Source organism: Ochotona curzoniae, unplaced genomic scaffold, assembly GCF_017591425.1.
Source record: "Ochotona curzoniae isolate NIBS_2020 unplaced genomic scaffold, NIBS_Ocur_1.0 scaffold_4701, whole genome shotgun sequence".
NCBI classification, from domain to species: domain Eukaryota; kingdom Metazoa; phylum Chordata; class Mammalia; order Lagomorpha; family Ochotonidae; genus Ochotona; species Ochotona curzoniae.
In genome coordinates this window covers 73126496-73198291 of record NW_024467122.1, presented here as the reverse complement: position 1 = coordinate 73198291, position 71796 = coordinate 73126496, and positions in this window count along the sequence as shown.

Below are 71796 nucleotides of genomic sequence, written 5' to 3'. Positions count from 1 at the left end.
CTGCATGTTCCTAAGAAGGAATGTCCTCTACAGGCTGGGGTGACTGTGCTCACAGGCCCCATCACTCTTTGGCAGCACCTGGTTGTCTTCCCCCCGGAAGGAGGCTGTCACCTGCTAGCTGCTGGTGGAGAAAGGTGGGGGGAGGCCTCCCTTTCTCTCCTCCCTGTCCAGGATGGGGAGCTGAGGCCTAAACCTCACTGTGTGACACACTCTCTCTGTAGAGGATAGCCTGCCTGTGTCCTCTCCCTGGGCACGCTCACCTCCTTTCCCAAACCCACCTGTACTTCTGGCTCTTCCTCCCAGGCACCCTGGCCTGGGAGCTGTCCTCAGGCCCCTCGCTCAGCTCATCATCTGCTCATTCATCTCCTCTCTCTCCATACCTGGAGAGCCCCCCCCCCGTTCCATATCCCAGCCCCCCAGCCAGCTGCCTCACATCTTCACTCCACCTGCAGGCTGTGCCTGAGATCCCCAACACCTCAGTGCAAAAGGGCTGTGAGCAACCTGGTGCAGATTTGGGGTGCCTGTAAGGAGCACACAGGGTCAACAGGGTGTTGCTCAATCTACATTTCAACCAGCTCTTGGCATCTCTCAGGACTTCTGGTTCAGGCAGGGCTTGTTTACCAGTGCACCAGGTCCTGCTAGATGTCGGGGCTGTTCTCTACTGGGGGAGCTCAGGCAGGCTGTTTCTGGAACTCACTTGGCATCTGGATTTGAGAACAAGAGGCAGCAGAGGCAGTGTTTTTCCAGGTCCTTCCTCTGGCAGTAACGGTACCTAGGGAGGAGGCCCAGGTCAGGAGTGCAGAACTGAGGTCCAGCCTTGGGGCGCTGGGCATTCTCTTCCCTCTGGTCATGGGGTGTTGACGGGGTGCCTGCCAGGGGAAGGCTGCTCTTGGCCCTCTGTGCTCAGCCTTTCATTCAAAGACAAGGACACTCCAACAACACCCAGTAGGTCCACAGGTCTGCCTGTGTGTGTGTGTGTGTGTGTGTGTGTGTGTGTGTGTGTGTGTGTGTGTGTGTGTGCTGCTGTGTATGCCGGGGAACTTCACAGTTGATTCCCTCTCACTCCTTCTGCTGACCTCTGCCTGCTCTCTGCTGTTTCCTCACCTGTAGCCAGCTCTCACCTCTGGCACCTCCCTGCTGCAAAGGCCCCTTCCCAGAAGGCACAGCTGGAGCATGCTTCTCCCTGTGTGACCATGCAGAGCGGCCCTCTGCCCCGCGGTTGTCATAGTAGCCCCAGAGTCATCCTGGGCCAGTGCTTCTCCCTTCAGCTGGGGTCCACCCTGAGCCTGTGGCTCTGGTTGGGGCGCAGCAGGCACTTCACTGATTCAGTGGCTGGAAGTAAGGGATGTGGTGGTTGGTTACCTGAGCAGAAGGTGCCCAGAAAGCCTTTATCCTAGGACTTTCTAGGGCCCTGCAGGTTCATGGCAGGTCCTGTAGGATCTCTGAGCTAAGCCCAGGGGTGGAATCCAAAGCAAGAATCATAAGTTGGATCAGCTGTGCCCTCCTCAGGAGGCCAGGGTGTAGGTGTCCTATGTGATGGATGAGGGGGCCAAGGGGCTGGCAGGTTAGGAGCTGTTCCAGAACGTCCTTAGCCATAGCAGAGCTGGTTTGGAACCCAGGGCTTTGTCCTCCCTCTGTTCAGGCACAATAATAAGCAAATCCAGGGGCTGGGACTTTGTAAAACAAGGCAGCAAAAGAACTTGACATCTTAGCACACATATCCTGGTGTGTTTGTCTGAGTTGGAAATAGTGAACTGTTCCAATAAAACTCAGACCTTTGGCTAAAATTGTTGGGGGTCGGTGTCATGCCACAGGAGGTTAAGCCGCTGCCTGTGGCACCAGCAGCCCATACGGGTGCCAGTGTAAGTCTCAGCTGCTCCCTATCTGATCCAACAGTCCTGCTGACAAGACTGGGGAAGTGGTAGAAGATGGCCCAAGCACATGGAGCCCCAGTACCCACAGGCGAAGATTCAGGCTTCTGGCTCCTAGATTTGGCCTGGCCTGACCCTGGCCCAAAGGCCATTTAGGGAGTGAACCAACAGATGAAAAATTGCTCTCTCACTCTCTCTCTCTTCACCTCTCAAATAAATATGTATTTTTTTTAAAAAAAAAAATATTGGTACTACGAATTTTTATTGACCCGTGGCCTTGATGTATGCATGATAACAATATCAATAATAGCAACAGAGAAAAGGGTTTGTGGAAAAATTGAATTAAAAAATAAGTTTCTTTTGATGCAAACATTGGAAATCTATACTTTTTTATGTAGTATACTTTTTTTTCCCATGAGCTATTCGAAGACAGCACATGCTATGTTCTAGATCTTATGCAGATCTTTACCTGTCACGCTCATTTGATTATCACAGCAGCACTGGGAAGTGGTCACTTGTATTATTTCCCTTAGACAGATAAGGAATCCAAGGCACAGAGAGGCAAAACGACTTTTCCAAAGTCCCAGAATTCCTGGACGCATTTGCTAACAAAGTAATGCAGACTGGGGCTGATACGTGGCGCCACAGGGTAAGCCACCACTTGTAGCAGCCTCCCATAGCAGAGCATCAAGGCCTAGTCCCAGCAACTCTACTTCCCATTCAGCGCTCTGCCGACGTGCCTGGGAAAGCAGCAGAGGATGGCCCAAGTGCCTGGACCCTGTTGCTCACATGGGAAGACACAGCTGGAGCTCCAGGCTCTTGGCTTCCACATGGCCTGGCGTCTGCCATTGTAGCCATTTGGGGAGTAAAGCAGCAGTGGAAAATCTCTATGTCTGGGCCAACCTTGTGGTGTAGCCATTAAAGCCATCGCGTGCAAGGCCTGTCTTCTGCCACAGCGGCATTCCATATGACTGCTAGTCTGATTCCAGCTGCTTTACTTTCAGCTCAGCTTCTTCCTAACACACTGGAGAAGGCAGCAGAATCTGGCTCCAGTCCTTGGACCACCCATGAGGGAAGACCCAGATGGAGTTCCAGGTTCCTAGGCTTCTGGAACTGATCTAGCCTTATCCCTGGTGGTTGTCATCATTCGCGGAGTGAAGAGTAGGTAGAAGCTCTCACTCACTCTATCTCAACTCCTGCTCTGTTTTCTTCTTTAAAATGCAGCTCATTCTACCTCCAAGCACCAGCATCACATATGGGTGTCAGTTCTAATCCCAGCAGCCCAGCTTCCCATCCAGCTCCCTGCTTGTGGCCTGGGAAAGCAGTGGAGGAAGGTCCAAAGCCTCGGGACCCTGCACCCACATGGGAGACCCAGAAGAAGCTTCTGGCTCCTGGCATCAGACTGGCCCAGCTCTGGCCACTGCGGCCACTTGGGGAGTGAACCAGCAGATGAAAGATCTTTCTCTGTGTCCCCTTCTGTATGCAAATCTGCCTTTCCAATCTTAGTGAATAAATCTTTAAATGCAGCCTGATCTGCAGACAGAGCCCATCCAGGGCACACATACAGTGGGCACGGGGGGAGGCCTCCAGGATTGAGGGTAGGGAAATGAAGCATACCAGGCACTGGTGGTCTCTGGGGCTCACCTCAAGCAGCTGGGGGCGGGGGCTCTAAAGTGCAGCCACTCCGCAGTCCTGGGAAGGGCTAAGAATTCACCTGTGTCTCCTGCAGGTCACCCCCGACCCCAGACAGCTCGTGTCCAGAAAGCCCCCCCCGATTGCCGCCACAACCCAGGGACGCCTGTCCCTGATTCCTGCCTAATTCCCCAGAGTTCTCATTTTCGCAAAAACACAATGCTGGTGCGTTAGACACATCAAAACCCAACCAATCCAATCCCCATCAGCAAGTAAGTAAGCAATGCCTGTTGGGCCCCACTCTGCACATTCCCACCCCAAGCCTCACCTGCTAACAAGTTACTGCGCTCCACAGCACCAGTAGGCACCAGGCAATCAGATCAGATTGGCAAGTCCTGCCCCTTACCAGCTATGCACATCTGGGGCAGTGAATTGCCCTCTCTATGACCACATCCTCACCTCCGCAGTGGGGGCATGTTGCTTGTCTTATGACTGCCTACAGGAACCTGTGAGCAGGTCCAATGTAGGCCCCAACACTCGTCTCCCTTCCTCCCTCCGTCCCTTCCCTCTCTTTCCTAAGGCTTGGTTCTACCCCTCTGCCTTCCCATTCTGCCCCTCCAGTTCCCCTGTCCCATGCTGTTGGCTGCAGATCATTGGCACAGCCGCTCAGCCTGTCTCCCTCATGCATGCTCCCTTTTACTTCCTGGAGAAGCTGAGGCCCTGTGCCTGCCTGGCCCCTGGAGGAGACCAGCATCCCTCCACCCCATGCCCCCACGTCCCCGGCCGTGGTGACAGGCACGTTCTCCCTGCACTCCACAGAGGTGCCCGGGCGGAGAGAGAGGGTTGTTCTTCCCACATGCATCACTAATGAATAATGTGCAAGCCCTCAGTCCCCAGCCTGCGCCCTCCTGGCTCCCAGTCTCTGATATATTTGATCCAGGATGGCATAATTTTTCACCTAAATGTGAATGTATTTGCGAATTGATAGAAAATAGTTCTCGCTCTGGTGATATAATATAGGGCCGCCCCATCTTGGCTGCTATTTTGATTGTGACTTAAATGGATGAGGCCATCAATAATTATTTTATTGAGCAGGCACATAAAAAATGATGCCGGGCGGAAGTAATTTCCCTGACAAAGCCAGCTAATGCATCGCGGCAGCCTACCTTTTGCAGTGTGAGCTGGCTAAGAAGTGCTGGAGGGGATGCTGGCTCATCCAGCTGCCCCCATCCCTGATGTTGCCCTCCACTGAATCCCAGGAGCTGGCAAGGGGGACCACCTCACCAGCAGGGAGTGCAGAGGCCAGACTCCCCGTCACAGCACACTGGATTTTTCCCTGCACTCTCTCTTCCCTCACTCTGTGCTAAACGAGCCTTGGAGAGGTTAAGGGGCTATGTGGGGGGTCCCTCAGCTGGTGCCTGGCATCTACTGGAATCTGTCTAGCATCCAGACAGGGAGGACTCCAGGAGAGGAGTGGTGAAGACCCAGTGAGGCCCCAGCTGTGACAGGTGCAGACAAAATGACCACTACATGCTTCTTCATTCTGGTTGAGACCTGCTGCTGGTCTCACGAGACCTCATGGAGTCAGGTTGTGGACTTCGGCCATGGTCAGGCAGCCACTCCGCAGTCCCCAGAAGGGTTAAGAGAATTTACCTGTGTCTCCCAGTGGTGGAACAGGAGACACAGTGCCCTCTCCATAGTCCATTCTGCAGATCTATATGCAGATGGGAGCAGTATGGCTTGTTGGGACCACCTCTCATGAGAACCGCAGAGGCAGGACCAATCTAACACAGACACTGGCTGTCCCATCAACCATCCTCAAGCCAACACCCTGGGTTCCATGGTTCTCCACGGAGCAGGAGCCCTCCCACGGGAGTCAATGAGTGTGCCACACGGCTGCTCTGGGTACCAAGGAGAGCAGTGCCAGCTCAAGAGTGCCCCTGGTGGTCTCTGGTGGAAGGGCAGGTGCGAGTTCTAAGAATTTGGGCATTTAAACTGCTTTTATCCCTGTTTTCAGATAAGGGACAGGAGTGACCAGAGGCCACACAAAGGGCTCTAGTTTGGCTGCGATCCCAGCATCCTTGACATCTTTTTTTTCTCTCTCATATCCCAATTTTTGGTTGCAGCAGCAGAAAGACTGGGTCGGGGTTCTCCTGTCCGGCACTGCAGCCCACACACTCTTCTATCCTTGCGGGGCACTTCCAGCCTCCGGGTCATCTGAATTTGTCAAATATTTTTGAACAGAGTATGCATATGAGGGATGTTGAGGAAAATGAATGTCATGTGTCAATTTCAGTTTCTGTCACCAAAATAAATGTGTGATCAATGCCTCTTTTAATATAATTTTACACAAACTTAAAAATAATACTTACTTATTATTGAGAAGGTAGAACAAGAGAGAGAGAGAGAAATCTTCTATCTGCTGGTTCGCTCCTCAAATGAACGAGATGTCCAGGCTGGTCCCTCGGAAGCCATTAGTCAGAAACCCCATCTGGGTGTGCCACATGGGTGGCACTTTCGCTGCCTTCCCGGGGACATCAGCAGGGCGCTGGGTGGAAACAGAGCAGCCGCAACTTCAGCCATGGCCCCAATATGGGCTGAGGGTGCCGCAGGAGGCAGCATGGTCCAATGAATCATAATGCCCGCTCCCACCACAGGCTTGAAGCCCCTTCATCTGAGGTTTACCAACGGGCACTGTGGGCCAGGGCTCTCTGAGCGGCGCCTGCCAGCGGCCAGCTGCAGGCCCTGCTGGCCACCGGGCTCTCATCCCTACCGGCGGCGGCAGCAGCAGCCCTGGAGCTGGAGAAACCGTGCGGTGTGTCTATTCTCACGTGGCCATGCTGCTTCTGGCCGAAGCCCACGCTCTGAGAACCGAGGCCTTGCAGAAAGGGGAAGCCGCACCCCAGAGGCTTCCCCAGAGCCGAGGGCAGAGGGGAAGTCGGGTGCACACAGCAGCCTGGCAGTGACGTGCAGCGCCCCGTTGGTGCGAGCGCCGTGATGAATAGCATTCATTTAAGCCATGCGGAGAGCACCTCTGTACGATCCAGCGGGCTTTTATGAACTGTTTTACTGTCGCAGTTTCAAAATCAATCAAACTGTGTTGGCCTCCAGAGACTGGCTGGGGTTTGAGACTGAGGCTCCGGGTCTAAACGCAGCAGCCCGGGCCAGGCCCAGCGCAGCCCGCACTGGGGCGCGGAGGCTGGGGCAGGGCCCTGCCTGCAGCTCCATGAGCAAGCTGCTCTTGTCTTCTCTTTCTGAACCACAGCCTCAGGGCGGTCGGAACTGAGCAGCCCAAAGCAGCATGAACTGCACCCACTGGCTGAGTCCAACCCACGTCTGAATTTCACCGGCGAACCACTCACCAAACCAGACCGAGACTTGGGAGGCAGAAAAGGCCATTAGCGATCCAGTTCGAATGGGAAGGGAATCTATCATTTCCAAAGCCACTAAACTAAAACAAACCTGGGACATCAAAAGCCTTCAGACCTGACATGAGTCAATATTTCAATTGGTTGTGCTCCCTGGCTCTGGCTCGGCACATTTCAGCCCAGGTGCAGGCAACCGGCTACCAGGAATAAAGTCTCTGTGTTGAACTAAGCTCCCCAGGGGACGCCCTTCTGTGCTGAAGGAAGCTGCAGCGCCCTCCCTACCTTCTTGGGGAGACGGATGGGCACCCCATCTGGAAGCCAAGCCCCCAGGAAGCAGCTGGGGGCGGGGCAGGCAGGATGTGTACCAGGCTGCTATGCCTCTACCCGCGGGCTGCCAGGGTCCACCAGGACCTGTGGTGGGTCCAGCTCACTCCATGCACCCCAACAGGGTTCAGGGCTTTGGGCCTCTCCTAAGATGGGTAGCTGGGACTGAGGTTCTGGTGGGCGTCCACCATCTTCATGGGGCTGCAAGTGTGGAAGCCATGCCGACGCAGGGTCGGGGGTCAGGGGTTGGGGATGGATTTAGGAGAACTGTAAAAGGGAAAACAGCACAGGACAGAATGTGCAATTCTGGAAGTTTTCTGCCCAGCTGGACTTCCTCTCATTAGAGCACCTCTCTGATCTTCAGATGTCACCATAGCGCCCCCATGGCTTGGATGGCCACTGCCTCCCTGAGTGTGGATGCAGCCTGGTTGTGGGGTCTCCTTCCTTCCCTCCTTCTTACTTCCTCCCACTTCCCTCTCTGGATTCCTTCCATATGTGCCCAGAAATGTCTGCCCTGCTCAAATGTGGAACAAGCACTGTCTTCTTCATTGGAAGGCTGAGGAATACTATTCAGCCATGAAAAGGAAAGGAGTTCTGAGAGCTGCCACAGCATGAATGCACCCTGCAGTGAGAAGATGACTCTGTCTACACGAATCATCCACATCTAGTGAATCAGGAAGCAGAGGGCCAGACAGAGGGGATCAACAGGTGCCGAGCCCCCTCAGGGGGTCCTGAAGATGCTGTGGACACAGATGGCTGCGCGACATGGCACCTCACGCTGCCAGGCCGGCTGTACGTCCCAGAGCTGTTGCATCGCGTTATGGCCTTTTGCCCAACTGAATAAACAAGACAGAATTCTGTTGGAGGCCAGATCGCCCACCCTGCATTCCTGCAATGTGGCCCTTCAAGCGGCTTGTCAGCTTAGGGGTAGGGAGTGCCAGGCAGCTGCAGGGGGAGGCAGGGTCTTCCCCACACGCTCAGGTACAGGTACTGGCTGCAGTGTCTCTGTGAGCCTGAAAGAAGGAGTAAGAGAATGGGGTTCCTGCACTGGAAGAGGAAGGTAAAAACAGAGAAGGCCTCTTGGATGGGGCAAGGAGGAAAGCAATGAATGCTGAGCGCGTGAGCCCTGCCAGTCCTGAGTGGGCATGCTGCACACAGCTGCTGGTTCGCCTCCATGCTGGACTGGCTGCGGGAAGGGGGCATTGCTGCTCCCCATTACGCAGAAGAAGAGGGCCCTTCAGCATGGACCAGCAAGAGTTGGTCTGGCTCCAGCTCCTGGGCTTCCAGCTCTGGCCCTCTCTAGCAGGCTCAGATGGAGCCGCCCTTAGAGGTGATGCTGTCCTGGGCTGCTCTCTGCCCCCTGGTCTCTGCCCTCAGTTCCACTCTAGGACACTCCCTGTCTGCCCCTTATGTCCTCTGCTGGAGCCTCTGGCGGCCCGGCCCACCCACACCGTGGAAACCCGTTTCTCCTGTCTGCTCTCCCGGCCTCAGCACACAGGGCAGGGGCCGGCTGGCTTCGGACAGCAGCTCTCTGGGAAGCAGCTGTTTTCCGCCCATGCAGGGCCTGTGTACCTCCAGATGTGTGGGCTCTAAGTCATCAGTCAACTTGTCAGTTCAAACACCGGCCAGGACATCTGTGTGGCTGGAGAGAAGCAGCTCAGAGGACCATGCCGGGACCACCAAAAGGGGCGTGTGACCATGTGGCTTTGATTCACTCCTCCCCTTGGAGGGCTCAAGCTGAGGAATAGCATCCAACAGCTGGTGACTCACAGGACCCTCAAAGATCCACCTGCTGGGTTGGAAGTCTTGCTCTGCCACTTCCTTGCTGTGGGATCCTAAACAAGTTGCTTCACGTCTCTGTGTCTGTGTTGTTCCATCTGGACACTTGGGGAAATGAGGACGCCTTCCTCCCATGTGTGGTGTGGATTATGTGGCAGGATGGTGCTAGCCCACAAGGGGTACTCAGGATGCCTCAGCCGTGACCACCGCTGCTGGACCTGGCCAGAGACGAGAGGCAGACAAGGCTTCTGCCTGCAGCTGCTCACGTTCTTTGTCTTTGGGTCAGGTGTCCTCACCTATATGAAGACGGCCTCTTCCAACCCTCACACCCTGACTGTTGAAAGGGACGCTGTGGCAGTCGAAGGAAAGGGCAAAACACGAAGTCCCTAGAACACTCCAGCCCCTGGCTGTTGCACTCTTAGTAACTCTGAGAATTTTGTCCTGTGTTTGTGTTGCATCTTAGACCATTTTCACCTATCAGATGCATTGAAGGATGCATTTCCATTTTGTAAGCATTTTAATTGTTTAAATCATTTGCCTGGATTTGTGCTGTATGTTCAGTTCAGTTTCAGTGTCAGGCTAGGTGAAACCTCTGAGGTCTTGCTCCCTGCCCTAGTAAGACACTGAGCTTTGTGTTGTGGCAAAGCCAGCCTGGGGGCAAGTCGTGCACCGGCTCCCTCGTGCCCTGCAGACCCGTGTAGCATCCCCGTGATCCTGGCGGGCCCAGGCTTGCAGCTGGTTCAGCAGGATGGAGCAGAACAGGCATGCATGTACGCTTTGCATTTCAGGTTCAGAGAAATCGATTTCCTAAGTACAGGATGTGGGAGGCTGGCTCGCTGCCGGTCTTGTGCAAAAGACCTGGAGGGAGTCTGTTGGCCACGAGATCGATAGAAGTCAGAGTGCGATCCAGTTGCTGGGCAGAGAAGTCTCCCACACAGTCCAAGCAGGGCCAGCGCCTCCAGAGCCCGGGCCAGTGGGGGCCAGGGGCGGGGTGGCCTGGATTCTCACCTGTGCTCGTCCTCCACTTCCCAAGATGTTTGTGTGGTTGTGGGTGTCAGGCATCACAGAGCAAACCAAGGTTTGTAACCTGTGGACCGTGCTATGGGGGAAGTCTTGGGAGTCTGTCAGGGATCTCACTAAAAGAGCAGACCCTGAACAAAAGGAGAAGGATGGCAGATGGGAGTGAGGCTGTTCAGCTCATGGGGGTTATTGTCGTGGGACACAGGCAGGGGCTCAAGCAGGGCAGCCCCCAGAGGGCAGATCAGGGACCCAAACAGCGCGGGCTGGTGTAGAGATTTACTGGTGTTTTGCATGACATGCGTGGAGGTCAGCAGGTATCACCTGAACAGGTGTGTAACATGAAACAGAAGAAGCAGAAGCACACACACACACACACACACACACACACACACACACACACCTCACACACACACACACACCTCACACACACACACACACACACACACACACACACACACACACACACCCCTCACACTTAGTATATCACCCCCCCCCCCCCCGGAGATTAAGTTTCAGTAGTATACACATAAGCTGATGGCTAATGCACTTTAGTCCCATATTTGCAGGTGCACATACGGGACAAAATCCAAAGACACTAAAGCTTTGCCTAAGGCCTTAGAAAGCAGAGGTGACAGGTTTAAGCGAACAGGAAGCATATTCCCTTATGTAGGGGGTGGTTGGCCAGAAGGGAGGCCTGGGTGAGGCTGTTCTGCTGAGTTGGCTGCAGCTAAATTTAGGCAGGAGTGGCTCCCTGTGGAGTTGTGCTAAACTGTGTTTCCTGGAGATCATTGCAGGGGTCAAGGGCAAGAACATGTCTACCAGACCTTGTCTCCAAGTGGCTGAAGATCCCTTAAATGTGGTTAACTCTCCTTCACATCTGAGTTGGGCATGCGTGGGCGCTAGGGTGTGGTACTGTGATGGTGATGTCCTTAGGGAAACCTCAGAGGGGCAGAGGAAGCAGTAGCAGGTGCAGGAGGCAAGGTGATACTTGAGAAATGGGATGATGCCAGCGTAAAGCTGGTCACTATTTGTACCTGGAACAAAAGGCAGGTAAGGCAGAGTTACAGGCAGAGGGAGAGAGAATGGCAGAGAGAGAGAGAGAGAGAGATCTTCCATCTGCAAATTAATCCTTCAAGTGGCTACAACAGCCAGGGCTGGGCCAGGCTGAATCCAGAAACCTGGAATTTAATCTGGGTCTCCCAGCACTTGGGCCATCTTCCACTGTTCTCCTGGGCACATTCGCAGGGAGCTGGATGGGAAGCAGAATAGCCAGGCCTCAAACCAATGCTGACATGGGAGCATCAGGTGGCAACTTAATCCACTGCATCACAATGCTGGCCCTGCTGGAAAGGGTTTGTGGATCTCATACAAGGCATCAGGGAATGTAAGCCTCCCTTCCTCCCTCCAGAGCCCCCATCAGAAGCAAACATTTTCTTGTGAAGCCTTCAAGAGAGATTTCACTCAAGAATGAGCATATACATGTATGGATATATAACACAGGGAATAATATACATGCATGTATTTTCACACAAATGGCAGTTTACTATACCTCGTGGCCTTTCTATATGTAGCAATGTAGCTTTAAGGTCTTATTAGCACACAGAGAGCTGCCTGTGTATCCACAGAAGCACCCAAAAGGCTGCCTGCATCACCCTTCGTTCTGCTGTATACTATAATTTATTTAAATGTCCTGGTAATGAACTTTAAGGATGTTTCTAATCTCTTGCTGTTGCAATCACTGTGGCACTGAATCTCCTTGTATGTAAGTTGTTTTGCAACCCTGAGAGTTCATCTGTAACAGAATACTTTGAAATGGAATTGCTGGGTCAAAGGGGACAACATTTGTAGCTGTGATAAATGCCAAATCGTCTTTCAGGGAGACGAGACAGCTCCTGGCCCACAGCAGTCCAGGAGAGTGCCTGTCCCCTGCCCTGCTCGCAGGGGCAGTGTCACGCTTTGGACGTTGGCCAGAGTGGAGGCAGAAAGCAATACTGCAGCATGATTCTAATTTTCATGTTTCAAACTATAAGTAACAAGGAGCCCTTTTTTTTCACCTAATTAAGAGCCATTTACATCTTATTTTCTGTGAATTGCCTACATCTTCTGCCCATTCTTCTTGATTTAAACATCACCATAAAACTGTTTCAAATATACTAAGATATGTGAGTATGCGGGTATGGTTAGTACATGAATTTACATATCTGTATATGTATATGTGTTATATATAATACATATTTGCAGAGATGTATGTATATTTTAAATATGTTTAACATGAGAAATTAATATAAAAAAGAGATATTATCTCCTTAAGTAATACATTATTATGTATGTTTGGTGCTCATATGTGAATGTTATTTGTATCCTTTGACAACTGATGCTGTGCTAGTTAATATTTTTCAAAGTTCTCCAGATCGGTTCTGACATCTGTCCCTACTATTGTAAATTCATCTTTATGGTGATGAGGTATCCCACTGTATGCGTCTACCACAGGCCATCCTTTCTCGAGGGACAGCCCTCTGCATCACCCCCATACTTTGCTATTATGGTTCTACCAGAACCATTCAGCTAGCACTCAAGGGGATTGCTCTTAGATTGGAAATCAGGACTAGAATTGCCGGACCTCAGATATATGCCTCTTTGGGGAACAAGATAATGCATCTTCGCCCATCTCCAAAGTAGATGGCTGGTCTCTTATTGATCGCAAGCAATTAGCACTTTCCCTGGGATGCAGGCATATTCCTGCTAAGGAGTCGGAAAGGCCCAGTAGTGAAGCAGTCTGCCGAACCACGTGTTTCCCCGATGAAATTGGCCATGAGCCCTCTTTTCCATTGAGGATCTCACAGGACCAAGAAGAAGGATGCTGTTGTGAGGGAATAAGATGCTCACATCTGGGCAACTTCCGACAGCAAGGTAACGGCTCTTTCTCTGCTCAGGGCCCTTGTGAGTGCTCGCAGGAAGCGTGTCGGGGCTGCCCCTCATCCAGCTGCTGCATAGAGCATCCATCTGTCAGGCCCGAGGTCACGTAGCCGCTCCTCCATTGCTACAATCAATAGCAAAGTGATCTCAGGCAGAGCTTGCCCCGGGACCCATAGTCACCCTCACACCATCAATGCTGTCCCACGGTGATCCAGTCCCCTAGAAAAAGCTAGACCCTCACCTTACAGCCACGAGGGGTCCTTGTGTGCCCCATCTGTGACTTGTAGTCCATGCTGCCTGGCAGGGCTGGTTATTTGGATACACGTGGTCTAACGCTCCCTCTTAGGATGCCAGAGCCATGCCTCCCCTCTTCCCCCCATACATTCCTGGCTCTTGGCACAATGTCCATCTGAATGACCAGCTGAGTGATGATACTGACAGTGGAGACTCTGTGCTAAAGACTGCGGGAAGATTGTCCCATATGCTTATTCACAGTGACCCTGATTAGGCGTGATCTCCATCACTTCTGTTTTACAAGTGAAGACACTGAGGCTGAGGGCTCAGTCACTGAGTCAAGGTCAAACCCCTAAGTGATGAAGGCAGGATTTGAACACCAGTGGCCGGCCCACACACCTGACCACATGGATGGCCCAGGTTGGGTACCACTGGCCAACCCCATATAAACCATAGGATTGTCCAAAGGTGACAAAAAGTTGCCCAGGAGCCTTCAAGTCAGTGTTTCAGGGAGGCTTCTGGGAGCAGCCAGCCACACACCTTAAGTACTGCATTTCCTCCAGCCTGGTCGCATGCCCCTGCCTGCATCCCTCTACTAGTTGAGGTCACAGGCCCAGCCTGGGCCACTTGAGGCTCAGACAAGAAAATGTCCCAGTTTGCAAAGCTGACAGCAGCTCTGGGCAAACTGCAAGCAAACAGCTGTGCCTCATCCCCAAAGCTCCCCCCTCTTACCTGTGTCAACACTTTCATTTTTAAAGCTGCAGCACTGAGGTGGGGGCCAGGCAGGGGATGTGGGCAATGGGGAGAGAGCTGGGCCCTTATCAGCACTGGGGTCCTTGCATATGTAACGCTGTCATATAATTAACAGTGAAGATCATTTACATTGTCGCTTAGCTAATTTTCATAATGTTTTCTTTATTATCAGAGGAAGAAATTAACCCAAGAATTTATTTACATAGCAGCCTCAAACAGTAACAGCTTGCTAATTGCCTGTTAGGTGATTAATAAGCTTACAGCAGATGCTAATGCGTTGTGGGCTCCCCATTTCAAAGGTGCTCTTGCCGCACGCTTGTGTTTTTGGCAGCTTAATTAGTGCAATAATTATGTACTTGTTGCTCCTTCTTTCGAGCAAATACTGTCAAATGCTTAAAAGATTAAAGTGAATTATATCCGGAGAACTCACAGCGCTTGAAGATGCCTGTTCTTGCTAACTTCTCTGCTAGCTCCAAAATAGACAGGCATAAACAAGAGAGGGGGGTCTATCTTGTCAGTCAGGACTAGAGACGGGTTTGAAATCTGCTGGCTCCCAGACCCGGCTTTGCCCCTGACTACCAGAGAGATCCAAGCACTGCCTTGGTTTTCTGTTTATGCCAGGAGGAGCAAATCATTTGTATGAAGCAGGGTTGGGAGGGGAAACGCTGGAATCCAAGCAGCTGTTAGCTCCTGCGCCTCTGTTGGCTCCTGACTTGAACGAGCCAGTTGTAAGAAGACACTTCTGGGATTACTGGAAAAATGTGACCCTAGATGGTGCAGTAGAGGACATCCGGAAGCTGTTGTGTGCTCGCAGCGTACTGGAAAGCACGCTGATCTGCGAGATGCTGGGATGACCTTAGCACAGGAGTGACGGGCATGTGTGATCCGCTGTGCTGTGCCCCAACCCCTCCAGAAAACACGTAGTAGGTAGAGTCAATTGGATGGCAAAGCATGAGCAGACCCTGGAGCCAGAGGGTGGCACAGGGGGACATGTGTCACTGTTCCCTCCACGGTGGTGTGTATTCAAAGTGCTACAAAATATGAACTTGGATCTCAGGCTTCCATCCAGATCCGGGTCTTAGGATCCCGGTGCTTCTGTCCGTTTGGACCTTGATCCTTTGCTAGCTGTGTGTGGGTGGCCTCAGACCAGGCCCTGATCTTTCTGTTTCCCCACTTGTAACATGGAGATACACTTGTGGTGAGCACTGACCAGGACAGGGGGCATTGCTGGTCACTGTTGGCCATGACCAGTGCTGGGCCCACTCCCAGGCTCAGCCCAGGGTCAGCACTGGCTTCTGGCAGCAGAACCAGCAGCTGGCTTGGCCTCTCACGCTGGGACCCTGCAGACCAGCCTTCAGCACTCATGTTGGTGCTTAGTCCCTTGTTGCCTCGGGCGATGCACCCTCCTGCCTCCAATAGGTTTCTAGCAGGCTGCATCCTGCCTTTCTGTCTCTCTCATATTGATGAAAGTCCCTGGAGAGACCCTCCGATTATGCCAGCAGTGTTTGCTGTCTGCCACTCCTGGAGTGCCTCGTTTGTTGCTATTTCTCGTGTGTGTGTGTGTGTGTGTGTGTGTGTGTGTGTGTGTGTTTTACAACAACCGGTTTGCAGTTCCAGAGGGCAGGGACAAGTCTAACTTTGCTTATTACCCACGACCCAAACCTAGTGTCTGGGACAAAGAACTCCCAAGAGTTAACTTTTTTTTTTTTTTTTAAAGCATTTACCATACGTCGGTAGACAAAAAGGAAAGATCAGACAGAAGGGGTGTCCAACTTGGCTAAAGTAGATTTCTGTTGCTGGCACCCGACAGATCTTGAGTAACACACGGCTTTCTTCAAAGGGGCAGCTCAGAGCGCCCTTTGTGCATTCATGTCTTGGCTTTTTTCATGTAACGGATGTTCCATGCTCATGACATGGGCAATAGGAAACATGAAAATACTTCAGTGAGTTGGTGAAAATGCCGATTATGAAAAATACTTGGCATGAATTCCATTTTTTTTTTTTAGCATCAACATTCAATTTTTCCATAAAAATGCTTGAAGGCTGTGATCCCCAAACTTGATGGCCTCAGACTGGCCTGGAGGACTTGTCCAAGTGCAGATTCCTGGGCCCACACCCAGGGTTCCTGACTCTAGGTGTGGGGGAGTCTGAGAATGGGGGTCTCGGTGAGCTCCCGGGTGATGCTGACGCGTGCCCTGGAGATCCTTTTTCAGAACCTCTGCTTTAGAGTACCAAAAGTCTGACTAGGAAATGGGATTTTTTCAGGGCTAACTTGTAAGTAAATAGCAGAGGCCGGGACTAGATGTTTGACTTTCTGGCACCTGTTTTCCCTTATTTTGATAGCAATGCTGTGACTTCCTTTTGAAGATCCGTCCCTCCTTCCACAGCAGGTGATGCATTCCTAATAGGGGCCTCACTTGGTTGTGGGATTTGCATATACACTAAAGACATCCAATCAGAAAATGACCCCACCCTGTCACGTGACTTAACACTGATCTAGCCCGGTCACATCCTAAGACCTTGGCAGTGAGCATTAGGAAGCGAGCCCTTGCTGCTGTGGTCATCTTGAGCTCCAGAGAGAAGCAGAGGGGCAAGCATTACTGACTGCCCCTGGATCCAGCCCTACCTGAGGTCAGCGCACTCCGGGCTTTTCAGTTAGCTGAGCCAATGAAGCCCTCTTTCTGCATAGGATATATTCTCTAACATAGAAAGCTATTATATCCCATCTGATGGGAATTTGAGGGTGGTCAGATCACCCCTTCTGGGTCAGGGTAGATTCAGCAAATGTGTGCTACTGGAAAAGGCCAGGGACAGAGGTCACGACACAGACCAGCTGGGATGGGCCCTGGCAGCCAGGAGCAGCCTTGGAAAGAGCTGAGCCCACAGGAAAAGGGACACCTTGCCACCCAGGGGCAGAGGTAGCACACTGCCTCCGGCGACTGCCTTTCCCAGAAGAGGTCACCCCTATGCCAGAGGTTCCCAGAGCCTGTCGTCCCCTCGAATGCAGACTTCCTGCCCAGACAGGGCAGCTGGGATGAGATCATGGCTGGAAGAGTCTTTATGCTTTTGCTAAGCTTCTTCTTTCAGTAGCAATTGCTGTCTTGCTTAATCTCAGAATTATCTGATTGTCACAGCCGAGTTTTCCACATTAGGCAGTGAGCCAACAAGTTACTTAACCTATAATTGCCCTTTAATGAAGCCCATCTTCAAAACTGAATTGTCAAAAGGAAACTTGTAAACACACAGCGAGGTCCAAGACCGAGTCGGCCCCAGACGTCGCAGCCAGGCCCTTGACTCCTCTCTGGCGTCTGCCACATTTGTCTGTGTTACTGGGGCTTTATCGCCAGCTGCCCCTGGAGGAGAGAGGGGCCCGGGGCTTGCGACAGTTTCCAGAGGAGGTTGTGTGCTTCTGAAGGATGCTGCCTTTGAATGCACACCTTCCCCTCTGCCCAGTGTCTCCCCATCCTGTGTTCAAAACAGAAGATAGGAAAGCAATGGCCAACCTCATGACGTGACCTTTGCAAAGTCCAAGTAGCAGCACCACTACAAATATCTGCAGGAAAACCACATGTAAATGTGACCAGTTGGGGGCATCCACATTCTCACAAGCGTAGGTGGGAGGCCGGCCTTAAAGAGGAGGTCTTACCCCAACAACTGCCTGGGCTGGGTCTACAGCAAGTCAGGCATGTGCCCTCTGGGAGCTCCTGGGGTTTTCACAAAGCAGAGTTAGGGTCTACCAGTTGTTCATAGCATTGTCCTATTCACTTGGGGTAAGCCAGGACAAAGGAGCAAGCGTTTATAGACACCTGCGGGTGCCAAGTAGTGTGCTGAGGTCTTGTCTGTTTTATCTCATGGAATTGTCAGAGCAACTCTGGGGGCTCAGCTGGCTTGTCCTTCCTCTTCAGATGAGTGTGAGGCCAAAAGACTGAGTAACTCTCCCAGCATCCCCCAGGTACGGGAAGCTAGGTTCCACATCAAAGCCAGCCAGGGCTCCTCAGGCTCCTTCCTGTGCTTGCCGGAAGTGCAGACCAGCTGTGGACTCATGAATAAAACATGGTGATTTCAGAAATTTGCTTCAAAATGACCCAAGCTGACAACGAGGAGAACTTTATCAGAAAATAGATGAAAACCAGCCATGAGGTGACGGCTACAGAGGAGAGGAGGCGGGCCCATCGTGTTCATGATAGAATTTTCTGATTTTCCATGCACTTGAAATGCTCATCATACAATGTTTTCAAAATACAGCACTTTCTCCAGAAAGCGTGTCCCTTCCCAGAACTCCTTAATTCCCACCATGTCTGTCGGTGCCCTGAACCCACCACAGTGCCACACTTTCAGGCTGTCTGGATGCCTTCAAATTTACACACTGCACGAGGATAAGGGCAGCACCTGTGTTCCTCACTTCATTGACTTCTATTGAATATATAAATGAAAAAGAGCCAGGGGCCCAGCAAGTGTGCAATCAGTGTTTGTTGAATGAATGAAAGACCAGACTAGCTGGGTGCTGGTGGCTGACGGAGTGTTGATAAGCAACGGGTGACGGAGAGGGCATGGGAGGCCTGGAGTTCGACTTGAGCAAAGGGCCCCCGCAGAGAGCCAAGTTCAGAGGTCAGTCCAAGGGTGCAGCCCAAAGCAGTCCTTGGTGACAGCGTGCTGGCCCAGTGAGCTGGCGTGACCACTTTTTAATAACTTATATTTCACAGACACAGCACTGACAACATTTATTTTATTTTTTTTTTTTTATCACCGCAGCAGGGTCAATCGCCTGCCGTGGCTGTGAAAAGCGAGACACTTCATTTCAGTCTCAGCTCATTAACTGAGGAAAGTTGGCCGGCCTGGGCCTAGCGGAGGCCGGCTCCAAATGGATGTTGACACATTTTTTTGAGGACTGGAAGAAGACAAAGGAAATCAATTAAGGGGACAGCCCGGAATTCTGGCTGGGAATTTGTATAGGTTGCATTTCCTGGTATATCCTAACAAGAGGGAGAAACGGTATGCCTCCTGCCCAGGACCATAGTCCTACCGGCACCATGTCGACACTTAGGGACCAAGAAGGCCAGTGCAGGAGGGGATCTGGTGGCCCTCGTGGGGCAGACACACGTCTGCGGGCTCCACAGGCTGTGCTGTGGCTGGTCTCCAGCCAGCCTGCCTGAGAGAGGCCACACTGCCCTGTTGGCTGAGGCCTGAGACAGGCCTGCAAGACTTGGCGCACCTTCAAAGGCTTGCCTGGCACTACGGATCTACTCCACCAAAGTACATATCACACCAATCACGGCAAAGGGACATCAACCACAGAAGTGCAAAGTGCTCCCGTGTCACTGGGCTCTCCTTGCCCTCATCATAACAGTGACAGCATGGAAAGCAGGCTGCGGGGTCAGAGCAAGAGTGAAATGGCCAACATCAGGCAGCAGAGTGGGCAGTGGAGGCAGCTGCCCTCTCATCCAGGGGACGGCCCTTTCAAAGACTGTGTCCCTGGACCAGGGCAGGGAGAGGTCTCCGTTGCCCACTTCTCATGGCCTGCCGTGACACACGTCATTGCAGACACTCAAACCAGACTAAGATGATATCTGTGTGTCCCTATGGCCTCCTAGAAACATCGGCGATTCCCATTGTCTACTGGATATAGCAGTTAACTTCCTCCTTCTGCCTCACCTTCAATTGTTCAAGTTACTTTTTGTCTCTGGAATAGTAATTAGTCCGGGAGGGCTGGAGCAGCTGATTTTTCTTAGAAGGCAAAATTGAACATCCATGTGTCTAGTGTAATAATTCCTTTTGTCATAACACTTTGAATTTCCTCAAGGGCCTTCGCAGTTGCTGTCTTGTTTGAAACGAGCAGGAACCCAGCGAGTTGCCTGAGAGGGTCAGGACTCACCACCCCCCCTTCCCTCCACACAGAGGGAACGCAGGCCCTAGGCGGTTCTGGTTCTTGTCTGACATCCTGCTTTCTGCCCTTTTCACTATCTGAAGTTTTTAAAACATAGGTCTGCTGTTGTCCTCACTTTTAGAATGAGAAGCTTGGAGGGGCCGGCTGGGATCAATTTTTACTTCTATTTTTAAGAAACTGAGTTTATTGCAAGATAGTACATATTGCCAATGTTTAAAGTCCCTATTGCTTCTTTAGTCTCTTTAGATCTGAAAACATAAAGTTATGCTCCTTTTCCCTTTTAAAGCTCAATGTTGAATGGTAGACCCCCTGAGTTGATGCAGGCGCATGTAATCCACATGGGGGACTATTGGGAAAATTCCTTCCTCCTCCCTCACACTAGGAATTTCATGTCCTCCAAGTTGACAGTAATGCTGAGGGCTCATTGCTTTGTGTTTTAACCCGAGATTTGTGTTTTCCTCAGTAGACTGTGACAGACAGAGAGGGGTTGGATAAGATTTGGGTCCAGCCATAGTAACTGAATGGAAGGGGGAGTATAGGAGTTAACCAGACATGGAGACTGGTCTAGAGTAATAGACCAAGGGAGACTTTGTCATAACTCATGACCACTATGGTTCTGCAGTAACAAACCAAGGGGGAGGAAGGAAATTCTTGAGCAGATCCTTGGAGCAGAAAGATCCCCAGGACGAGATGTAGCCCTGGGCCTCTGGGAGGCGGGATGGGTGTGAGTCCCTGAGATGGACTGGGAAGGAGTCGAGGACCAGTCTTTAGATGCCCGTCTGGACAGTGAGGTACATGGACAGTGCAGGCTTGAGCAGAGCTAGGGACACAGGACAAGATGTACACCATGGGGAGATCGTGATAGCTTCACTCCAGAAGGATTCAGTCCAAGTGCCTGGGAGTCTGGCCAGACGCAAAGCTGGTGAGGTAGCAGCTCCTCACCGGTGCCTGAAACCTTGCCTCTGAGGCTCCCTGGTCCCTGTCTGCATCCACAAGCTGAGCTTCTGCCTCTGTCAGCTGCTCCCTGGTGGCTCTGGGTGGTGTGTACCATGTCACTTCATGGTTCCTTATATTCCCTTTTGCCTTCTCGGTGTGACGATCCCTGAGGCCACATGCATCTCACCTGGTAGTCCCTTGTGGAGCATAAAGGTCACCTAGCAGCAAGATGCAGCAGGAGCCTGTCAACCTGATCGCAAGATTTGGCTCAGCCAATGACTGACATGTGATACTGGGCAGTTCGCTATTCCTCTCTGGACATCACTGTTCCCAAACAGTGAAGTGACCGAGCCTTGGTGTTGTCAGAGTGGCTTATATTGCACTAACCGTCCCACATCAAGTGGTTTGGGTGTAACGTATCTTCTGAGTGTCTGGAAACATTGGAGGACTGCCCAAAGCAGGCAGAAACTGGAGTGGTCCTTGGAAGAAGATAAACTGTATATGTGAAATGCATGAAATGTGTCCCCTTCATATAAATAAATAAAAAAATAAATGTGTAAAAAGATCAGCTGACTGGATGAGTTGCATGTTTATATGGCTTTTCCCCATGCCTAGGCCTGCTGTCTGCACCAGCTCTCCCATGGGAAACCACAACCCCTGAGTGTCAGGGGTTGGAGTGCAAAGCTGCCAGACGATGTGGAAGGGACTTCAGGGAAAAGAGTGCACTGAAAGGCACCCTTCGAATCTAGCTCCAAACGAGGCTTGACCGACCCTGAGTTGTGCAAGCCTGGCGTAGCGACAAGAAGCCCCATCTACAAGTTTATCAAAGCTGAGCAGAGATTTCAACAGTGGTGCCACTGTACCTGCTGATGGCATTTGGAGTTTGATGCCCATTGAGTCAGCCAAATGCAATCTCTGCTCCAGAACTAAGAGCTTCACTCTGAAATTCAGGTGAAACAAGCATTGCAGTCCCCAACCAAGTGTCAACAAAAGCCCCACAAGTTCCAAAAGATCATCCAGCAGCGTAACTGCCACTCAGGAGAAAAACAAAGGATCTTCAGAACAAGATAGAAAGTTCTAGAATCTTTGCACTGTGTCATCCGTAATCACCCAACATGGAAACGTTTAAAATAAACATAGAAGTAAATAAATGGAAGACATAGTTCAAGACCATGGCTCAGATGTCAGCAGATGATGGCATGACACCGGAGGAGGTATGGGGAATTAGGATAGTCACAAGCCTTCAAATTCTGACTACAAAATGAAATAAGAAATTAATGATGCCCACCGCCACTATCGTGCAGCAGGAGGGACCTGGGGGAGTTTGATCTCGGGGTTTGGATGCAGAGAGCTTCCAGCAGCATGGTGGCTGCTGGGATTACCCAAGCCAGGTCGGACTCAATGCTTGGGGCCCTGGCTGCTACCACTTCCATGCTGTGAGCAAGTCCTGGGCTTGCCAGGGCCCAAGAGGCTTCTGCCTTCCTGGTGAGTACACTAGGAGGGAATCTCTTGGGAACAAAGGCGGGCCCTGGATCCACGCGCCACCACTATAGTGCAGCAGGAGGGACCTAGAGTCTGGGTCTTGGGGTCTGGGTGCAGTTTCCAGCAGCATGGTGGCTGCTGGGAGTACCCAAGCCAGGTTGAACTCAATGCTTAGGGTCCTGGCCACAGCCACTGCTGCCACACAGTGAACCAGTCCAGGGCTTTGGGCCACCAGCGTGCCAAGTGATGCCAGGCTTCACCCACTGGCCACCAGGCAGTCAGCTCTGGGGTCTTGGGAGTGTGGAATTGCTGCCTAGATACATCCATGAATGAGGTCACTGTGTGTGTTGGTGAGGAATCAATCCTGAGGGACTCCCAGTGATAAGGTAACTTTACTTGAAGGTAAACAAGGGTACTGAGACCTGGTGGTTTGGAGGGGTGAGGCCGGACAATCTGTATGGGTCAGATTGATACATCAGCCTACATGTGAGTCCTGTGTATGACTTGTTACCATCAGACAATGCTGACCACCACACACCAATCCATGCAAAAGCTAAGGCTGGGGGCCTGTCTAGCAGGGCTAGATCCTAGTACCAGACCAGGAAGTGACTGAAAACAAAAAATTCAACCCAGAATAAGCAGAGGGAATGAAATAATAAAAACTGGAGGTGGTAATAATGAAATAGAAGAAATACAACACATAAAACTATGAAAGGAAAGGGTGCTTCTTCTAAAAGATCAACAACTCTTAGCAACACTAAGAAAAAAAAGTAGTAAGAACCGTCAGTATAAAAAAGAAAGATGTGGCATCACTATGGATCTTACAGATGCTAAAGGGAGAATCACAGGATGTTATTATGCTTCCAAATTGCACAGCCTAGGTGAAAAGGACAAGTTCTCTGAAAGGCAGAGCTTACCAAAATTGACACAGGAAAGAGACAAAAAATTGAACAGTTCTGTCTCCATTCAAGAGACTCACTTGGAGCAGAGAACATTCTCTGATGGCATTATCCAATAACCTCATTAAACATTTAAGGCAAGAATAATACCAATCTTACATAAGTTCTTTCCAAAAACAAAGGCAAAAGGAATAGTTGTTAGTTTGTTTTATGTGAACATCAGCACAACCCTGATGCCAAAATTGACGAAGTAAAACCGCAGAATTGAGCTCTGGGACAGCACAGCCAGGCAAGACAGAGGCCAAGATGACCAGCCACGCAGCCACAGGATCTGCTCTGCCTCAGCCTGGAAAGAGGCAGAAGCCTATGTCCCCATCCAGACCCCTTCACCCCAGTAAGGCTCACCCGTCCAGGGCTCTGGAGAGACAGCGGGAGGAGAAGCCGAGTTGAGAGACCAGCACTGACATGTAAAGTTGCCGCCTGCATCATCGACACCAAATGTGAGCACTGGTTCGAGTTCTGGCTGCTCTACTTTCAGTCCAGCTCCCTGATTATGCTCCTAAGAACGCAGCAGAGGATGGCCTGAGTTCTTGGAGATTGCACCCACGTCGGAGACCTGGAACAAATTCCTGGATCCTGGCTGTGGACTGGTCCAATTCCATTCGTTGCAATCTTTTGGGAAGTGAACCAGGGGTTGGAAGATCTCTGGCTCTCCTTCCCTCTATCTCTGTAACACTGCCTTTCTTAATCTTTTCTTTTGTTAAGATTTATTTACTTTAATTGGAAAGTCAGATTTACACAGAGAAGGAGAGAAAGAGAGCAAGAGCTTTCATCTGCTGGTTCATTCCCTAAGTGGCCACAATGGTCAGCGCTGTGTTGACAGGGAGTCAGGAGCCCGGAGTTTCTTCTGGGTCTCCCATGGGGATAGGGTGGTGGGGCAGTGAAAGGTTCCAAGACTTTGGGCCATCCTCTACTGTTTTCCCTCCCACAGGCAGGGAGTTGAATGGAAACTAGAGCAGCTAGGACATGAACCAGGGCCTATGTGAGATCCTGGTGTGTGCAAGGTGAGGACTTTAGCTACTAGGCTACCAAGCCAGGCCCAATTGTGCCTTTAAAATAAATAAATGAACTTTAAAAAAAAATGAAGACAAAACTGAGTTGAACAGGGCAGAGAAATGATGGGGCGGTGAAGGAGGCTGTGGCCACTAGTCATGGGCTACCGTTTGTTTTGGCTTGAGGAGGGAATTGGCCAGTGCCATGATGAGTCACGCAGGTCAAAAATAAAAGAAATCCAAAATACAGACAGTGAAAGAATTCCTGAGGCAGAGGTCAAGATTTTTGGCAGCAAGGCAATGTTCAGACAAAAGCAGGAACAGATAATTAAAAAAGAAATTACCATCTAGATCGCACAGTTGAATTTGCCTTCCATCCTTCTCCTGGAATAGAGGTAAGCACAAATGTTGATGATGTTAAGGCTGGCCGCTGATTCAAGAGGAGGCTCTTACTGGAAAAAAAAAAAATAGTGTCCAAGATTATCTCCAATTAATAAAAAGTTTTACACACTCGGCAGCAACAAGTTCAATGGTAAATACACAGCTGGAGGAAGGAAACTTAATACAGTGTGTGATGCCTTGAAAAAGAGTGAGAAACACCTGCCTCTAAACCTACATGCACATCTTCCTGTGCCTTCCAACCTGACCCTGGAGTCGTGAAAAACACTCAAAACTTGGGTCTCAAAAGTCAGCCATCAGCCTTACACCCACTGAGGAGTGCAAGCTCCATGTTCTACACATTCACACAAAGGCATAACAAATATTTGCACATGTTGTTTTGGATACAGAGATGAACAAACAAGACATTTCGAAAGGTGCGGAAAGCATTGCTGCAACTCTGGAAAGGACAAGTGATCTGCAAACGAATAACCTCATCAAACTCCAAACCATCACCTGCTTGGTTTCAGAGGAAGCAGCCAAAATGCTGGATAAAAGATTTGAAGCCCAGATGTTGGAGGTCTTGCTAAAAGTGTTTCCAGATAGGCAATATGACAAGTACAGTTTGGCCATGTGGTGTCCATCAAGCTGCATAATCTTTCTTGAAGGAACGAATGATTATCTGCTGGCTCCCTGGATCTGGTTGCCGTAAGTTCAGTGAATCACCCTCACTGAAGGAGAGACACGAACTTAGGTCCAAACACTCCCAGAGAATGGGTCACCTAAGACAAAGCCACGGTCTTTGTAGTTAGAAGGGCTGTTGCTAATCAGGTGTCGGTGACTTGTCCTGATGCACATCAGAGAACAAAGCCGTCTGGAGAAAGCATGAATTGCCCCTGACTTAGCATCACACGGATTTCACGTCCACAGATCCGTAACTGCGGAACACTGAGGAATACACCCACGGAGGAGATGTGCTGGGAGAGTAGAATGGAGAATCACTCATTCTTCTTACTACAGGTGATTGTAGGGGAGCTGCCGAATTGGTCAATATCCTGCCAAGAGTAAATCAGAGTCTCCCAGAGGAGCTTGTGTCAATGGCTGATGAATACAAGGCAGATAAACTGAAAGAGAGGAACGGAGAAGGGAAACATCTCAAGGAAAGGCCAGTTAGCCTTCTCAGTGACGCCTTGTGTTAAAAAGGGGTGCAGACCCACCAGAGGTCAGAGCTACAGAACCCACGTTCAAATGCCTCCTTAATAAACAAGGTTTTGTTAAGGTGTTTATTGCAATCAATCATCATCTAAATCTTCAATTGTCAGGGTTTACTCTTATCAATTACCCAAAGTTTAGAATCAGAAGTACCGATTCAACGAAGGAAAAACAAACATGAAGTTGTGCAGAAAGATTATTAGAGTATAATGGCGTTGAAGGAAGTATAAGTCAGTACAGCCTCTTTAAGGCAACTTGGTAATATGTCAGTTGTAAATACATATGCCTTTTGACAATCAGCCATTCTTCTACAAACATATCTTTACAACAACTTCCGTATATACGAGATTTAAAGCAATATTTGTATTTGCAAAGGAGATAGCCAAAATGTGTGCCAGTTGATGAGATGAATAAAGTCCAGTGCAATGGGCATACTCTCTGTTTGTTTAAGATCTAAGTGTTAAAAGAAAAATGCAAAGCCTTTATACTAGAAGGGTGGCTGGAGCTAATACAAGAAAACCTTCAGCTTGAAAAACAATAGAAATGTTGAATGGAATATTTTCTTAAAAGGCTGTCAGAGCTGGATGACAGATGAAGGTTTGTGATTCTGTACCTTATAAAGCATTTGGATAATAAAACTTTATTGGCAACTGGAAAAATAATGCAGCAGTATCCTTCATCCTATTATGTAAAATTCCTCAAATAATAACATACGAAAAAGAGAAGATGCCAAGGTTAACTGGGATCTGTCCAGGAATTTGAAGTTGATTTATTAACATTTGAAAAGCCAAACAACATAATTCATCATCTTAATAAAACAAAAGAAAAAAAAACAATGTATTATCATGTGTACAGGTCTACAGAAACCTATAGGCAAATTCTAGATTAGGTCACAATAAACAAAACCTATCAGTAAATAAGGAATAAAGAATAACTTTTATCAATTAATTAATAAATATCTATACTAAAAAAGCCCTCCCAATTACCATAAATTAAGTAGCATTAAATATTGCATCCTTACTCCCTAAGAAGTAAGGCAAGAATGTGTGTGTTCACCACTTCTATTCGGCATTGCATTAGCAATCCTAGATGGTGTAATAGGGAAACAGCAAAGAGATAGAAACTTTAAAAGTTAAAGGAAGGGCCTGGCATGATAGCCTAGTGGCTAACTACTTGTTTTACATCTGCCAGGATCTCATGTGGGCACGGATTCATGTCCTGGCTGCTCCACTTCCCATCCAGCTCCCTGCTTGTGGCCTGGGAAAGCAGTCGAGGACGGCCCAAAGCCTTGGGACCCTGCACCCATGTGGGAGACCAGCAAGATGCTCCCAGTTTCTGGCTTTGGATCAGCTCAGCTCTTGCCTTTTGTGGCCATTTGGGGAGTGAATCATCGGATGGAAAATTTCGCTCTCTGTCTCTCCTTCTCTCTGTAAATCTTTCAAATTAGAAATAAATAAATAAACAAATCTTTTAAAAAGATTTAGAAAAGTTAAAGGAAAAAGTAGAATTGTCTTCTCATAGAGCATTTTTTTGTGTGTAAAAACGCCTAAGAACTTTACAAACACCTAGAATCAATAAGTGAACTTAGGCCATAGAATGCAAGAACAACATTCTAATGCCTATCCTCTCCCTTTCCATGAGCAGCAAACATTCAATTTTTTAAGTGTTATTTTACACCAATATTCCCAAACACAAAATATTAGGACTACGTTTAACAAAATGTAAATAATATTCATCACAAGAAGGATAAAGCATGGCTAAAAAAACACGAACTTGTAAATAAACAAAACTGTAAATAAAGAGATATTCTATGCTTATAATTGGCAAACTCAGTGTCGGGTGTCCCCAAGTATTGCTAATGATTGAAGTAGTCTCAATCATAATCTCTAAATATGTTCATAGAAAATAATAAGAAACACATCATTAAGAATTTATATGGAAAAGCAAAGTAAAAAATAATGCAATAATATTGAGAAAAAAAAAAAAAAGGCAAACCGAGAAAATCCACACGTATTTTCAGACTCATTGTTGAGTCACCTAATCAAGATAACAGAAAGAATGGAACTGAGAGGCGGACATGGTGGCACGATGGGTTAGGCCTGTGACACCACCAATATCCCATGTGAGAGCTGCTAGGGCGCCCGGGAAAGCAATAAAAAGTGGCTCAAGTGCATGGGCCCCTGTCGCCCACATGGGAAATCTAGATGGAGTTTCTAGACTTAGCCCTGGCCTGGCCCAGCCCTCGCTGCTACAAGCCATTTGCGAAAAGATCTCTCTGCCTTTTCTTCTCTCTATAGATATAACTCTGCTTTTCAAATAAATAAGTCAGTCTTTTTATAAAAAGTAGAGCCAAATATAAAGACTAGAAATAGACTCACATATATAATGTATACATGACATATAATAGTGAATTGCTTCACAATGAAAATTGCCAAAGCAATTTAACAGAGCAACAAATACGAAACAAGAAGATAAATACAAGGTGTTTTGGAGGAAAACCTAGGAGAATGTATTTCTGACCTTGGGGTGTAAGAATAAGCCAATAAGGGGCCCAGCGCGGTGGCTCAAGTGGTTAAAGAATAAGCCAATAAGGACATGAAGCATTGCTGAATATCATTAAGCAGCAGGGTAATGCAAATTAAGGTCATAATGAGTTACTAATGTTTATCACAGTGACACAAGTTCAAGACTGACAAAGAACGTTGGTGAGGATCGAAACAACTGGAGCCTTGCACACATTGCTGGTCAGAGTGTAAAATCACATAACCCCTTCAATTATAAATACCTTACCTACATCCTATACTAAGTATTGATCCAAGAGAAATGAGAACAAAAGTCTCTAGAGGCCCGGTACAGGTGTGATCGCTCTGGCATGTTCACAACAGCCCCAAACCGGAAACAACCACGAACTTCATGAACACAGGTAAGCACATCGTGGCCCCTTCACACTCCTGGATCACAGTCAGGACCACGCGGGACGAATCACAGAGGCAAGCAACCTGGATGAACCTCTGAGACATCAAGGTGAGTGGAAGGAACAGCACGGAAACAAACACGTTGGCATTGGGCTTCATCGTTATTCTGCACATGCCGAAACTCGGCTCTTGAGATCAACGTGGGGACAGCGGCTACTTTGGGGTGGGCAGGACTGGAAACTGCACGGAACCTTCTGGGGTAATGGTAATGTTTTGCATCTTGAGCGGTTTGTATGCTTGTAGTTGAGATGGGTGCATTTCACTGTGTGCAAGCTTTGCCTCCATGGGGAAAAAAAAAAATCAGTGGAACTTTGGCGTATCAGGATGGAGGGCATTATTGCTCTGGCTGAGGTCAAAGCTTGTCCTACCTCACACGACCTGGAGCTGAGAAAACAAGAGCCCAGGGAGCCTGTGGGTCTGGCCTGTCCCCAGTTGTCTGAACCCGTCTCTGCACATTAAGAAGCAATTGTAAATGAATCCTGAAGTCTGCGTGAGTCCTTGAGTGTTCCGCCCTGTTCTTCTCTCGTCTACATGTGTTTTATTAGAAGCCTCCTCCCTCTCCCTCCACTGCCGTAGCCTTCCAAGGAAATAACCATTCCCTTGGGGTGATGTGTACCCTCCCTGCCCCCCCAGTCAGAGGATAAGTTGTCTGGCCAGCTCGGGCAGCCGTCAGAGGAAAGTTTCCTGGAGGGCTGCACCACCACTTGGATCTAAAAGGACTAATGCTTTCTTACAGCCCTCATGGCCAAGGCAAGGGAGGGAGGAAAGAAAGGAGGGAAGCAGGCCACACGAGCTGGGAAAGATCCAGAGTCCCCAAGGGACACCGCCTACCCGAATCCAAGTCCCTGCTGTCGAGAATCCTCTCTCCCAGCGCCAGCCTCACCTTTGCACTACCTCTCTTTGAGCTTCTCCCAGCTCGCAGGTCAGGTGGATGAGGTGCCCGCAGGACAAGGGAGGACAGGCCGTGGTGCACAGAACTGGACCAAGGCAGAGAAACAAAAAAAAAAAAAAAAAAAAAGGGAAGGGTTGTTGGAACAGAAGGAAGATGTGGGCGAGGAGGAGGAACTGACGCATTTGATAAATGAGCAGCAGTGTCGTCCTCCCTTACACCGTGTTCAGTGCTTTTAGACGTGCACACGTCTTTCCCCATGAAGTGGGCTGGACAGGTCTCAGGATCTCCTTGTAATAAATGATAGGGTGGACAGAGAGCGCGGGGCACTTGCTCAAGCTGACACAGTCAGCGAAAGAGCAACATGCAGATAGATTGGGCCAGATACACAGTGGTTGTGGGTCCTGGGCTCTCCCGCCTCACTTTGCTCAGCACCATCCCCTGGTGACCTCAGCCAGGAAGTCCTGGGGGCCCCCGGCTGGGCATGTGCGAGGTGAGGGCCCCTGGCCTTTTTAAGAAACAGAGTTCTGCCTGAAACACTGGGTTTTGATGGGAAGGAAAGAAGTGGGTCTACTAATTAAAGGTCATTTTGAATTCTTTTTTAGCTTTAAAAACAGAGTAGATGATTTAATTCAGGCTGACCACAGTCCTTGGGCACTTCCGTGAAGTTCAGCGCTCTCTGTGCAGTCTCTTGGGTGCAGAGAGATCGTTGGCTTGCTCTCTCCCTCTCTCAGGTTTTGTTTTGATTTTTTGTTGTTGTTGTTGTTTTAAAAATACGCGTCCTCTGAGCCGACAGCTTTGACTTCTTTGAAGCGAGGGAAGCCAACCAGGGCGTCTAAAGTTAGACAGAAAGGAGTTGACACTGGCAGGAACTAAACCACAAGCCTCAGAAGCCACTGCACCGCAGGGCCCTGTTCCACAGCCCGTGTGGTCAGCATCGTGTCATTACATTCTCCAGAGAAAACTAGAGGCCTACGGACCTGCTGGTTACACTGCCTTGGCTCCCTGCCCTGGACGAGCAAGAACCAAGTGCCAAGCAGGAGCTATGATCCTCTCTGCCTCTGTGGGAAGAAAAGGGGCCTGCTTCGCATGGAAATTCAAAGGCACTATGTGCATTCTAATGAGTTCCCTAAAAGAGGAGCTTCTTCTTGTCCAGAAACCATGCTGTGAGGACACCTGTGGTTTAGTCTGTGGATCTGCCCTTACCTCTGAGAGTGGAACATTCCTCCCTATAGGCCACTGTTCCCATGAGGGGTGGGTGGAACTCATCCTGCCTGTTTCCCTGGTCATGGGACCAAGGCCCATCCCATCAGAACACCCCTCTTTACGTAACTGTGGTCATTGGGTACATCATAGACCCATGATCTGAGCCAGACCAATCGGAGGCCTCCCTTCCTCTGTTCTGTGTTTTCTAAACTGACCGAGCGTCCAGTGTCCGTCTTGTCTGTGATGTGGACATGGTCGGTCTGGGAGATGGAGAGAGCGAGTTGTCGGGCTCCAGTGTTATCATGTCTCTGGGTCTCTGGATACAGCCATGCCTGCAGACACATAACCTCTATGAGCCAACAGGGTGCCTCCTGGTTTTATTCTTCATTAAGGTGCTTTCTATTTTTTTTTTTCCAAAGGTTTATTTATTTATTGGAAAATCAGATATACAGAGAGGAGGAGAGACAGAGAGGAAGCTCTTCCGACTGATGATTCACTCCCCAAGTGAGTGCAATGGCTGGTGCTATGCCTATCCGAAGCCAGGATCCAGGAACTTCTTCTGAGTCTCCCACATGGGTGCAGGGTCCCAAGGCTTTGGGCCATCCTCAACTGCTTTCCCAGGCCACAAGCAAGGAGCTGGATGGGAAGTGGAGCCGCCGGGACTAGAACCGGCACCCATATGGGATCCTTGCGCATTCAAGGCGAGGACTTTAGCCACTAGGCCACACCGCTAGGCCCAAGATGCTTTCTATTTTATACCTGCCACCTGCACCCAAAAGAGATCCAAGTACCCACGTGTCTCACTTAATGAGTATCCCTAGCACCCAGGACACAGCGGGTAAGCTTGTGAAATGAAGCCTTGAGTGTCCTGATGCCAGGGGTAAAGGATTGGGGTGGTGGGTGGGGAAGTGTATCTCTGGGCTGTTTTATCACAACATTGCAGTGTTGGGATTGTTGCTTTAGTCTGAAGCATAGGTAAAGAGAAGAAGAACAGATCCTAATGAAAAAAGACCTTCTGAGGAAGGACAGAACGTGAGCCTTGAAACTGGACCCTTCCTGGGCATCTCAGACACTGGCCAGTTGACATAGTCCCTGGCTCCTGGCTCTCTTGGGGAGCCCGCGGTGGAACTGCAGAGTCCTTCATTCCAGGTCCCTGCCTCCATTGAATATGATGATGAGGCCAGATCCCAGACGCAAAGCCCCACACAAGGAAGATTTCTCAGGCTCCATAGACAACTGTTTTTCTCCATGAGTCCGTGTCCCTTCTCAGCAACTTGAGCCTACTCATATAGATGCCACCAAATTCACATCCCAATTCAGTTGCCCAATGGGTTTGACATCAGATCAAAGCAAAATTCAGGAGGGTACAGCTGAGGATCCTGAAGGCTAGTTGTTCCATGGGTGCATAGGCAAGAAAAGGCAGAGGGGACAGTCCACACCTGGCAGAAAATGGCAGAGGATTATTAGTGTTGGAAATAAGCTCCAACACTATAGTTTCCAACGCTATAGGTTGCATGTGTTTCATGAAAGACACAAGAAGTTGTTTGCATGAAAATGACTTAGAATGACAAAACAGAGAGCACCTCAAAAATCGCATAGTCCGGAGAGGGCATTTTATCTGGGGTGTTTCCTTAGCCTGCTTACTAACTTGGGAGAAACAATGCTAATTGGTCACATCACCCTTTCCTGCTATGCCCACATGCACCTTCATATTACTCCCACACAGCACCGCAGGCTGTCCTGACAACCAATGGCTGATGGTTCACAAAGGAAACTCACCCTTCCCACCCAGTGCGAGACCCTCATGTTTGCAGCTGTGAAAACGGAGCTCTAGGGCTATGAAAGGACTCATCCAAGTTCACACAGCCTTACTGAAAGCTGGAAGCAAATCTTTTGATTCTGTCGAGTCTACAGTGTTCCTTCTGTATATGCTGACTCAGTGCCATTAATAGATGGTAAGAGGCCAAGCCAATCTGCACTACACATAGACTTCATTGGAAAAATCCATCAATCAAGTTGATGAAGCCTGCTGCTGTGGAAATTACCCTGAGCTGGCATTTTTAGCTCTGACCTGGCAATAAAATAGCTGTGTGACCTTGGGTATGTCACTTCACCTCTCAGAGCTTCTGGTCTTTACGATGCCTTCTTATACTCACCTCCTATGACTCCACCTGCCCACTCCTACACAAGGAATTGCTGAAGCTGTAAGGACAATGTAGGAAGCCATCATACACCACAAGAACAATGCAAAATTCTATGTTGTCTTTAATTCATAAGGGCCGAGCGTGTGAAACCTACTAAAACCTTCTGGGAGTTCAGAGAAGGGAGTCTGAAACAGCGGAGGGTTCCTTGGGCAGAAGGGACTCAAGCCTGGGTTGCAAGGGTGGTGGAAGATCAGGGGGCAAGGTGCTGTAAGTCATCTGAGGAAGATGATGGGGCAGGAATGTGAGATGAGTAGGGGTGTCTAGGAGCAGACCAGTCTGGCTCGAGAGGAGGTGGAGTAAGACCCTAGAATATCCCTGGGGAATCCAAGAGGCACGTTGAAGCCATGAGGGTTGATGCCAGTGTTGTGGGAAGTAGAGGGGCTTGGTCTTGCCCATGGCACAGAGGCACAGCAACACTCTTTTTTATATTAAGATCCTTTGATTCATGTGCCAGGAATTCAACTCAGACTGGTCAGTAACAGCGGGCTTATTCACACACACAGAACAGCAACAAAAAGTTGTACATGTCAGCCATAGGCGGAACCAGGGCTGCAAAACATTTCACTGGGAATTTGCCCTCTGTTGCTCTCCTTGGTAAATGGCCTTTCTCATTAGTAGTGAGATGGTGCCCAAATGGTGCCCACTGAGGACCAGTGGAAAGGCAAGTCTTTATTCTACTGGTTTTGTCAAAGAACACTGGGATGCATTCTCACTGGTTTGGATTTGATCACATTTTGATCTCCAAGGCCAGGGACTAGATGGAATGCTCTGATTGGCTAGGAGTATGTATTTCTGCCTAGAGCAAGAGAGTAGGGGTCTGTCCCCAAATGGACTATGGACCCTGAGAATGAGATGAGTCCTAGGGGGAAAAAAAATCACAATGTTGTGATCCAAAGTAGGAAGGGTGGATCGTGGGTGAGCAATCCCAACCAAGGCCTGTTGCCAAGAGCATTTCATCGGGCTCCGTGCAGACAGAAATAGATGTCTTCCAGTCAGCATGGACTAAACCACTCCTCACTTTGTATGGGAAATTCTGGTACCCGGCTCTGAAACCTGCCACGACTTGGCATGAGGCCTGCGAGGCTGGGGCCAGGTGACCAAGCACAGCAGCCTCTGGGCAAGGCTCATCTTTCTTCAATTCCTACTTCTTGGAGAGCTGAGTGGCAGGGCAGGAATTTGTTAAATTACATAAACATTATTGTGACCCGTAAAATTCAATGAATCTCGGCCTGTTTACCCGCAGCCGGCTTTAATGTTTGCACAGTGTAATTTAATGTGTCAATTTGCTCTCAAATAAAAAACATCTGGCCCTCTGACATGCCAAAGACACTGGAGAGCTGGTGTTCAGAAATCAACTAAACGCCCCAACTGGAGATGATGCTTCGAGGGGAGGCTTGGCGAAAGAAGCCAATGGTGGTAGAATCCCCTCCTGGCCTCCGGGCAAGCCTCTGGTTGTATGTCTGTTAGATCAATGAATCTGATCCCAATTAGAATAAAGAAGAGCCGAGAAGAGCACGTGCCATCTCTTACTGGCACCCGTCGCATAGTTAAATTCTCTGTGGCTGTCCCTTCCCATAATGACATTCCTACTAGGGTTTTTTTTTTTTTTTTTAACAATCTTATTATTTTGCAATTGAGAAGAGCAAGAAGAAAAAGTGCATTTACGCTGTCTGCCTCCAGAGTCCCTGGGTTCAGGGTCGGGGAGATTGGGAAGGGAGCAGAGGGCTGTCCGAGTCGTATGCCTTCCCAGTGAGATCACACCTGCCTCCCAGCATGCTTTGGTCTCCACTGAACACCCACCCCCTCCTGCTGACGGGGATAGGGTAGGGCAGGGCAGGGCAGGCACAGGACAAAGCCACCCTGTCAGTCAGGTAGAGGTTAAGAGTCATTTAAGATCCCCCTGTCTGCTGATTTTGACCTACAGTTGGGCAGGCAGGGTTGGCCCAAGGGGCCCCATATCCATGGGTATCTTCAGCCACTATCCCCCTTCTCAGCATCCAAGGCCCAGCCAGGCTGCAGGGAACCAGGCAAGGATGAGTTCCAGTCCCCTGTTTCTCACCCCAGTAAATGCTGGAGACGTCCTGATGAAAAGGGGCTGGGCCTGCAGCCCGGGCAGCCGCCCCGCTGGAAGGCTCAGAGCCTGCTTTCCTGGCTGAGGCATGGCGGGGTCAGAGCAAGTTCAGGCGGTGCTCTAATTGAGTAGAAGATAGTTGCTCCTTAAGGGAGCCCTGAAATAATGCTTTGGCTGAGCCAGTGACTTCCCATGTTGTCAGAAGGGATTAGCCAGGCTGCTTCGCAAATAAACAGTGATACTTCTTCCCCCTCCAGGACAAACAGATCATATTTTGTTCAGATCGCTGGGGACTGGGCTCGCTCTAATCAAGTCCTTGACATCTCGGTAAGACTCGAGGAGTTACATGTTTTCCGTGAATGAGTCCTCAGTGATTACCCATTTTCCTAAATGATCCCTATTTTCCAAATCCGGAGCATTTGGGGAAGTGAGGAAGTGAGATGTCTGGCCAACAATGGGGAGAGGAGGGGGCGAGCTGGAGGTGCCCAGACGAGCAAGCCTCTGGGGTTCAGACATGGTTCTAATGAGAACCAGTAGGGCTGGCTGTCGGGACCCCATCGATGTGGCTTCCTTCTTCATCTGCCTTTCCATTTGGGCAGCAAGAATTTCTACAGTGCTTGCCAAGGGCCAGATCCGAGCTAGCTGCCAAGAACAGAGCCAGGACCCAGCCTGCCTGCTCCAAGAGCCCCGCGGGCCAGAGGCAGAGACCAGCACAGCCTTGGCAAGGAACATTCCAGAATTCCAACATAAACGGAGGAAAGGGGCACCCCAAGCTCAAGTTTTGTCAGGGGAGGTCATAGAAACCATCACAGAGGGAGTGACGCGGGGCTCTACGGAATGAGCAGCGCAGTGGTCGATCACTCCAGTGAAACAATAGGAATACCACCTGCTGAGCCCTGTTCCAAGGGCCCTACCCGACATCCCTCACTCATGACATCCCCCAAAACAGCCCCACGAGGCAGACGCTGCTTCTGCCCCCATTCTCAAACGAGGAAGCTCAAGTGCAAGAGAAGAAGAGAACATTCTGGGCGGAGGGAATGGCGTGGGGGAAAGAACACGTGTGTGAGAAAGTGTCGCCTGTGGGTGGCTGGCAGAAAGGAGATCCTTTTTATACCTTTGAAATGTGGTGTTTCTAAATGTTTTATGCATGCGTTTTCATTTTATTTGAAAGGCAGAGTGACAGAGAAAGAGAGGTCATGATTCAAATGCCTAATACAGCCCGGGTTAGGCCAAGCAGAAGCTAGGAGCCAGAAATTCAATCAGAGTCTCCCACATGGATGCCGAAGACCAAGTCCCTGAGCTGTCACCTGTGTCCTCCCCACCCCCCATGGTGTGCATTGGCAGGAAATGGAGGAGCCAGGACTCCAACCAGGCACCCCAACCCTCGATGCAGGCATGCCAAGCAGCATGCTGCCCGCTGCACCATGCACACCAGAGCTCCTTTGAGAGGTGTGCAGGTGGACAGCTCAGGGCTCATGGTGTCAGGATCCAGAGTGGGCCATGACAAACAGTATACAGCAATGCTCACAGCAGGCGACCCCGTGGCCCTCCCCTCCCCTTCCCTCCTCTTTCCTGTTCCAAACCTACTCCTGAGGAGGGAGCTGAAACTCAGCCACCTCTATTGGGGACACCTGAATCTGACCTGCTGTGGAACCCTCCCCACCCAGCCTGGAGAGCAAGGTGATGGATCAAATCTGTGGCATGGAAGCAAGCTCCCCCTATAATCAGCAAGCCCTAGGGAACAGGACAGAAGGCGACCCCAAGACTGAACCTACAAGGAGGCCGGGACATTCTGGGGTCCACCCAGGGGATGGGTTGGCTCCTGTTTCCTTGAATGCTCTCCCTTTGCAGCCCTTCCTGTTGAACAGTCTTCATTCCCACCCCACTTTGCAGACACGCTTCAGCTTGCGTCCACTCCAAACAGAGATGACAAGGAGTCTTGGAAATGAAGCCTAAAGAAACATGAAGCAAAAGGTTTCCCTAACGAGCCTGTCACACTGACCTTGGTGAGCCAAGAGCTGCACTTTATAACTTGGGAATGCGCAAATATTTACAGTTGTAGGAGAGGGAGCCAACATCTGCCGGAGGATCCCAGAGTTGGGAGGAAGCTGCAAGTGCGTCCAGCCAGCCTCACATGTGGGAATGTCCTCCACAGACTCCACAGTGATGCTCTCCTGGCTGGGTCCCTGGGTCATGGGCAGGAAGATCAGCTCCCTGTGAGAAAGTTCCTTGTATGGATCCTGCCTTTGGGAAGTTCTGACACGGTGCCAGAATTGTCTCCAGTAACTGCCCCTAGTTTTGGATGGGCCTTTGGGGCCTCGTGCTCAGCCTTTTAAAGGCTGGCGCGCAGCCTTCCTGTCTGCCTCCCATTGTCCCTTCTTCCTCCCTACTTGGGTCTGCCTTTGGGAACTTCATTCGTGGACCCCTCACTTTAGAGGATGCCTTCCCTTGCCAGGCCAAACACCCTAGATCATCAATATCTATCTGAAAATTGGGTACCCCGGGGCTGGCATTGTGGCACAGCAGGTGAAGCTGCTGCTAAGGTGCCAGCATCCCGTTATAGAAACAGTTCTACTCCCAACTGCTCCACTTTCTATCCAACTCCCTACCAATGCACCTGGGAAAGCAGTGGAAGATGGCCCATATGCTTATGTCCCAACACCCACGTGGCAAACCAGGATGGAATTCCTGGCTCCTGGTTTTGACCTGGACAAGCTCTGACCGTTGTATTCATTTAGGTAACGAACCAGCAAATAGAAGATCTTCCTGTCTTCTTTTCAAATAAATAAATCTTTTAAAAGATATGCTAACCTGTGGTGGACATTTGGCCTTTAGTGAAGACGCTAGGTAGCACAGCTGCCTCCATGTCAGAGGGTCTGGATCTGATGCCTTCCTGTAGCTCCTAACTACACTGATGACGCGAGCAGTTTGGTTCCAGCCACTCACAGGGGAGATCTGGAGGAGTCGCCGGCCAGGTGTAAGCTGGCCAGGGATTGTTTTTGCTACTGAGAGAATTTTCTCCCTCTCACTCTCTCTGTCGTTATGGCTCTCTACTCCTCAAATCTGAAACCAGTGACACCCCCAATTCATCTCAGCCCTGCAGCTGTGTGCCACACTCGGGGGTCAAGCCTTGGGCTGTTAGCTCCTCACCTCTAGAATTCAACCCAGTTCTCCAGACACAGAAGCAAAGGCAGAGGTTAGAAGCGAGGTTTTCTGGAATGCCCGCCATGCTGGGCGTTGTTCTGTTCTTTCTCAACTCTGAGAGAGCAGCGCAACCCCAGGAAGTGGATACTCTGCTTGTTTCGCATCTGTAGGAACTTGGTTCTCTGACATGGAGTTGACAATAAGGAAATGAGCAAATAAGTCTTCAAGGAGCCTGAGCAGAGGGCAGGAAATCAGTAGGGCTTATTTTCTCCGGCTTTATAGTCATTGCAACCAAGATTTATGTGGTGTCAGGGGAACTGCTTTTCACTCCTGGGCCGGCCACTTCTGAGTCTTGTGATCTTGGGCAAGCCCGAGGTGAACAACTCATCTGGGCCGGTTGCGGACTGTTCTGGTTTTAAAATTGCAAGTCCCATGTCCCCAGGGGCACTCAGCTCTGAGTACACTGGCACAGTGAGTCCCCCTGTGAAGCCAATTTCCTCATTGTGAAATCAGGATAATAATAACCCACTTCACAGTGCTGTTGTGAAATTTAACTGAGATGATACGTTCAGAAGACGCAGCAGTATGTCTGGCATACATGCGACAGATACTCCGTTTGACTTCCATTTCATTTGGAAGATTAGCGAATCCTGACAAATGAAAAAGCAAGCAGAGGGTTTGAGGGGTGGTCAATGAACAGTTTAACCGGGACCGGAGTTCTAAAAACACCTAGGAACATAAATCAAGACACTTGCTAGAGGGCATCCAGGTTCTCTGTGGTGTAAATGTCCCACTGAACTTCAACTTGGCGAGGGAATTATTGCTCTTGAGGGAGGCCCTATGCGACAAGGCAAAACTAAAGTTTAGGCATCATCCTGTTGCTGCTAAGCAGGGTAGGTGGCCACATGAAGTTCAATAAAGGCTTTGGGTATGTAAGGTTGAGCATTGAACCACTTCAATGGGTTGTCTGCAGCCCAGTGTGGCAAAGGGAAGAAACCCTAAAGAGAGAAGCCCCGGAGCACCTGAATCTGCAGTTCAGCCCCTGGGTAATTGCAGACAAAGCACTCTTGTGGTTTCGGTCCTGTCTCCTCATCTGTGAAATGGGGAAGAGAAAGTAGACAAGGTGTTGTCTGACGGAAAGGCACCAGAGTGCGGTGGTCAACAGCATGACCCCATCAGCCCCTGGACATGTGACCCTGGGCTAGCTAATCTGCCCTCTGGCCCATGTGCTCCTGCTGCGGCTGCTACGAATGTTTGATGAGCAGAAGGAATCTTTGGTGAAGATGGACTCTCCTTACTCCTGGCGCTCTGGATCCCATGCTCTAGGAGACAGGTGTCCTCTCCCCGTCACCAAGGGCTAACATGGCCTGAGCACGGGGTCAGGTGTTACATGCCATTTCTCTTCTCTCTGCTGCCGGCCTCATTCCTCAGTTGGCTCATGTTGAAATTGAGGCAGACTAAAACTCCTGATCTTTTTTTATGTGAATTGCAGTCAAGCCAGGTCTCCCTTCATCCTGTTCTTGTGCAGTTGATTTTTGGAAACTGCATTCAAGACGCTAGATTTATTGATGCTGAATTTCATCTGGTTGCTTTTGACCCAACATTCTCGACCATCGAGATCATCGTGAACCTTAATTCTCTCATCCCCTCCAGCCTTGAGTCATCTGCAAATTTGATGCACATGCTTGCCGTGTCTTCATCCAAACTGTTGGATTACAGAGCGATTGTGTAGATAAAAGCAGAGACAGAGGCCACTACATGGCTCAGGGTGGCCCGTGTGCGAGGCTGAGCAAGAGGGGCTGATGCTGTGGGAAGCAGACGCTCACGGACCTCGATCAACACTGAAGTCTCCTCTTTTTTCTTTTTTTAAAAGCCCTATTCATTTTTAATGGAAAGACAAATCTACAGATAGAAAGAGAGAGAGAAAGCTCTTCTATCCACCGGTTTACTCTCCAAGTGGTCGCAACGATCGGGGCTGAGCTGATTCAAAGCCAGGAGTCAGAAGCCTCCTCTGGATCTGTCATGTGATGCAGGGTCCCAAGGCTTTGGGCCATTCTCTACTGCTTTCCTAGGCTGCAAGTAGGGAGCTGGGTGGAAAGTTGAACATCTGGGCCAAACTGGTGCCTATGTGGGACCCCGGTGCTCAAAGGGGGAGCATTAGCTAATTGAGCTATTGTGCTAATTAGCTTATTGTAGCTAATTAGCTATTGAGCTATTGGGTCCACTGTGTTGTGGACCCAACATTACACATAGCCCCAATATTTTACCTTGGATCACAGATGATTCCCAGTGATGACAAGATTTCACCCTTCAAGCCTCCCTCACCAAGGCCCCTTCTCAACTAGCAAATCCACCAGAATGGCTTGAATCCCTTCCTGTCCTCACAAGATGCAGCCCCAAAGGCAAGACCTTCTTTCCTCTATTCTCTTTGCTTCTCAAATGAGGTCACCCCTATCCGGGGACCTTGCCAAATACCTGCTGCAAACCCAAGACATCAATTCCTGCTCGCTCGGGAAGACATGGCCCATGATGACTTCATAGTTTCCCACTCACATGTTTCCATTTTCCCAGGCCTCTGGACTCTCAACAGCAAAACCAGGGCTGCCGTGAGCCGGCTGGCAACCACCTGTGGCTGCGTACAGCTTGGTGCACAGCCCAGGGCCCAGAGGGCAACTTGTCCACTGTATAGGATGGCCCACATGGCTCACAGGTATGAGTGAAGGTGGCCATGAAAAGATGCAAGCAAAGAGAACAAGGGAAAGTGTGTGTGGGAGGGGGGAGAAGACAAGGGGGGAGGAGCAGGGAAATTCTAGAAGCAATTTCCAAAGAAAGAGATTTAAAGAATAAAAGCTGTAACCATTTCTCTTTCTCCAGGTGATCTGGCAACTCTGATGCGGTTCCAACCGAGCGGCCATTGGTTACAGAACTTTCAGGGACCCCATGTCTACTTCAGATCCAGAGGCAACCATGGGTACCTGGCTAAGCACCCCAGTCAGGGACAGCCTGCTGCCTTAGCAAGTTCAAACCGAGTCCTCTCTTGATGCCGTTGGCACCAAAACCTTCTTTTACTCCACAGGAATCCTCTGTGGGGAAGGGCTTGAGGGTGACATTGAACAATAACTTCAGTCACCCAGACGGAGCACTCCCCATGTGTCAGGTGCAATGCTAACCCCTGTAAATGAAATGTCTCTAATCTTCCCAACAACCTTAGGAGGTCCATTTTTAGTATTCTCCATATTGCTGAGAAACAAGCTGATATGAAAGTAACTTGCCCATGGCCACCAGAAAAAGCTTTCAAAGGACTCCCATTCTTTCTCAGTTTCAGGGCAACCAGTCACAGGGTTGTGGGAGGCTGTGAGTAGGACCCCAGGTTCATGAAGTGGGAGATGGAGGTCTGGCCCAGACCACCGATGTGCAACCCAGCAAGCTCACTTCCCAGGGTGTGCGTGGCGGGGGTGGTGGGGAGCCCAGGGCAGCCCAGGGCAGGGAAGGCTGGTTGGCTTTGTGGAGAGCAGGAGTGGAGAGCAGTGGAAAGCAGAGGGGAAGACAGCACAGTGGGTTGGTGTGTAGGTGTGAGAAGTAAGAGCTGGCTCCCACGGAGCCTCTGGCTGAGCACACCTTGGCGCGTCACCTTTGACCTGTTATGAAGTGGGTTTTTAATAGTGCAGTGCTGAGATATGATGAGCATCACAGGAGACAACTGTCACAAAGGCGCCGGCGCAGTCCAGGCACGTCTCGGTGACTAACCACTGCTGCTTTTCTTACCCCTACCACTGTAGTGACCTGTGTGTGTCGGTTTCCATGCCACGAGCTGCCCACCCTTCCTGGAGGTGCTGTTGTCCCCAGCCTACAGACTGGGAAAGGACCTGCCAGGTGACCTGGGAGATGCTCCGCCCTGCACACTGCCGCTGTTTGTCCTTCTGCCAGCTCCTAAAGGTGTGCCTCCATTGCTGAGACCCGGTTAACCTGCAGGTGCCAGCCACTTCAGCAGGGCTGCATGGGCCTGGGACTCGGCACTTTTATCCTCTAGATGATGTCAGAGCTGCTGAGCTAGGGTCTTCACTTTGGTCAGGTTCAGAGGAACCGAAAGCCAGCCCGGGGGGGGGGGGGAACTAGTTCTCTGGGGACTGGGAGCTAACTACAGCAACCCTTGGATTTGGCTTCAAGTGTGGCTCCCAGCGGAAAGGACTTCATGCCCACTCACCTGCCACGTTCCCCAGGTAGGTCTTTCTGGGGTGAAGCAGTCCGGGCAGGGGCTGCGTCCTACTCCTGTGTTTGGCTTTCCTTTGGGTGCTTCTCCCCGTGTCTGCCACGACCAAACATTCTAGCTGTCTCCAAGCTACATGACTGGGTGAGCTGCCAGCAGCCTGCAGAAAGGGCACTGGCATTTGTCTTAATTGGAGTTACCCGTGTAAATCCCACCATCCCCGCCTTGCACTCTCATCCTTTGATGGGTGAGGGAGCTCTCAGCAGAGTGAGGCTGCGACTCTCCCAGGGGATCCACAGCGCTGGCGCTGTTCACGCAGGCGCTGGGAGGGAGTGTTTTCTGCTCAGCAGCAGGGAGAGGGAGCTGAACTGATTAGAAAAACAAGGAGAGGGAGGGAGTACAGGCAGCGTCCCTCCCCTGTGAACTACATCCCATCCATTGGACTGGGGCGTGGCCTGCAGACACTGGGATGTAAAAGCCTCCCCCATCCCTCTAGCGATTCTTTTCTTTATTTATTTTGAAAATGTATGTATTAATATTGTTCCATGATACAGGTTCTCATGAGCAGTCATGGGGCTGGAAATCTGCATTTATTTATTTATTTATTTTCAGGAAGCCTCTCCTGATTAGCCCACACCTGTTCCTGGGCCCAGTGGATACACCTCACGCTGTCTGAGAGTAACTGAGGGCTTTTACAAGTCGGCCAGCCCCGATGGATCTGCATTATGAGAGAGCTGGGATGTGAACACCTCCCTATTTGCATGGAGTCATTGGAAAAGACACACAAAAATGGGGCATGTTTTTTCTCATTTCTTGATGTTTAACTCCAAAATGAGCACAAAATAGCAGCTAGTGAACAGCTACCAAGCAATTCACTCATTTCCCCGACACCAGCTGAGCATCTATCATGGACAACGAGCTGTGTGTGATTCCAGTACATGTAGTCTGTAGCATCCACACTAGAGCACGCCCAACAAGGACAGCTTAGACAAGCTCGTAAACTCCGGCAGCCCAACCTGGAGGTGACAGACTGTGAGGAAAGGAAACAGACAACAGAAACATGTGCCACACTTAGGATGCCCCAGGCAATGTCCCAGCTGGCACTTTGGTGCTCTATCATTGATGCTGGCTAATGCTCCAAAGAGAAGGCACCCTCTGAGACTCAGAGAGGCCTGGAGCTTGCCCGTGGTCACACAGCCAGCGTGTGTAGCAACAAGGAGGAGAAGACGGGGCTATGTGGGCAGATGAGGGAGGGAGAATCCAGCTAGGGGACTCAGAAAGCTGCAGGCAGACCCAGGAGCTCCCTCCACAAACACCCATGGATGCACCTCTCAGAGAGAAGCCAGGCAAGGCCACATGCCGGGGCAGCAGCTTGTTCCACACAAGGCTGCTGGTGTAAGACACACGCTGGGGAGCAGAGGGAAGGAGATGGTGCTGAGGCAGGAGACAGGGAAAAAAACCAGTGAAGCACCTGTAGGAAGCACCGTGGGAAGAGGCTTCGGGGTGGGGAGAGGGGCAGCTAAGAGCTCAGAGCAGGGTAGATGCCTGGTGGAGTGGGGACTTGCCCCTTGGGCATGGACTGCAATAGGGCCAGAAGCGTGAGTTCTGGCTACTTTGAGAAGTGTGAACTGAGGCCCAGAGTGCTTGGCTGAAGGGATGAGCAGACTGCACCCCCCCAGACACAGGTCTGGCTGGGGGCTGGTGCACAAAGCCCCTGAAAGACCTCTTGGGCAGGCTGGGTGGGCACAGAGTCGGGGGAGTGTGGTGATGCCCAGCTTCTCCCAGTGGAAGGGGATGTTCGTGGTCTCTCAGCACCTCCCTGGGGCAGGCCGGGGCCCAGGTGTCGTTCTCTGTCTTGGAAGAGAAAGTGTTTGCAGCAAACTGAAAGGATGCGGTTGATCTTTGGCGGTGATAGACACAAGGGGTCTTTTACAACAGGGGTGTGCGTTTGGTAAGGGTGATGGTGAAGGTGGTGATGATTGTGAAAGTGCTTGTGATACTCAAATGACTGACACCAAACGGCTGCTAGCTTCCACTGCCCTCATTGTAAACCTCTCTGTGTGTCCTTAGGCCTATCACGTTCTAAATGTCCACATACAAACCCAAAGAGTAAACCTCCTCTACTTGGCATGTACCCCACGGTGTACCAACCAGCCTTGGGAACAGGGCCCTAGCCCTCATAGCCTAAGAGCCAGGCTAGCCCTCTGGCCATTCTCAGCCCTGTCACCCAGTTGATTACCAAGCCCTTCTTAAATGTCTCTGGGAGTCCCCAGTCTCCTCCCGCCTCCCCTGCTCCTCCTGTATTAGAGGAGCATCACTTTTTCCCTGGACTATGGGAGCAGCATCCTGAGAGACCCTTGGACTCCTATCCATCCTTGCTCCCAGCCACCCTTCATCTCGCCAACAGAGGCAGGCTTGCCACAAGTGGATACCGTAGTCCCATGTGCTAGGGAAAGAGCAGAGACGGTAGATATAAGTGTACCCTGTCTAGCAGCCAAGCACCAGCAGTGCAAAGATGCCACCCTCTGCCCCTCTGCTCCCATCGCACTTCTCTGTCCTGAGCACCTTCCACCTCTTCTCTGATTGCGCAACACTGGAGTCCCTGTCCTATGCACTCACAACACTAGCCCAAGTTCCTCCCACCCCACCTGCTCTGGCCCTTTCTTCACTCCTCCACTCCATAATGAGCTTCCCCAGGGAGGGACACGCCTTTTGCATCCCTGATTTCTGAAGACCTAGCCCAGGCACCTACCCAGTCCTTGCTAAATCCGAGGTCAACAAAGTTACTTTGCATGTCTGTGTGGTGTCCACACTAGGGCGAGAGCTGTTCCCTCATTACTCTCATGGAGGGCTGCAGGTGCCGTGGCATTAGATTTGTGTTACCGTGGGGGTTCTGGGGTACAGTCAAAAGGGGGTAAAATGCCTGTTCAAGGCTGTCCAGGAAGGCTGTGGCCAAGCCAGTTAAGGTGGCTATGTGGGAAATATGTTGAAGTCACACCCAAGGCTTATTCCTTTCCTCTCCAAGTGCCTCACAGCAAAGAGGTAACTCATGGCTCAGAGGTTATCTGTGTATTCTCTGGGGCGTGGTCAGGGACAGTAGCTGTAGAGTTCTAAGTAAAGAGAAAAATAAAGACAGGCATCCAGAAACCATGGATGCATAAGGATGGGGAAAACAAAACAAGAGACAAGAGTCAGCAAATGTTGGTAGCTGGAAAGTAGATGGACACACAGTAGCCAAGGTAGCAAGAGAGGTAAGAACTCCAAGGCTGGCATTGGGACAAGCTGAGGGCCAGCGGGAGGTACATGGCAGGCCCTTCAGATGCCTTAGGAAACACCTGATTTCATCACAAAAGCCCCCCAAATAAAATGGAGTTTCTTTGTTTTAAGGTTTGTTATTTATTATTTGAAAGGCAGAGAAAGAGGGAGGAGAGAGAGAGATTCTATCTGCTTCCCGAAATGGCCACATGGTCGTGGATGGCCCAGGCTGATAGAAATAGATCAGCTGGCACTTGAGATGGCACACAAATATTGGCTGTCAGTTCCACAAGCATTAGCTTGTGCCATAACATTGGCCCTTAAGACAGTTTCTGCCCCTAAAAGAAGAGGGTAGAGGTGAGTACTGCGAACCAGAGAACATTTACATACTCAGAACTGAGGCCCTGCGGCTGTTGTCTGTCTCCCAAAGGCCTGGGGCATTGATGCTGGTGAGATGAGCAGCTCGGGAAGACGCACAGGTGTTCCAAACTTCCCTCCCATACACTGTTGTCAGAAGAAGCCCAAATGAGGAAGTACCGCAAGAAAAAGAACGACATGAAACAGATGCCAAAGGAACCTCCACAATGGGGTCACCCAGAACGACAGCTGTGATCCAGGCGGAGATGGTGGGGGAGCTTGGACGTCCATGTTCGTGGACAGGAAACTGATAGAATCCCGGCGTGCGTCAACATGTCTGACGTCGATTAGTAACCCTGAAGAAAACCAAAGGTAGACAGGAAGGGCATGGAATCCCGGTTGCCCATGTGAATCCACTCTGAGCAACAGCAGCGTAATCATCATAATACTGATGAAGCAAATGAACTGATCTATGTTGGGCAGGTGGTGGCAACCAGGCCATGTGCCTGTGTCTGTGAGAGAAGAGCCAAGCCCCATTCTCCCATGATGGAGCACCCGCGATAAAGCAGAAACAGAAAAAAACAGCCACAATATGCGGAATAGGGATTTTTCAGATGTTAAACCAGTTCACCAGAAAAGTTCCAAGGGGGTGTTGCGAGAGGAGGAGGCTGGCAGCTGTTGCTCTCGCCAGTAAACTTTACAAATGTGTTGACTCATCAGCCTATGGGCTTGTTTCATTCTAATTTTGCGTAACAACAGTGAAATAAATATTTGACAGCAACAACAACAGCGTGAAGGATAGAATGGAACACCGCTGTCTCTTCGCCCCGTGGCGGCAAGTGCGCTCAGCCTCGAAGGAGTGGGGAAGATCAAAAGAAACAAATGCAAAACACAGGGTTCCCTCCATCAGTGCTTGCTGACGGTCGTGGTCGTCGAGGTAGGACAGTTGTTGGCTTTCTCTGTTTTGCCCAAGAACTGTCCCTTCTCTGCACATACCACAGGCAGCTCTCAGTCACTTTCATTCAATACGTGTTGTTGTCATCAGTGATTTCTCACCCCCATCTCACAGGAAGTGCGAATTCACACGCTGATGATGAGGAGTGGGAAGGAAGGCAGCTCAGTCTTTCCTGTCCAAACCTGACAAACACACTAAGCTCACTTCTTGCTTTGGCCTCTAATCCTCTGCACCCTCTAGCCCACTCCCCCACAGCCACTTTCACTTCCAGCCTCCCCCATGCACCCCTGGCTGGCTGCCTCCCCCATGCCACTGCCAGCCCACAAGTCTACAAGCACGAGGCCTGCGCCTCCCAGTACAATCTGGGAGAGGAGCCTCTAAGTCTGTCCTGGACGCAGCAGCAGTAGCAACAGCAAAACATGTCTCCCGCACGCCTCAGACTCCTAAATGCTAGCCACACATTCGTAGCTGATCCCCGACACCTGCACTGCAGTTTGACCCAGGATGCAAGTGGGCTCTTGGCTCATCACCTCTCCAGCCTCTCCTTTCCTGCGCTCTGCATCTAGATCTTGGTGATTGGAAGACAGCAGCACTGTTCATTGAAAGATGCAGCAAGACAAAGAGGAGGAGGAGGCGTCAAGTGTGAGCTGTAGCTAGACACCAACAGTGGGGTTCAGCAGAACCCCCAGAGAATGAGCACTGGCGGTGCAGAATGGGGTGGGGAGCTGCTTTTCTGCTTAGGGCCAGTTGGCTGTTGATGACATCATCCCGGAGCCAAGCAAAGTGATCTGCTTCAAAATGAACCTGTACAATTTTGAGTCCCACCTGCAGCTGCTGTGGGAGGCCAAGACCAAGTGATTTTGCAAGCCTTACATGGCCTGTGGGCTAGGCGTTCCGGCTAGCAGGAAGAGGCTGCGAGCACTTTGAGAGAGAAGAACCGAGAGCCACTGAGGGGTGTGAGGGGTGCACCCTTGGCGGTTCCTAGGGTTACAGGCGGGAACAGAAGGAGGAAGCTGCCGAGGGGCTCAAGCGAGGCTCTCAGAGAAGAAGCAGGAAAAGTCCTGGGAGGGCCGCTTCGGAGAGCCACGAGGGTGCCTGACGGAGGAGGAAGTGGTCAGCCTTCTCCAATAAAGCAGAGAGATCAGGTAAGACACTGACTCATGTCGGTGTCACCAAGGCCACGGGCCACCCTGACAAGGGAAGTTCTGGGGTGCGGGGAGGGGGGGCAGACCACAGCGGTGAGCAGGTGGAGTCAGCGAACACAGGCAACTCTTCCCACAAATGAGATACATGGGAGAGCGGCTGGAAGGTGTGTGTCACGTGATGGAGGATGGGCTTGGACCCGGGGAGAAGGGAGGAGGGGAGGCAGAAGCCAGAGAGAGGAACCGCGGGAGGGACAGGCCTGGGGGCAGCAGCTTTGGATGGGCGCGGGGCTTGGGTGATGGCCTCTCTCTTCAGTGAGCTTTTCCTAAGCTAGTGTCCGTCACGTGCCGGACACCACACTCCTGGGCATTCATTATGTTAGATGCTCTGGGTACATTTCTTGATACTGACAAGGGCTTGGTCCCAGGAGTCCTGTGGGTATCCAGCTTCACGGATGGTCCCAGGTCCTTTAGATAAAATAGTGCACAATCTGTATTTGCATATGACCTGAGTATGTCTCCCTGTGTAATTCCTCTCTAGAATGCTGCTAAATCCTAATACAGTGTCTATGCCGTGTAAGTAAGTGGTTGTGATACTCTGCTGTTGAGGGAACTCTGACAAGCAAAACACCTGCACAAGCTACTTTTAAAAAATAAATTCAGTCCAAGATTGATTAAGTGCATGGATGCAGAAGCCTTTGGATATAGAGGGCCGGCCGTTTCTCACCAAAGTCTGGGACAGGACTAAGTTCAATTGGTCCATGAGAAACTGATACGAGGTTAATTATGGAGGCTCCAGTCCCACAACGAGCAAGGGCCTTGCAAGGCTCCAATCCACCCCCCAGGGAAGTCCCCAGAGCACTTGGCTCATAGGACCTGCTCGCCTCCTCTGCCTTGCTGCCCTAAATTTTGCATTGCTCAAGTACAAGTATACCTGCATGGACGTCTTGGTTGTCTTGCATGCCTCACAGGTTCGACTCTGGCCGGTCTTTCTCACTCTGCATTCCCACACACTCCATCCAGGCCTCTTTGGGCAATGAGTGCATTGTAATTGGAATGATATTTCTTTCTCTACAAGACTGCGAGCACCCATGGGTCAGGGCACTGCCTCACCTGCCTTATATATTCCCTGCTCCTGGACAAGTGCCCAGTACACAGTAAATTCTAGGAGGTGATTTATCAAATGAGTAAATGAAATCTTTCTTTTAGGAGCATGTCTAGCCAAGTGACTAAGCACCCACATCCCAAATAAGAGTGCTTGGATTTTGTTCCCAATTCTGGCTCCTGACTCAAGCTTCCCGCTCACACAGGCCCTGGGAAGTGGTGGTGACACCATAAGTCACTGGGTCCTGCCTCCTGTGGGGCTGGGGCTGGGCTGAGTCATGTTCTCAAGCTCGCAGCTGTTGTGGGCATTTGGGGTTCTCTTTCCCTCACCTCTCTCTCGTGCTCTTTCTTCCTCTACCTAATAAATAAATCCTTTTAAATGCCAACAGGGACAATTTGGACATTGAAATAGATAATGGGGTATGACATGGCAGCCTAGTGGCTAAATTCTCTCCTTCCATATGCTGGGATCCCATTCAGGCCCCGGTTCTTGTCTTGGCTGCTCCGCTTCCCATCCAGCTCCCTGCTTGTGGCCTGGGAGCAGGAGAGGACGGTCCAAAGCCTTGGGACCCTGCACCTGTGTGGGAGACTCGGAAGAGCTCCTGGCTTTGGATTGGCTCAGCTCTGACCATTATGGCCAGAATGAATGAACCAGCAGAGAGATCTTTATTTCTGCTATCTCCTTCTCTCTGTAAAATCTCACTTTCCAAGAACGATAATAATTTAAAAATCTTAAAGCAAAAAGATACTGACAGATGAATATTTGTGTGAATTCTCCTCCTAATAAAGAATATAGCTGAAAAATACAAAGAACTCACAAAACTCACTTGGCAATCCAATCCGAGAGCAGTTAGATGTATCCTCAGCAGAGAGCATACACAGATGGAAATAAGCTCAGGAAAAGATCTGCAGCACCACTAGCCTTTAAGGAAATGCAAACCAAAGCCACAGTGAGCTGTCACTACACACTTAATCAGACTTCCTGCAAACACCAAGTGTGGGTGAGGAGGCAGAAGAACTGGGTCACGCACACACTAACACTGGAAATGTGACATGAGGTGATCGCTCTGGAGAACAATTTGTCTACTTTGCAAAAGTTGAAAGGTCCCTTCCTCCCTCCATTTTCCATGACCCAGCACCCTCGCTTAGAGATGCCAGTTTAGAGATGGCAGACACGTTCACCTGCAGGCCTGCGTGAGCCTATACATGGTAGCTCTGCTTGGAATAGGTCCAGGCTGGAAACCCTGCTTCCTTCCTTCCTTCCTTCCTTCCTTCCTTCCTTCCTTCCTTCCTTCCTTCCTTCCTTTCCTCCTTCCTTTCCTCCTTCCCTCCCTCCTTCCCCCCTTCCTCCCTTCCTTCCTTGCTTCATCTGTCTACCATCTACCTAACCATCTATCTCTGTTTATCTTTTCTATCTATAATCCCTGGATCACTCAGCAAGTCAACATTCATCCACTCAGTCGTCTCTCTCCATACTTCCTCTCATTCACCGAATGATAGCCAGATAATAGGTGAGGTCCTGAAATCCGACAATGAATAATTCTGACTCAGTTGCAACTCACTGTCTAATGGAAAGTGTAAACTAAGACAACGCACTAAACGCTGCTCTGAAGCATATGGGAAGGTATTTCAAATAGTTCATGGAAAGTAAAATGGAAGGATAGGCTTGTTTTGGTGTAAAAGATGAAGCTTTGAAATCCACGCATCATGTTTTCCATAAGCAGTTTGAAGACCCCTTGTATATGTGAACTTCAATTTTTTTGCACCAAAAAAACTTTAGTTCCATTTTCTCTTCATACAGGATGCTGTTGGAACTTAAGCATAGAAGTTGGGAAGGGAGCAGCGCTACCAGTGGAAAAACCTGAAAAGCAAAGTTAGGACAGTAAATGAGCAGACTAAAGGAGCAGGGACTGCGGACAGGAGCAGGGTGCAGCACCTGTACATCCTGGGAGTATGGAAGGTTATTCCCATTACAAAGGAGGCGTGGAGGGTCAGTGAGGCTGGCGAGGCAAGCAGGTATGCAACAAGAGATCCCTGGGGACCTCCAGAGGCAGGATGTGTCTGATTGTCCCCAGCGACATTAACTATAGGCCTGCAGCCTATCCCCACGACAAGCTGGAGTGGAATGCTCACCTGCTTGCTGTTTCTGAAACTTCAGAGCCCTGGCGGCCCAACTGCAAATTGGACAGACAATGGGATTGGCAGGAGGCTGCCATGGCTGCTGGGTCGGGGCTGAGTGGGGTTGGACAGGGAGGGCAATATCCAGGAAGTTGGGTGGTTTTCTTGAACTTCACAGTGGCTCCCTGTCTGGGGAAATGCAGAGCCAGGTTGTTTGCTAGCTGCCGTCAGGCAGGGCCTACATGCCAGGAAATTGGAGTTAGTTCGAGGTCTTAGTAATGCCCTAGCTGGGTACCCTCCCATGCAACTGTTCCCGATCTGCAAGAAAAGAGGAAGTGAGGCAAAGTACCTTCTATGTTCTTCTAGTCTCCAATGTTCTCTGTGGAATGGCTGCTATGGGCAAGGATACATAGTACTGAGTCTTTCCTGCATAGGCTCCCATCTGCTGGACATCCACCACTAAGCAATTTGACTCCTGTTTCCTGGCTTGCTTCTCTCCTGGGCCCTCAGGCCCCATGGGAAGGAGGCTTCCTGGAAGACCCTGCTCATAGCTCCCCAGCACAGAACAGCTCCGTATGTGAGACTGAGCAGACCTAAGGGCCTGGAGGCAATGAGCTATGTTGGCCCAGGGCTTTCGGGGACCATTAAGGAAGTGCCAGAGGTCTCAGAGCTGGAGGGGAGAGCTCCTGGGGAGGACAGGAGGACGTTTAAGGTGACATGGGAAGCTGCAGGAGACAGAATGTACTGATCCCACAGTTGTGCTAGAGGCCTGCCTGGGGCCTCAGGTTGCTGCTTTGGGATTTGAGCTTGATCTTCTGGAATTTATTTTAAACCCAGCTACCTGCTGAGGCAGCAAATGAAAGCTACACAAATCCTCTGTCAGTAGCTGGTGAAACCCCCACCGTGGCTACCTGCCAGCCTGCCCATCCATCAGCAGGACCTCCTGTCTGACACCTGTAACCACTTTATCTTCTGGCCAGTGTCTCACCACTGGGCCACCCAGCTCAGCCTCTCAAGGGTCCCTAAGTAGGTGCCACCCAGTTAGAGCTTGTTTCTGCCTGTCTGTGACCTGCTGGGCTTCTCCTGGTAACCTGGAGCCAGGAACTCCCACCTTGCCTTCTTGCAAGCCTCCTCTGGGCAAGGTCTTGGGCAGTCATCCCCACAGCCAGCCAGCCAGTGACAGCCTGGGCTCCAGCCCTACCACTCATTGAGCACTGATGATGGCTGCCATCACCTGCCTTTCCTGCTCTGATCTCCACTCTGGTGACAACTGTACAAGGTGTCTGCTCCCATTCCCGGGTCACTTCAAAATGCTCGTGAAGATGGGATTCAAAGAGGTGCAAAAATTTGCATGTTTTTTTTCATAATGTGTTCGCTCCATGGGCTTCTGAAGGGCCCTCATAGCCCCAGCTGTGGTGGTTAGCAGCAGGCAGCAACACAGCTAGGCTGGGACCTCTAGAGATGCAACCGAACACGCACCCGGGTGTGGCAGCAGAGGCATTTGATGACTGCGAAGACCACTGTAGTCACTGGGCTTTGGGCAGAGGAGGTTTTCCTGCACAGTCAGCTGCAGGCTTTCGGAGGAAGGGGCCACTCCAAGGTGCAGGGGTGCCCAGCCCTACTCTACAGAGTCCATATTCACCAGTCTTACTATCACACAAGCCAATTCCATCAAACACAACTTACTGCTGGCCCTCTTCCTCTGGTAGAATACTGAGACATCATCTCACAGCAACAGGACCAGCATTAGGCGGGTGTGACAGGACACAGAGGCAGGCTGCCCATCTCTGACCGACAGCAGCATCACACATTCACAGCTCCATTTTGAGGATGAGATTCAGAAAGGTGAAGCAACGTGCTACAGGTGACAGCACACGGGCAGCTGTGCTGAGCCACAGCCCTGCCTGGCCTGGTTCCAGGGCTTGGGCACTGTGTGCTGTGGCCTGCAGGGTGCCACTAAGGGCTTAACAGCCAGCCCTCTAGCTGCACATGCAGGCACCCATGTCTGCAAACCTAAGGGCATTCTGCATTTAACTGCTAGAAAGGGTTATGCCACACAATGTAGAAGTAGTGATAAAATACAAACCATCTTTACTGACAATTCCATCTATTACATTGATGGCCACAGAATGTTGCTGATACTTCCTCAATTCTGGTGTCTGCAGACAAATCGTTATATCGAGCAAATAAATGTCATTTCTACATGAATCCTGGTTGCTATTTCCGTTTATACTAATGTGTTAGATGAAAGCAAGACAATGAGAGACACTGACTTTTGTTGAGCAATGACACGAGTGACTTCTTTGCTGAGCTGGGGTGGCTGAGAGCACTAGGAGAAAGTGTTCTGGCTTTGTCTTTGCATACCACTCATGAAATGACGGCTACCAGCACAACGCACTGTTCACTGCTAAGCTGAATCTATACTAAAGTATTCTCCAGCGTTGTAAGTCCAAGCCAAATCAACAAGATGATAGTTATGTTGTGGTTTTCCAGGTTTTCCAGTTCTCAGGGAGTAATTACTCTCCCAAAAGCTGAATTCAAGTCCCTAACAAGAGTCACCACACATTGTGAAAAACGTTTCTGCCGCACAGACATAGCAGATGCCAGCGACCTCAGGGCCGCCAGCTGCCACGCAGTGGGGTAAACACATTAGCAGTTATATTTTACTAGCAGTTACTTGCTTTGTTTTTGATATAACTTACTTGGTTACAAACTGACTTGGTTAAAAAATATTCACTTATTTACTTTTAGGTTCATTTTTGTAAGGCAGGGAGATAGAGGAATAACTTCTCCCCAGTTGATCGCATCAGCCAGGGCTGGATTAGGCCAAAGTCAAGAGCCAGGAGCCAGGAGTTCATCTGAGTCTTCCACATGGGGGGACAGGGATCCAAGTACTGAAGCCGTTAGCTGCTGGCTACCAGGGTGCACATTAGCAAGACGCTAAAGCAGAAACAAGTGGCTGGGACTCGAACCAGGCACTCCCATATGTTTCATTGCACCACATCTCTCAGTGCTAAACATAACTGACGTGGAACCTAGGATTACACACCCAGGGAAATTACCAATGTAATGTAGAAACAAAGCTCATATTTAGACATTTAGGGACACAGAAGCTTGTTTCTCTTGCTTTCTTTCTGGGGAGGATTTTACTTATTTGAAAGCCAGTGGGACAGAGAAGAAGACACAAAAAGAGCATGTCAGTTTACTCGTTCATTCCCCAAACAGCTGCCAGGAGCCAGCAACTCTCCACCCAGGTCTCCTGCTTGAATGGCAGGGACGGAAGGACTCGAAGTATCATCTTCTGCTTTCCCAGGTGCATCGACGACAAGTTGGATCAGAAGCAGAGCAGTGGAGGCTTGAACGAACACTTTGATAGGATGCTGGCATCACCAGTCTGACGCCAGCCCCTCTGAGAAGTTATTTAAATACATACATATTAGTAATACAAATTTGGAAGCAATGAGGAATAAAGTTACAGGGTTAAGATTGGTAGAATTAATTCAGGGATTCAATGTAAAGGAATTCCAGAATTATCTGTATATAACTGATTCAGAAAGCCCTCCAGAAAAAATAAGAGAATCAAGGCCCTATGGAGAATGACATCAGATAAAAGAAACAAATACACATTCGTGTGTGTGTGTGTGTGTGTGTGTGTGTGTGTAGACACATCCCAATGTGTGTATATGGGAAGATATATTTATTTCAGTGTGTGAATGTATGTGTGTGTATGTGTGTGTGTGCAGAGACATCCCAATGTGTTTGTGGAGATACATTCCTCTGTGTGTATATGTGGAGATTCACTCAAGCGTGAGTGTGTGTGTGTGTGTGTGTGACTGTGTGTGTGTGTGTGTGACTGTGGGTGTGTGTGTGTGACTGTGGGTGTGTGTGTGACTGTGTGTGTGTGTGTGTGTGACTGTGGGTGTGTGTGTGTGACTGTGTGTGTGTGTGTGACTGTGGGTGTGTGTGACTGTGTGTGTGTGTGACTGTGGGTGTGTGTGTGACTGTGTGTGTGACTGTGTGTGTGTGTGTGTGGCTGTGGGTGTGTGTGTGACTGTGGGTGTGTGTGTGACTGTGGGTGTGTGTGTGTGTGACTGTGGGTGTGGGTGTGTGTGACTGTGTGTGTGTGTGTGTGTGACTGTGGGTGTGTGTGTGACTGTGTGTGTGTGTGACTGTGGGTGTGGGTGTGTGACTGTGGGTGTGTGTGACTGTGGGTGTGGGTGTGTGTGACTGTGTGTGTGTGTGTGTGTGACTGTGGGTGTGTGTGTGACTGTGTGTGTGTGTGACTGTGGGTGTGGGTGTGTGACTGTTGGGTGTGTGTGTGACTGTGTGTGTGTGTGTGTGACTGTGTGTGTGTGTGTGTGTGACTGTGGGGGTGTGTGACTGTGGGTGTGTGTGTGTGTGACTGTGTGTGTGTGACTGTGTGTGTGTGACTGTGTGTGTGACTGTGGGTGTGTGTGTGACTGTGGGTGTGTGTGTGTGTAGGCTGGAAGACTTTACAAACATGGTGAAGAGGTCTACGGTTCTGTTCCCCAAAGAGGCAAAGCAAATGGAAAAACACCAAGGGGCAGCAAAGAAAAAAAATTCCAACTAGAAGCGAATCGTTCGAATGCAGCAAGGTGAAATGTGACACGATATGGAAGATTTGCTAGAGGAAGACAGGAAAACCCATTCGCCATTGCTGCCAGCAGCATCCTCCCAGAGAGGCACAGAGTCCCGGAGGCCGTGACCCTGGAGAGGAACTGTGACCACGTGCATGCATGCCTGGGCTTACAGGGAGCAGACTCTATCCTCAACACAATGCAAATGTGAATGCTTGGATCTTTACAGCCACAACAGGAAAGGCTGAACAGTAGACAACAAGCAGGAGCAAAGGTAAGCAGCAGGCAGAAGCCAGACAGAAAGAGAAAGCGAGTAAGGATAGAGACGGTGGAACAAGAGAGAGGCAGAGAGAAGAGGTCTTCCCTGAATCCGAGGGCCCCAGAAAGAGGGCACTCGCAGTGGCTCCTCAGTTTGGGAGGGGAGAGAACTTAAAATAGGGACAAAAAAGGAAGAGAAGTCGGGGAAGGAAGGGTGCTAGAGATGGGCTATCTGACTTCACCCCCCCAGCAATCTGCCTGAGTATAAACAGACCATGCTAGGTGGACCACACATCCTGATGTGCCCAGGCAAGTCCTATCTTACACCTGTTGTCTTGTGTAACTATTACTTGGAGCCCTTTTCCCTCTCAACAGTTTCCTGGTTGAAGGATTAATTATATGCCACCTTATCTAAAACTGATAAAAAATATCAGTAGAAACACATGACACGGAAAAACCATCAGAGGAAGTGAACCAGAGACTGTTAAAAGTGAATGTTTCACGGGGAATGGAAAGGAGGGCAGATGCACTTGTTGCACCTCACCCGACTGTCCAGTTCAAACATGTGTGTTTTATGCTGTGTAAATTACACCTTGATGGAGTCCATTAAAATAAACACCGTGGCCCACGCGGGTGCTGTGGGTGGCGAGAAATCATTCCACGTATTGGACTTTGTTTACACAACGTGAATCTGTTGTTTGATTATATTTTCACTGATTAATAATAACAACGACTTAAAGTTTTGGGGGGAGCAGTGGTTACTGAACGATAGAAACCGGAGGTCTTATGGGCTTGGAGGCTTTTTGAGATTTTGGGGGCAGGACTGGGGAGCAAAGTGTTTCCCCTGAAATTCCCTTCTACTCTTCTGGACTGAGAAAGGAAATGAGGAATTCGCTTGCCGCTCCTCTGCAGGTTGGCCTGGGAAGCTGAGCCAACTCCCAGGCACCAGGATCAGCCCCCAGGCTGGCATTTAAAAAAAAAAAAAACAAACAAAAAAAAACCCTTTTCCTGGTATCCGTGATGGGCAGCTGGACTAAGAACCGCCGAATTTAGCAAGAGGTTAGAGTCACCTCACCACACTGTCTCCTGTCACCGATGAGGAGCTTGCGGCCCACTTAGCAGTGAGGGCTCCTGCCCAAGCTGGGAGGGCGGTTCTTGGCCTGGCTGGGACTGGATCCTAGAAGGTCTGACACCCCGCCCTGTACCCACTTCCCACCATCAGTGTCCGTGGACTTGACACGAAGGGCAGCAACAGAGCTCGGTTTGCTGCCTGCCTGGTGCAGGGCAGGCTCCATGCTGGGCATTGTGTGTGGTTTCTCTTTTAGTCCCACTGTCACCCTGCAAGCCCTGCGCTGTGGCTTCCCTGAGAGAGGCTTAGAGAAGTGAAGTGACTCACAGTCATCTCACGCCTCTCTCTCTCTCTAGGTTTTAATTCAACCATTCTTCACCTCGGAGCCTCAGGGAGAGGTCTCTCTAAATTTCCTAGAAAACACAGGTCCCCGTGCAGTGTCCCAAACCTGAGGAATCAGAATTTCTGGGGATGGAATTCAGAAAGGTATGCTTTAGCCAGGGTCCTGGGCAGCTCTTAAGTCTGCCAACAGCTGAGAGCCCCTGCTCCTGGCTCCTCTCAGCGCTCTCTCCATGTTTAGAGCGAGCCAAGTCCTCCGGCCCGGGACCTTCGCCCTGCTGTTTCCTCTGTTTGGTTAACTGCCCCACCTGCAACTCCCTCTCAAGTCTCCCACTTCCTCTGGGGGGCTTTAGATTCTTCAGATAAGGAAAAGTCTTCCCACTCAAAGGCTTTTTTTTTGCAACAGATTTTTCCTGTGTTACCCTTACAAATGGTATTACACAAAACAATATGTCCGCTGTACAGTGCAGTGTCTCTTCCCTGCTCCACTTGGAACCACTTGTCCCCTGGGTGGGTCACGGGCTTGGCCCCAGGTTTGGCACCCAGTAAGGGTTAAGCAAGCAGCCTGAAAGGAGCAGTACCCGATACCACTGAGACCTGTGTGACAACAGACTTCATTTTTTTTTAAAGATTTATTTTATTTTTATTGGAAAGGCAGATATACAGAGAGGAGGAGAGACAGAGAGGAAGATCTTCCATCCGATGATTCACTCCCCAAGTGAGCGCAATGGCCAATGTTATGCAGATCCGAAGCCAGGAACCTCTTCTGGATCTCCCGCTCGGGTACAGGGTCCCAAAGCCTTGGGCCATCCTTGACTGCTTTCCCAGGCCACAAGCAGGGAGCTGGATGGGAAGCGGGGCCGCCAGGATTAGAACCGGCGCCCATATGGGATCCCGGGCGTGCAAGGCGAGGACCTTAACCACTTGCGCCACCGCGCCGAGCCCAACAGACTTCATTTTAAATCTCCATCTTGAGCTGCCCCATAAGTTATAATGCACAGTAGATCTGGGAATCCTAGACATTGGCTCAGTCTCCAGGTGCCTAAGCTGTCTTACTTGCCCACAGCCAGGAACGTATTGCATTTAATATCCAGTAATCAAAGGGCAGGTGAGAGCCTGGGCCTTCTCCCACAGTCTACATAGCAGGTGCTGGTGAGCATAAGGCAGAGACAAAACACAGAATCACTGGAAGTGAGTGAGTGCAGGCTCTGACAGCGAGACAACCCCTGTGAGCTCAGTGAAGCTTCCATCTCCACTCTTATGATGCTACTAGCATCTTGAATGAGAGTTTCCCATGAGCCACAGTGGCAATGATAATACTCCACCATGTTTCTGGTCAGAGATAGGCAAACAAGCACCTGCCAGGGATGGGAGTAGTAAGCTGCCCCATGCCTCATCAGCATCCCATACCAGTGCTCCAGGTTGAGTCCTGGCTGCTCCACTTCTGATCCAGCTGCCCGCTTCAGAATCTGGGAAGCAGTAGGTGATAGCCCCCACACTGGATCCCAGCCACGCGCAGGGACATTGGATGGAGCTGAGTTCCTGACTCAGTCCCAGCCATGCCGCTGAGGACACTTAGGGAGTGAACCAGCAGATGGCAGCTCTTCCCCAGCCCCTCTGTTCTCTGACTGTCTAACACTCAACCTTTCAAATAAGTCAAATAAATCTTAAAAAATAAATAAAAAATCCTGCCAGGTGAAAGGCCTTGTCTGGGCCACGTGCTAATTCCCAAGCAGATTACCAAAAGCACTGGGATTTGCCCCAAAGTCTTCTCTGGTCCTCACTTTGGATGACTGCCTGTGTCCAGGCATCCCATGGCCTGAAGTAGTCCATGGGTGTGCTTATCAGACATTAATACATATCAGAAAAAAAAAGCGACTGAAATGAGGGGAGGAGAGAAGAGAAAGATGAGTCTTTTTTTTTTTTAATCACGAACTCCTACCCAACGTGTCTCCTGAGCTTGGCTGTTCTCTGTGTATTTCCAGACTGCTTTGAAAACTGCAAGTTGTAGAAAACAGGTCACATGGCCAATGATTCTTACCCAATGCGTAATGCGTGCAAGTTACATCTGCTGCAAAGCAACTGACTCTTGCCTGGTAAATTGCTGACAGTTTTGCATCCATTTCAGATTCCCAATGGTCTATACCTATGTCTGCTTTTTGTATTGCCCTCTGAATTGATTGATTGTAACATCTTAGTGGTTTCCTCATTTATTAATGAGTAAAAATCTGTGACCTGGGCTTGCCCTATATCCCTATGAGAGTTAATGATTATACCTTCCTTAACAACTCCACACATGCATGCAAATCACCTAGGATCTTGTGAAGGCATAGACTCTGATTCCAGGTCAGGGATCAGACTTTCCTGCAGTTAAAGTCAGTGTTGCAAGTCCAGGTGTACCCCTTCTGGGTTAAACTCTCCCCATGAAGTCTTGCCTTAAGAGAAAGATGGTATATTCCTGACTACATGACTGTTTGCTTCCTTTAGATTCAATCCATAAGCATTAAGCATGTGAGAGGGCTCTTAAATTACCGTTGGTGAAACTATAATGTCACAGATCTTCTGTCTTGGAATGAGGACAATACCAGCAACTGGCCCACCTGAACCAAGGATCCCAGCCCCTCACCTATGTTCTACCACCCATCTGGCTGAGTCCTACTGGTGTCTAGGTCTCTTGAGTGTTTCCATACTCTCACATGCTCTGACTCTGAGCTCCACCACAATGGGGGCCAGAGAGGTGGGAGAGGGCTGGCCATGACCAAACAGGGTTCCTTGCAGCCTGGGCTTACTCACCTTCAGTTGTAAGCACAGGGGCTCCCTCCTCCAAGACCACAGAGACAGAGCACTGGGAGGGGCCGTCTCTTGGCCTATGCCCAGCACAGAAGGAACACAACACAGGAAGCTCTCCAGTGCCCCTGACCTGGGTGAGGCACTTCCTATCCCCAAACCTCAATGTCGATTTTGTAGATACATGTACACCTCCTTTCCTTCCAAAATTTTTTAAATTAATCTTTATTTTATTTGAACAGAAGAGAGACAGAGACCTATAGCGAAATTTTTCTACCAACTGGATCCCACCCTGAATGCCCAGAACAACCAGAGTTAATCCAAATTGAAGTCAGGAACCAAAAACTCAGTCTAGGTACCCTACTTGGCTTATAGGGACCCCAAAACTTGGTAGGCATGGGTGGGAGGCTCACCTTAGAAACAGCTGGGATTCAAACCATTCTCACATGGGATGGGAGTACCCCAAGCCATGTCTTGTCCCCCTCAAGCGCTCATCACCTGCACAAAGGGTACAAGGCACAAGGACAGTGAGCTTAGAGAGCGAGAGAGCAGGGTACAACCCTGCAGAGCCTTCCTGCTTTGCATGGCAGGCCTGTTCTCAGCACACGGCCTTTGCACTGCCACTTCCCCACCCCGTGCCACTCTCTTTCTTCCTTCATAGCAGCCATCACTGAGACTCCTGCTAAGGCAGCTGTTAGCACTGCACCCTCTCTGTTCTCCTTCCTGAGTTGGGGTTTTGTATGTCTGTCACAGCCGCCTCCCTGCTCCTAGATCTGTCTGCTCTCTGCACACTGCAGCCCGGCAGCAGGGAGGCCCAGGGAAGATGTGTTTGTTTCTCAGGTTGCATGTAGCAGCTTCCTCCCTGTCTTCACCTTGCCTTAATCCAGCCTCCAGACAAGCTTTCCACCCTCTGCCAAAGCAAACAGAGAGAAACAGCTTTTCTCTCCGTTTGTCATTGTTTCACAGTTTCCCAGCAAGTCCTAGCCTGGTCTTGAGTCACTCAGTCATGGTCATTCTCTCCCTGCTACCTTCATAGACACCAAGGGGAAGGACGATGAGTGTCCAGGAGAGCCACCGTGCACTGCGTAGGCCCTGCCCTCTGAGGACATGTCTGGTCCCAGCCAGCACCTACCAGGGGCCGGCTGGGCCAGGAATCCCACAGGCAACATCTCTTGTCACTTAATAACTCTGGGACATCCATGCTATCCCCCCACATTTCAGATGAGGAAACTGAAACTTGTGCGTTTAAACCATTACCCAGTCTGCCCTGCCCATGTGTAAGACTGGTTCTATCTTACCTCAAGATCAGGTCTTTGCTGAGGCTAAAAGCAGGAAGGGTACAAGGGCGGGGGGAGGGGGTGGGTGGCAGGAATCCAGGCCAACAAGTAAGAGCTGACCTGAGTGAGGTGGCTATGTCTTTCCCAGATGGAATAGCCCCCAAGTGCCCTGGGTCCTGGGATAGATCACCTCCTTGGATACCAAAGTCCTCTCAGATGCAGGAATCCCTCAGCGGCTCTCCATCGCTCAGAGGCAAGAGCCCAAGGTCTTAGCCAAGGAGTGAAGACTCTGGATGAACAAGCCCACCCTTCCAGAGCCATCCTTCCACATCACAGGATGCACGCTGGCTTCCCTAGCTCACATACTCTTGGTGGTTTCCACTCATGCCCCTTGCTTGGAGCACCTGCCAAAATTATGCCCACTCTGTGAGGCAGAGCCCAGATTCCTGCATGCGTGGGGTCCCTTCCTTCCACCCTTACAGTAAGCCGCAGAGGTGGGTGCTTTCACTGTGTACAATTTGCAGCTAAGGAAACAGAATAGAGCTGAAGTTCAGGGATCTGGAGGCACTGAGCCTGTCTCTGTCTCTCTCCCCATCAGGACTCCTGAGAACCAACTGGGAAACAGCAGGATGTGCAGTCAGAGCTGACTCCTAGGCAGGTGGCTCCATCTAAGAAAGATGGACAAGAGAGGGCCAGGTCTGGGGGCAGGGTACTGTCTACTGTTCTCCTTTCTGTTTGAGACTGCTCAGATTTATCTGCAAACTCAGAACTGTGGCCCGTCTTTGCTTTTGTTGCAGTGGGAGCAGAATCCCCCCGCCTGGGCAGCCTAGGTCCTCTGTGTGTTCCTAGGGCTGACATGGCACAGAGCAAAAGAGGGATGGGAAGAGCAGCACAGGAAGGCAGAGCAAGGGACACCCCAGGCCTGCCTGGGCTGTCCCTAGCACGCCCCTGCCCCTGGCTTTTCTCCCCCTCTGCATCCCTTCCTGGCTCACTGCTGCCCTCTGAAGGGCTGGAAACTCCGCCTTCCAGGCCTCTCTCCGTCCTGTTCTCCCTCTTTTGGCCCCACCCCTACAATCTCCTCTTTAGGCTTATCCGTTAGAGATCTTTTGGCTTCCCAGGGCAAAGCTCACCATGCAGGAATGTGTTGATAATGGAGGAATTCCGGGCATCTAGGAGTCAGACTTGTCCATGGCATCTGGCCTCCCAGGCTCCAGTAGGCTAAGAATTTGACGTGTTTAGGAGGCTGTAGATTTATACTCTGTACCTAGAGGCTAAAGGAAGGCATGCCTGCTTAGCAACATGCAGGTCTGGCTTCTTCTCGGCTCTGGAAAATTACTGGAGCTGAGATTGATGGAGCTCTGGGCTCAGCAGAGCCACAGGCCCGGGCAGAGCAGAGAAGTCCCAAATACTGGCAGCGCCTCCTTGTCTCCCTCTTTACAGATTCACAGTTATTATCTTGGTCATGATCATGGCCCAACACAGCCAGAGCGTGGAGAGGGCCAGGGTACATCAGGGATGGGTGGGGACCAGGGCAAAGAGTCATGATCCTCCCCACATAATTCGAGCGAAAGCCAATGTGCCAGATCTGAGGGCACGGAGACGTTGCCAGTGTGGTTTCATGCACTTGGCGTTGGCTTTCTCCTTGAGTCTTAACACAGTTCAGTGGTTCTCCTGGACTCACTTCCGGCTGCAATTTGTGGGAGGTGCTCAAAGATGCTCATGAGTGGTCTCTGCCCCCAGTCTTACACACCACAGTGCCGACCCCCAAACTATGAATCCAAGATGGGTTCAATCCTTGGATGCAAACCTCACAGATGTAGAGAAGTAGCTGTGTAAGAAGCACAGAGTGCAAGAGCATAGAAGGGTCTACGGGAGTGTGGCAGGTAGAGGAGGGTTTGCTGGACAAGGGGCTGTCGCATAGAGAAAGGGCACATCCCAAAGTGGCAGCTGAAACGACCCAGAGCAAGCATAGAGTCACATCACATTAAGAAGCACCAAGTGGCAGAGTGTGGCAAGTACAACCAAGGAGAGCATCCAGGTCAGATCTGGAATCACGTTACAGGCAACGTGAACGTGCCAGCTCTATCCCGGAGTTAAAGGCCTTGAAGGAGCTGAGTGTGGGGCTGGTTCTAAATATTTTTATTAAAAATTCTTCATGGGTTCAAAATTCAAAACCCGTGAAAGACATCGATGAAAGTTTCCTTCATTCCCTGCAGCCACACAGGTTCCCTCTCACGGACAGCCGATTTTCCTGTGGTTTTGTGCACGTCCTGCCAGCCATCTTTCTTCTGTGCTTACATGAACTAATCATCCATCTATGCATCCGTTATCTTTCTATCTGTATATATCTATATGACAATATTCATTTTTAGCCGCAAAGGTAGTGCTTATCCATCTCTGAACCTTTTTCTCCCTTTAGCAACGTGTCTCGGAAACCTTTTCTATTTTACTGATTCTGTCGTGAGGCCCAGATAAGAGGAAGATCAGCCCTTCTTGATGAACAGCTGCTTTTTTGCCTAGACTTTTACAATAAATGTTGCAGTAAATAATCTTTTAAAAAAGTATTTCTTTATTTTTATTGCAAAGTCAGATATACAGAGAGGAGGAGAGGCAGAGAGGAAGATCTTCTGTCCGATGATCCACTCCCCAAGTGACTGCAACGGTTGATGCTATGCCGATCCGGAGCCAGGAGCCAGGAACTTCTTCCTCCAGGTCTCCCACACAGATGCAGGGTCCCAAAGCTTTGGGTCGTCCTCAACTGCTTTCCCAGGCCACAAGCAGGGAGCTGGATGGGAAGTGGAGCTGTCAGGATTAGAACCAATGTCCATATGGGATCCCAGTGCTTTCAAGGCAAGGACTTTAGCTGCTAGGCCACAGCACTGGGCCCTAGGGTCTTCTTAAAATTCTTGACACTGAATTTCAGCTTACCAGCATGAAAGAGTGCCAGTAGCTGGTCACGCACATACGTGTGCCCACCACCCAAGTCAGGGTGCAGGTTACTGCAGGGTGACAGCAGCCCCGCCACATGCCTTGTCCTAAGCCAGCCTCCGGGATCATGGGCAAACTTCACCTGCATCACAAGGACATGATCTGTCTGCCCCTGAATTTTGTACAAAATCAATCCCGAGCAATGTGTGTGCTCTTTGTCTCTGCTTTCTTATCTGTACCGCTCACCAGCGCCATTGTGCTCAGCGATAAACCTTTCTTCTGCCTTGCTCGTTACTGCCCTGTTGGACCCACGCACCACAATGCATCTATCCATTCAACTACTGCTGAGCATTTGGGTGGCACCCAGCTTGAGGCTGTTATAAATAATGTTGCTGTATACCTTCTTGGGAGACATGAAGGAAAACTCATCTCCACTAATCATGGACCTAGGAGCATAATTAATGCGTAACTCTAGTATTTTGGGGTGGGTTTTGCCAAATCACCCTCAGCAGAGGCTGGTGTGATGGAGGCAGTCCCTGTTCCCTGGTTCTGTGCCTATGCCCCTCTACCTGGCCCAGTGCCTGGATGACACTCGGTCAGACCACACAGCCTCCAGCTCCAGAGGTGCTTGGCTCTGTTCCAAGGAAAGACTGGGCAGCTGCCCGTGAGATTTGCTGGAAGGACTGGGTGGGGGTGTGCCCACCCCCCAGAGAATCGGGTAATGAAGAAACGTAGCTCTGTGGCCTTTGGGACCCGCACCAGTGGTTGTCAGCCCAGGATCTTCTGGGGAACTTTCTGGAATCATCAGTGCCGGGGCCACACTCCGCATAATTCTTACCAGAATAGACTGGGGCAGTGTTTGAGCCTCAAAGTTTTGTAAGCCTCTCTGCTTGTGCCAGAGTGAAGCTGCAACCAGCAACTCCCCAAACTAAGAGAGAGAGGTGAGGCGCTGGGGTGGGGTGGATGGTGGGCACGAGCTGGCATCTACAAGTAGAGCGGTTGTGTTTGGCTCTATGTCAGAAAGAGGGCAGAAGCTTTAGAGCTTCCAACCCATCTAACACTACCGGGGAGAGGGGTCCGAGTTACTGTTCCCATACATTCCCGTATCGCCACGCATATGGAACTCGGTTGGGGAGTGCCCAAGGCTCCCTAGGGAGCCTGTTGGCACGGCCACCGTCAGCACCCAACATGTGCCTCGCTCCAAGTCCTGATCTCTTGAGATCTGAAAAGGCACGTGAAGGCAGGTAACCGTGGCACTTCCTGCCTTGGGCCTATTTGCTGCTCTCAGATTCTCGTCTCTGGCTGCGCGTAGCACCTGCAGCCACAAGCAAGCACTGACAAGCTGCCAAAGGCATGGCAGGGCCAGAGGCAGCTCCCGGGCGTACGCAGTGGGCGAGCAACAGAATCTGGCCCAATGCTGTTCCCAGAGTCCCGAATATGAGATAAGCATGACCTTGGCCTGTAGCATGGAGCTCTGGAGGGCAGTGAGAAGTGTTATCTTTCTGGATATGCAGAAAAAAATGAAAAAAAAATTTTTTTTAATTACCTCAGCCATCTCCACTGACTTGTCATCAACGGAAAATTGGAGGAGACCAGTCTTTCTGTGTCCATCCTCAATCTTCATAGAGCTCAGGCTTAACGTTGTGTCCCACCCATGGACTCCACTACAAGCAGCTCTTACATTCTTTCTTTGTTTTAGCCTTATTAATCAAAGATACAGAGGAGAAATAGACACAAACAGTTCCCAACGGCTGGTTCATTCAGCAAATGTCCACATAGCCAAGGAAGGGCTGAGGCCAAATCCGGAAGCTGGGAACTCAAATCACAGGAACCCAGCTGCCTCACTGCTGCCTCCCAGGGTTTGCATTGGCAGGAAGCTGGAGTCAGGTGCCAGAGTCAAGAGTGAAACCCTGATACTCAATACAGTGTGTGGTGTCTTAACCCACATCCAAACTACCATGCCTAAAGCCTATTCTGCAGCCTCCTTTTTTGAAAAAAAAAAAAAAGAATATTATTTATGTTGAAAGGCATTTTAGTTGAAAGGCAGACAACAAGATCTCCCACTGGCTGGTTTACTCCATATACACCTGCAACAACCAGGGCTAGGCCAGGCTAAAGCTCCCAGGATTCAATCTGAATAGCCCGCCTGGGTGACAGTGACCCAGGGACTGCAGCCTTCGTCTGCTGCCTCTCACCTGGACTCAGAAGTGGCGTTGAGACTCAAATGAACGTTCCACTCTGGGATGTGTGTTAACGCACCTCACACTGTGCCTACAATCTCCTTTCTGAGCTCAGTCAGGTGTCATGTGCATGTCACTAGGCCCCCTCCACCTGGAGCAGGTGCACGCTCTCCGACGGAAGTACCACAGCGTCCATGTATACAGCAGCCTCTCTCCTGCTGAAGGGCATGTGGGTTGATTGGCATGTGGGTTGATTCAAAACATGCCTTATTTTAAACGCACTGGAAAACAGAGATTTCAGTATGGTCTTGCAAATTTCACTAGAGTAAAAATTTTTGCTTGGGAACCAGGGGGCTGCTAGAGTGGGCAGGGCTTTCATTTGTGTTTGCACACATGTGAGTGTGTGTATGCACAAACTGTCATGTGTTGAATCTGATTTAAATAATTTCAAGATTGTTAACCCACAGGGACTTTATCAAGCTTAACCCCCCCCCCACACCACTTTACTCACACATACACACAGACACACACACACTATTTGCAGATGGAATGGGGTTGCAGAACAAAGACGAAGCCGGGCACATGCACCTGACAAGGTCACATGGTCAACAGCAAAGGTCAAGTAAAATCCGCCCGTCTGGACTGTGGGAATGCAGCTTGCCCTTAGCAAATGCCTGTGCACAGTGGACACACACACACACACACACACACACACCAGCCAATCTCAGCCCCTCTGAACACAGGGTGCTGGGCTTGTAATGGAATCTGCATGTCCAGGGGTAGGCATAATTGAATGGCTGAGGGCATTAAGTCCTTGATTAAACTGGCTGTTCTTTTGAAGGGACAATTAACCCAGCTAATATTCCAGGCCAGCCCAGCAGCCTCGGCCCCATCAAAGGACATATTGAGCAGATAATGAAGTGACTGCCTCACATTTACGGAGGAGGGCAGGTCTCCTGGGTCCTTCCCCAAGGTCCACTGCCCAGGTCAAGCTGGAGCCAGGGACACTTCAAAGCAAGGAGAGTAAAGTCTGATCTGCCTGACGTGACATTGTCTGAGCTTGACTTTGTGAGGGAAGGAGGACATTTCTTCCAGGGAAGATTTCTCTCACAGGTGAAATGACCTCCCGCTCCACTCAGAGCTTTTCATCATCCGTGCCTACATAGGATGCTTGAAGCTTCGTAATCCTCTTGCAGCCATGTAGGGACATTACAGGCTGGCTTACCAAGGCTGCCTGGTTAGTGACAGGTTAGTGCCAAGAATCCCAACAGGCTTACAGACAGAAATGGAGGGCAGGAGCGGGTCGGTGGGCAATCCTAGCTGCTGTACAAACCTGCACAAGTTCCATGCAGGATGGACACGTGTCCATATGCCAGGCATTGCACCCTGGGCATTGACAGATTGTCAGAACCGCCAGCTCCCCACTTACACAGGAAGGGCCAGGTCCAGAGGGGTGCATGGCTTGCCCAAAGCACACACTCAGGAAGACGGAGGCAAGATTGCTCAGCTCTGAAGCACTCCCCTATCGGTGGTCAGTGTATGCTTGCACCTGCCAGCCTACCCAGGCAGACACTGTCCAGTCTCCTGTTTGTTCTCATCGCTTGTCCTGTGCCAAACGTTGCAGGAGGAGCCAGGCCTGGAACAGCCAAGGCCATTCTTGTTGCCTTCTTAGCCCTCTGTGTGGATAACACATTCCTCCCTGGGTGAAGGCTAGCGGTCAAGGTCAGTCCTCTCACCTCCCAGATGGGATCTGTGAAGACATCTCTGGAATGTTCTGAGTCAGGAGGTCACAGCCCCCTGTCGGGTTTGAATCTTGGCTCAATGCACAGACTCTATGGCCTGGAGCACAGTGTCTTTCTCTCTTTCTGCAAAATTGGGATAATAGGGAGTTGTTGGCAGGACTGTTGGGAGCACAAAAGGTGAGCTTTGCAGATGAATATCCATTCTCACCTTCTCTGAAGAAGAGTCTTTTTTGTGATGTGACCTGTCAGCTCCATGAGGACAGCTTGGAAAAGCTCATTTGTCGTGCATGGTAGACTTGCTCCAGCCACCTGACTAGGGAAGCCCCTGTGGAGCCTGGGCCCCAGAAAGGTGAGGTGGCAAGTGGGAATGCACCAGAGCTCTGTCTTAACATGGCGGCGGCAAGGGGCAGACATGGGGGTTGGCGTCCATCTCCTCTGGGCTCTGTGGGATTCACCAGGAGGGCATCCGAGGTGAGCGCATGTTCTAGAAGGGAAGTGGACCTGGCAGGAGCCCCTAGCAGCTGCTACAGTACAAAGCTGACTCAGAGAGGGCAGAGCCTCGCCCCAGCGCTGCAGCGGCAGAGCCCAGTGCCTCGCCTCTTGCCAGATCGCTCTCCTAACAACCGTGCCTCCCAGGAGATGCCACAGGAGGCCCTGTTGTTCAAGCAGGCTGCCTCTGGAGGCTTCCTGGCCGGAGGAGGTCTTTCCCATCGGCCCTGCGCGAGCCAGAGGAAGGCTCTGACTTCCCACCCTCACCTCTGGGCACTGCAGGACCATGGCTGCTCCTTCTGAAGAGTAAATGAGGGAGATGGCCTGCCCTCTGCCACCTGCTGGTATTGTCCCAGGGCACCACCGGTGTCTCAGCTGTTGACCCTCGAGAAATGAAGCATGGGGGTCAGGGTGACGTTAATACCCCAGAGCCCTGAATAGCTGTTCCCCATCTTCCTATAAAATAAAGCATCACATTAACACACATCTGCTTCACCCCCTTCTGTGTTTGTGGATATCAGATGATCTTGGGGCACACAGGCAGGCAGGTTCCACGTGTGTACACGTGTCTCTACGTGTCTCCATAGCCGTGTGACTATGAGGGTGCCCCTGAGCACAGGTGTCTATGGCAGTCACTTCACACGTGTGTTCCTGCAGACAAGTGTGTCAGCATGGGGAAGGGGTTATTGTTGGCCCGTGTCACCAAGCCAGGGGTGCAGCGAGAGGAGAGTCGGGCAGGACAGCCTGCTCTGGCTCTAGGACCTGAGAAGATGCGCAGAAAACATCTCTGTGGATGCCAGGGTTGAAGCTGTCGTAAAGTGCCAGGGGAACTTCCAGTGTGTAGTACAGACGCCCAGGCAGACAACCCCGATTGCATAGCCCAAAATAGCAATTTTATAATAAGCCAAAGACTGGTTTTCATTTATCTCTATTAAAGCATTTACAAATCATTTATTGATCAAAGGAAATATAAGAGAAAATCAGCCCTCCTCTTTAAAAACTTTTGTCACTGTGATTCATCCAATATTGAGGCTAAGGATATCCTGAGCAAGCACTGTGGGTTAAAAATGCAGAAATAGGGCCCAGTGGCGCAGTGGCCTAGTGGCTAAAGTCCTTGCCTTGAATGTTCCGGGATCCCATATGGGTGCTGGTTCTAATCCTGACAGCTCCACTTCCCATCCGGCTCCCTGCTTGTGGCCTGGGAAAGCAATCAAGAATGGCCCAAAGCCTTGGGACCCTGCACCCGTGTGGGAGACTCGGAAGAGGTTTCTGGCTCCTGGCTCCGGATTGGCGCAGTACCAGCCATTGCGCTCACTTGGAGAGTGAATCATCGGATGGAAGATCTTCCTCTTTGTCTCTCCTCCTCTCTGTATATCTGACTTTGTAATAAAAATAAATAAACTTTTAAAAAATGCAGAAATAAAATTTTCAATACCAAGGAATTAATACACTACACTCAGGTTGAGATACGAAGCAGTATGTAGAAAGAACTTTGGAGATCAAAGATGTCAAGGAAGTCAGGGAGAAGAAGGGTGTTGCGTATGTCGTGCGCGTGCTGCATTGTGTCTGTGTGTTGTGTTTGAGTGTGTGAGTACATTGCATTGTGCCTGTGTATATGAGGGCTGTGTGTGCCTGCTGTGGATGCATCTGTGTGTCTAAGCACGCGTCTGACCTTGAACATGACCTCCCCACCCCATGCTGAGTCTCAGTTCCTTCACTCACAAAGCAAGGAGGATGTAAAAGATGTGTGGTTCCTGGTGGAAGCTGTAGGTGCTCAGCCATGCTGGTGGGCTCTGACCAATCCTCTTTCCTCCCCTGCAAGATCGCCCCTTGACCCTGTTCCTCCCGGCCCCAAAACATCTCCAGTCCTCCAGGAAAGGCCTGAGGTTTTAGCCTGTGTCACACGCTTATCTGTCTCTCATCCCTGTATCTTTGGACTATTCCTTTGCTTCCGGGGACTCAGCCAGCAAGGTGAGGTGGCAAGAGACCCTCAGGCACTGTCTTTCTCCACATGCAAGCTCCTGTGCCCATGCACCAGCAAGAGCTAGGAGATGGTCCAGGGATACAGTCACACATACCGAGGGACTGACCTCGGGGTCCCAGGCACAGGGAGCAGGAACGAGTGTTGCAGACACACATGCAACAGAGGCCTGGGAGGCGAGACCGCAGCCGCACAGTCAGCTCCCTTGCAGCCTCCTGCCCCGCCCCCACCCAGCCGGCCTGGACTGAAGACTCAAGAGTCCCTCTCGCCTTCTCTCCTCAGCTGCACCAATGGCATCACTTAGGGGAGCAGGAAGAGTTAGGATGGCCAGGTCAGAGGAATCCCAGTCTGGGAGAGCAGGGCTCAGCACTAAAGGAGCAAAGTCCTCCAGGCCATGCCCAAGTGCAGTGTGGTTGGGAAGTTCCGCCCCAAAGACTGAGGCTGTGCAGGTGTTTCCGACAGACTGCATCTGCAGGGGACTCACATCAGGTCTTCCACTCACCCTCTGCCAAGCTCACAGAGTAGAGGCTAGCAGATACTCCAAAGCTTTTGATTCAGGAGAGCTGGGCCAGGAATTTGCATTGACAGCTCCTAGTCCCTGGCTCTGACTTTTCTTTGGAGATGTATTTATTTTCATTTGAAAGGCAGAGTTACAGAGAGAGAGAGAGGAGGAGGGACAAGTCCTCTCTGCAAATGGCAGTAACCACCACAGGTGGGCCAGTCTGGAGCCAGGAGCTTCTTCCAGGTCTCCCACATGGGTCCGCAGGAACCCAAGGACCTG